Raw genomic sequence first — 72089 nt, forward strand, 5'->3', positions numbered from 1 at the left:
TAATCATACACATTCCCCTACTTTCGATTTGGGACTAATGGGATATTACATTATCCCCAACTCAATTAGCTTGACGTCCTCGTCAAGGCCCGACATATCCCAGATCGAACCCTAGCATAGTGCCTGTGAGGTTTAACTCAGTGGTGGCTCCACGCCGTGATGAGTTCTCTCACCCTGCCCTAATGCTAGGTCGGCTCTAATACCAAATGTCACGACCCGGGTCTGATGAGCTAACTGGCCAATAACTCCATTTTGGTCCTCAACGGCGGACCAAAATGCTTAAGCGAGAGTTAACGTAATACACTCATCAGGCCCTTATATGCTAATCATACACATTCCCCACTTCCGATGTGGGACTATGCTTAAGCGGGAGTTAACATAATACACTCATCAGGCCCTTATAAGCTAATCATACACATTCCCCTACTTTCGATTTGGGACTAATGGGATAGTACATTATCCCCAACTCAATTAGCTTGACGTCCTCGTCAAGGCCCGACATATCCCAGATCGAACCCTAGCATAGTACATGTGAGGTTTAACTCAGTGGTGGCTCCACGCCGTGATGTGTTCTCTGACTCCATCCACGGGTAGCCCTTTCCTACTGCAGCCCTCTCACCCTGCCCTAATGCTAGGTCGGCTCTGATACCAAATGTCACGACCCGGGTCTGATGAGCTAACTGGCCAATAACTCCATTTTGGTCCGCCGTGGAGGTAACGTAGTACACTCATCAGGCCCATATAAGCTAATCATACACATTACCCACTTCCGATGTGGGATGGGACTAATGGGATATTACATTATCCCCAACCCAATTAGCTTGACGTCCTCGTCAAGGCCCGACATATCCCAGATCGAACCCTAGCATAGTGCATGTGAGGTTTAACTCAGTGGTGGCTCCACGCCGGGTCTAATACCAAATGTCACGACCCGGGTCTGATGAGCTAACTGGCCAATAACTCCATTTTGGTCCTCAACGGTGGACCAAAATGCTTAAGCGAGAGTTAACGTAATACACTCATCAGGCCCTTATATGCTAATCATACACATTCCCCACTTCCGATGTGGGACTATGCTTAAGCGGGAGTTAACATAATACACTCATCAGGCCCTTATAAGCTAATCATACACATTCCCCTACTTTCGATTTGGGACTAATGGGATATTACATTATCCCCAACTCAATTAGCTTGACGTCCTCGTCAAGGCCCGACATATCCCAGATCGAACCCTAGCATAGTACATGTGAGGTTTAACTCAGTGGTGGCTCCACGCCGTGATGTGTTCTCTGACTCCATCCACGGGTAGCCCTTTCCTACTGCAGCCCTCTCACCCTGCCCTAATGCTAGGTCGGCTCTGATACCAAATGTCACGACCCGGGTCTGATGAGCTAACTGGCCAATAACTCCATTTTGGTCCGCCGTGGAGGTAACGTAGTACACTCATCAGGCCCATATAAGCTAATCATACACATTACCCACTTCCGATGTGGGATGGGACTAATGGGATATTACATTATCCCCAACCCAATTAGCTTGACGTCCTCGTCAAGGCCCGACATATCCCAGATCGAACCCTAGCATAGTGCATGTGAGGTTTAACTCAGTGGTGGCTCCACGCCGTGATGAGTTCTCTGACTCCATCCACGGGTAGCCCTTTCCTACTGCAGCCCTCTCACCCTGCCCTAATGCTAGGTCGGCTCTGATACCAAATGTCACGACCCGGGTCTGATGAGCTAACTGGCCAATAACTCCATTTTGGTCCTCAACGGCGGACCAAAATGCTTAAGCGAGAGGTAACGTAGTATACTCATCAAGCCCTTATAAGCTAATCATACACATTCCCCACTTCCGATGTGGGACTAATGGGATATTACAATTGCTTAATCAGGCAGTCTCTTATGGTGCCTCTATTCTAGTAGGTAAGTTAGGTAACTTGGTTATCAAGTGTTAGGTGTTAGGTCCTATAATGAGATTCGTTGTGCATCATATAAATCACTCCACTTTCGCCACACCCTTTAAGAATAGATAAGTGAGGTTACGTGTAGGAGAATAGGCGCAGTCCTACGAATAGGCGGTTTCGGGCAGTCAATCCTACTTACTATTGGGGCCTATAAATGAGATGAGTCCGTTTTTGTCCCGTACTGGGTTCAGGGCAGTCAATCCTACCTACAATTGGTCTTATCTATTCTGACTTAATTAAAGGGTAGATTCATGTCCCCTTAGATAAGAAATGATTGACTTAGCAATAGGTACCTGTACTCAATTGAAGGAAAGACTCCGTTACCCGACGACACAGGGAGCACTAGCTCCATTGCGACCCTCAGGCACCGTGATCCCAATCTACTCACAGATGGACTTCGCGACGCCTTCCCGGTTGATCAAATCATATAGGTAGCAAATCATATAAGATATATGGGCGAAACTATTGTATGCACCCAACATATGGGAGCTTCCTTCCCCGAGACGAGCTTATTGACCCGAGACTGGATTATGGACCTGAACCCGACGACGCCTTTGCAACTATTGAAACTCTCCAAAGCACGCTAAAGAAAGCCTAAAGGAGAAGCGAGAGTCAAAGCGGGAGCCCTAGAAAATACTGACTATCAATGTACCTAAATACAGGAGCTCTAGAAAATACTAACTATCAATGTACCTAAATTGACTTACTATCAATGTATCTAAATTCTGATATTTGATGTGTGGATCATATGCTATTTGGTACCAACCAATACCAAGCATCCGAACAATAGGGCGTGCGCAAGGAATTAAGTCCGTTGAAGAGAACGAACGGAGCAACAAAGCGATAGCGGTACTTAATGTATTTACGACTTCTATATTTATATGTGTGATTCTACTTTCTTTTGGATTTATGTATCTATTGCCCCACTAACGGTAATGGAACTATTGCCCTCTATTCCTTCCTTCGCTAACTGGCAATTGAACTACCGATATAACAGCACTAACAGGACGAACCCACTACTTAAGAGAATTGAACTAGTGTTGACAAGAACCGAACTCTTAACTGGAATTCCCTATTGACTAACGAGCCTCGAGCCAGGGTTACACTGCTGCCAGCTGCTTTGCTGCCCTTGCTTTGCTGCTTAAAGACTTACCTCTCTTACGGGTGTGACCCAACTCATAACTATATACTGGTCTCCACTACAAAGGCTGTTAAGACCTATAATGTAACTGAGCAGTCCAGGCCTAATTGTATCCATCAAATATATGTAATGCCAAGCCGTACTCCTCGCTTCCAAGCCTGCTTCTAAGAAATCAATACAAGAATACAGGACATAGTCATTGCTTCTAAGACTGAACGGATAAATAGGGCCTTAACTCGAAACACTATAATCCAACTAACGATGATAAGAATTTCTCTGTGGGGCATATGATACTGACCCAAGAATGGATACTAACGCTTACCCATAAGGATGCTGACACTACTATCGGAATGTAACTACTGATGGAAGGGATGGACCTAATACAAGACAAAAACAACTGCCTAACTAGCTTACTACCTATTAACTAAGAGCCCCTCTTTCTTGTCTGTGATTCTATTCTGACTTATGAGTTTCAAACTTCCTCTACAGGCTTCAACGCCTTTAGCTCGTATCTTGAACTCTGCCCTTACTGTCCATTAGTATTGCTTTCTGGACGGGCCACTCAACCTGCAATTGTCGCTGACAAGGCTCTCGATCTATGCTTTAACTCTACTATTTACTTCTTTGATTCTGACTATTACAACAATAAGTCCTATACTGGACCTAGTCAAAAAAGCATAAGTCCTATACTGACCTAGCTCGTATCCCGCGCCTGGGTATCCTCACTTATGAGTTCAATTCCGTCCTTGCCCACGTCTACTCTGGCTACAAACGAATACTGGGAATAGGGATTTTACTAACCACCTGGCACCGCTGCTTGCTTTGAAACTTGATTTCACTCAATAGTACGCCAACAGATAAGAAAAAAGCTTACTTACATAATTGACCTACTTCTTGCCCAACCTATCTCCCTTTCTTGTCCACCAACCGAGTCCTAGTGCTATCAAATGAAATTCTGAACATGAATATTCAAACTAGAAACAAAGATACTTAATAGGCCCCCGGAAAGAAATACATTCTATAATTAGAGTTGAGCTCCGGCGGAAAAGGAATGAAACATCAAGTGGAAGACCGAAGCTACAACGAAGGATGCATCTAAGGAGACTCCGGATAGGAACCCAATCTCAAGTAGCAAGGCGGCATAGGGAACACAAGAATCCAACTCGATATAAAGAGTAAAGCACAGGATATCTTAACTAGGAGGAAAGGAAGGCTAAAACATAAGATCTCTGCATTGAGTTCAATTCATTTTGTGTGGGGGCCTATTCCTATTGTTTGTTCCGATTCCTATGCTCTGTTTCATGTTCCGAGCAGTTTCCTATGTTTGACCTCCGATTCCCCCTCATTTGCTCCACTACCTATTCTTCTACTGTTGCCTTTAGCTATTTCTTTATTAGTTGATGGCGCTGGCCCGGACCTTAACATTCCGGATTATGCCCCTAAACCAGTGAAACTAATGCTATGTTCCACAAATACTCATTTGATTCTTGCTTGACTTGCTTCTAAGCCCAACTAGCGTCTATCACAATACTTTATTCCATATAGAATCTAGAATTTCATAAGTGTTCCCCCAGTGACTAATGCCAATAGGACTCGATCTGCTGACGAGCAATTCAATCCATAAGTAAGAGAATGCATCTACTGACAATGAGAATAGATACTATGCCAATGAGAATGAATCCACTAACTTCAATATTGTAACCAGTGCTTCTCAGACTTTACCTAGTGCCAATAAGGATTGGCTAACTAAACCAGTACTTGAAAAAGGGAATCCAATGAATAAGTCAAAGAATTCAATCTATCAGTGCAAGAATATGCCCGTGGATGGGAGATCAGAAGCCAACTCCTCTTATGTTATGCTACTTCTTAGAATTACCCGCAGTGGCTCGAGCTTAACTTACCAGATAGTGGATCTTACTCGTATTCATTTCGTCCGGAAATAAGTACTAATAGACAGTAAAGACAGAGAGAGCAATTTCAAGATGAGAATCAAAAAGTACTTAAACAGTAAAGGTTGGCCGATTGAATATACCATTGATGAGAACAAGGAGATATAGACTTCAAGCAGGGAGCATAAGACCAGCAATCAAACTAAAGAATCCAAGTCCAGGTAGCAAGAATCGGATAAAGCAATGTCAGTTTGAAAGCAAATAGGGGCAGACTAACTCTCGAACTAAACACAAGACAAGGCCGTTCGCACGGAGGAATAAGAATCTAGGGCGTCCTCCAGAATAGTCTCCGGGAAGGCTAGGCTAAGATGGGTTATAGCAAGAATTAGGCAGGTAGCTTCGGGTTCAGCAGCAATAAGACACCTGTGCAGGTACACCAATTATAGAAGTAAGTAAAAACACTCTAAGGACTCTCCGGGCTGGGGCAACACACACCTATTGATTGAAACCATAGTATGGCACATAACTGATTGAAACCATAGTACGGCATATAACACACACAGTCACTTAGGGGCGACATCCCGCATTCATAGCTGGACAGAAGTCAACTAACCCTCTTAAGGCTTCCCTCCCTTGCTTTTATTCTCACACCAGTACCAAAAAGGATCGAACTAGTGCTTATGAGACCTTAGCTACTTACTTTGATTCTATATTGCTTGTTGAAAACCTTCCTTACTGACTTAAACGCCTATGTTCTATTACTAGTCAAGAGCCAACCAACCCGGGGATAGAGAATACAAAGTATAGGGTGTGTCGACTAATAGGTGCCAAGGCAAGGCTCGGTTCAAGGGGTAGTAAGTTTGATTTCCCCGTTCTTGGTTCAATTAGAATAGGTAGTGTTATCGTTCTTAGAGGCATTAGTCTAATAATAAATAAAAGCAAGTATTAGTAGCTTGGTTGTTGGTCAGTTCATATAGGCTGTTTATCAGTAGTTCCATCCTTAATGTTATAATTGGATTCTGCTATGGCTAGTGGGATTCTGACTTGACTACTTGCCTACTTCCACTCAATCAAGTTCAATTCTGTATTTCTTTTATATGCTCTCAATTCACAAGTCCTGTGTTCGGGAACTCAGTAATCAATAAGAGAAGTGGGCAAGGGAATCATTAAAGGAATCAGCAAGCGGGTCTTCGCTTCAAGGAATTCCGTTTAGGGTTACATACAAGGAAGAGGTAAGGCAAGTTTTCTTTCTCTAATAGGATGAACTTTATGTTGAAGTAGGTCAGTCGGAGAGTGAGCCCGTGTCCTCCTCGGGGAAAGGCAAGCCATATAGTATCAGTCCAAATAATACCTACCCTTTATATACCCCTGACTTTGGTTTCACCCTGAATATACCCTTTGAGAAGTGTGTGTTGGGTTGCTATTTTCATTTAATCTATTGGGAATTACTTGCCATCTAGAGTCGAGTTGAAGTGCCTCTTGTTGCCTTTACAAACAAGTAGAAGTCCCTTCCTTACTGTTCGAGGATTGACTCTATCGAGTGTCTTGATATCAGACTAGTTCTCCAGTTCCCGAGTTACATCTATTTTCTCGGATTTTGATGGGTTACACCTACGGAGCAAGTATTTTTTGAAGCTGTAGATGAGTCAGCAAGTACTGTTGTTGCTAACAAGATCAAGCATATAAGCGGGGACATCCGCCTCTCTTCATATGCCATAGCTATATCATAAGATTATGGAACGCAGAAGGATTAGTCTAAACATCTGCCTATGTAAGTATCCTTACAAGAAAAATAGAGCCTTTCCTTTCTTATCTCGTATATTGACTAGAGGCATATTCGATTGCAGTTGATTCTTTCAGGATCGGCTAGTAAATAAGGTGAATCGCGAACCCGAACAGCTAGTCCTATTTATTTATTGAAGATAAGAACAAAGCAAGAGGCAGATTAGAAAGTTAGGTGCCAAGGTAAAGGCTAAGCTTAGTATCTTTCACAGACCCTAGGTGAACCACCTTTACTTGAACTTTCGAGAAGACAGTGAAAACAGAAAACTCGCTTTAGGATTTCACATGCAAGCTTTCCTAAATCCATTTGACCAGAGCTGGGATCAAAACTACTTATATAAGGAAGGATATACCACCAAACAAACCAACCTCAACTGATTGAACTCAAGCAATCGAAGCTACTTTCTATTCCACTGCTGCATTCTATATGAAACACTTGCTGCACTTGCTGCTTCCTTGAGATTGGATTCTGCCCTGAACTGAACTATTAACTTGCTAAAAAACAAAAAGAAATGAGCAATACAGTATGATAGAAGATAGTAAACAAGATGATAGAAGATAGTAAACAAGCTTATTACCTTTGGCTTGTAACCTTAGTCCTGACTTACTGCTTACTTTCATCATATTAATATAGGCAGCCGAGCTTGTAAGTAGCCCTTGCTTGTTCGCTACTACTCTGGAATAAAGAATGCTTATTCCCTCGCTTGTTCACAACTAATATAAGTGTGGGACGCTGACTTATCTTTCTATCTATATATGGATAACTGCTATCTTCCTATATATGGATAACTGCTATCTTCTTTTCAAAGCTAACTAGGGCACAACATCTTGAGAAATTGCTAACGCACCCGCTCAAGCAAATAAGCTAACGTTATAGGTTGTACCCATTCCAGTAAGCAATATAGGCCGTACCCACTAAAGTGAGTGCAGTGTTTTTACTTTCAACAGGGCGCCATCGTCAGCTGCCCTTGCTCCACTAGCTTTAAACCTAGATCCGTGCTTTAAGTGTTTATTTCCTTAATGGCATTCTCTCTACTTCGACTTCGAACCAACTTCGGCTACTGTCTCTGTTTCTTTAGCTCCATATCTCAATTCCCTATCTGCTGACCGTTTCCCTGGCTCTCAACCTGTTTGACTCGATTGGGTATATTCAACGATCTATTTACCATAAACCTAAGTAAGTGCTGTTAGAGTGGCATTTCCACTAATCTATTTATTGGGGCAGAAAGAATTCAATCAAGCAACAAAAGAGTAGGAACACCCATAGCAGCAACGAGTAATTCCACTCAAAAGTCGGGGAACAACGCCCTAATTGAACTCGGCAGCCTTGTCTATATAGAGAACAATAATTGACTTAAGGGCTCGGCCAGCTCCCAAGCCTGCCCTACCCATCTGTGATTCTGACTTGTCCACCAAGCCCTAGCTCTAAACCTAACTCTACTCATATGTATTCTTGCACTACTGTCCTTGAACCTTTCTCTGTTAGGATCGAGAGTACTAAGAGGGGGGGTGAATTAGTGCAGCGGAAAACTTTCTGCGATTAAAATCGAAAGCTGCGTTCGAACGATAAAAACAACTTCTGTATGAAAGTTGATACTAAGCAAGGTTAAAGTCAAACTAAGCAGGTAGTTTGCTGCTATGATGAAAACCAGAATATCGGCGCAAACTGAAATCCAACGTTCGTACGAAGAAACTGATTTACATCTAAATGCTGATTCGTAAATCACTTGATTAGATAAGACGCAGTTTAAGCAGGAGTATAAAGGCAGTGTGCAGTTATGGTAAAGCTCAAAACGTAAACGCAATCTGCAATATGATGATCATACGAAAAAGTAGATTTACGTCTAAACGCAGATTTACGTCTAAACCTTGAAACTCGTTCGTAAAATCGCAGAGGGCAGTAAGCTATTGAGATGTTTGCAGTGAAGGTAAAATGCTCAAAGGAAATGCAAACCGAGATTTAGAGTGGTTCGGTCAATCTTGACCTACTCCACTTTTGGCTTCCTCCACCGACGAGGTCACAGACGTCAACTAGAGGCCTTCCTTCAATAGGCGAAGGCCAACCACCCTCTTACAGATTCACTCCTTTTGATGGGCTTAGGAGACAACCCTTATAGAAGTTTTCTCTCCTCTCTTTACAACTCAAACTTTGAAGAACAGAAAGAGGAGAACTAGCAGTTTTGAGCTCTAAGAACCACAGAAAGACAGCAAGATTTCGAGTGTGTGTTCTGTGCTTTCAGTGCTAAATGGGTGGGGTATTTATAGGCCCCAACCCAGTTCAAATTTGGAGCTCAAATCTGTCAATTCCCGGAATTCCGGGATCAGGCGGTTGCACCTCCTGACTAGGGCGGTTGCACCGCCTGGCAAAGCTCGAAGACTGAGCCTCTGGGCGGTGCCACCTCTGTCAGGGGCGGTTGCACCTCTCTGCCAGAGCTCGAAGACCGAGCTCAGGCAGTTGCACGGGCCTGACTGGGGATGTTGCACCACCTGGCAGAGCTCGAAACTTGAGCTCTGGCGGTGCTACCTCTTGACAGAAGAGGTTGCACCGCCCAGTCTCGCTCGGAGACTGAGCCCGGGGCGGTGCCACCTCTTGGCTGGGGCGTTTGCACCTCCCACAGCAATCAGGGTCCGAATGGGTAAATCCATTCGGCCCAATTTGATTCTTTCAGGGGCCCAATTGCCCCAAGATTAAGCTAATGGGATCACCTCCCATTTCTAACTTAATCAATGTGCTAACTACGATTATTTCCTAAGGCATATTCTGCAGCTTGCTCCGGTGCGTCAATCGCTTCTTCCGGCGAGTTTCCGGTGAACTTCCGTCGATCATCCGACGAACCCTCGGTGATCCTCCTGCGGACTTCCGGCAAACTCCTGGACTTGCGACGATCCACTTGGCAAGTTCCGACAAGCTCCTTTGGCAAGCTTCTGGACTTCTCGGATTTGTTCCCGTAGAACCTTCGACGACTGTCCGAACTTCCGTCGAGCTCTTGAACTCCCAACGTGATCATTGTCATGACTCCGGCGCAACTCCTGCTGCATGTCTTTCTTCCATCGTAGTTAATCCTGCACACTCAAAACAAAAACTTCGATCGAGACAATTAATCCTAAGCAATTAACCAAGTTGTCCGGCATGTCATTGGTCCCTCGACGCTTCGTCCGATTCTTCGGCGCATCGTCCTTTCCTGCAGCCTATTGCCCAATCGGCCTGTTGACTCCGCAACTCCGATATCCTTGGCACAATACCCGCTCTTCTTGGCCCGATGCCCGAGTCCACGACCCGAAGCCTTCTGTCGATACGTCGACCGATCCACCGGCCTGACGTCCAATCTTCTGACATGTTCCTCCGGCACAACATGATTTTCCTGCTTTAATTGTCTCATTCAGATCGAAGCATCCTACGTCACTCAAAATGCAGATTAAATCATAAACATATATCAAGTAGTTTCATCATCAAAATACGAGATTCAACATTCTCTACTACCTATGATTCGAACTACCTGAACTTTTAGGCTGACTTTCCTGTTTCTCGTTCTGCGGTTACTAACTATAGAATCGAACTGGGAATATAAAGGATATTAACCGGGCATATAAGAGCAGAACCTGTACTAACAAGGCCTTAGCTACTTACTAAAAGAATGGAACTGCACCTAAGGGATTGGACAACTGAAATACTATACAATAAATCCACTAGTACTGGCAGGACTGAGATACTACCCTATTTGGAAAGAACTTAACCTGGACTGGGAACCCTCAAGCTAACTCTCCTTGTCTTGTATTAACTCTATTGCTTATTAGCGACAAACTACAACTTATGCTATACCAATACTGGGGCTACCAGCAACCAGGCTTTCACTACTTATATCAATTCTCAATGTCCTATCTCTTTATTCCAACCTACCGGGGCGCACTCGCATTCTTTAGCTCCTTTTAACATCACTTGTAATAACTTCTTAAAGGAATCGAACGAACAACTAGGATTACACTAGAGAATAGGAGAGATACCACTAGAATACTTGTTGACTTGACTCTTGTTGATAATGTTGCTTGTTGATAATGCAGCTTGTTGGAGGAATCACACTCGAACAGCTGGGGGAGGTGGGAAGGCAAGAATTCCGTTTCTGGGTTGCATTTATTTTTGAAGGCGCTAAGAGGCTTTCTTCCTTGTCTTGGAGTTGCTACTAAACTAAAGAATTGAGCTCGAACTACTTGAACTCGATATAAGTAATTCAACTCATTAGAGGTAATGACTGGTCTTAGAGAGGACACTTGCATAATAGAACTCGGTAGCCGGGTGTGCAAGGGAGGCAAGGGAATCATTGAGCTACATTCGGCCAAGCCTTAAGCCGGCACCTTACATTGATTCTGTTATCTGACATTAATTATTCTGTTAACAACCATATTAATGCAAACTAAATAGAGTATATTGCCCCCAGGTGCATACTCTAACTAACATGAAAATCAGTCTTCTACTGACCTAGATCAGACCCAGCATATGTGCTAAGTCCCACTCCAGTAATAGACTCTTGAGAAGCTTAGCCCACACAATGAGGATTGGGGTATGACCCGAAAAACAAGGAGAGAAGATCTTGTCCCCGGCCCACAAACATTGAAGTCTTTAGCAACCATCTCTTAAACTGACACTGCTGATTGGAATTCCTTAGCGAAACTCTAGCTCAGCTCTGGTGCTACTTACTTTCATTCTAGTAGTCACACTTCTCCTATTCCTCCACTACTGTATATCAGGCCTATGCTTATTCCTTTCATTCTTAGATGCCTAGCTCTTATACTATAGTAGTGCCGTGGTATGATGGACTCCCAGTTGTATTGGTATGATGGACTCCTAGATGTATTGGTATGATGTAGGGCATTATAAGACCTATAGTAGTTAGTATAGAATTACACACATAAGTGAGAACTCAAGTACCAAATAGGCAAGTTAGAAGAAAAGAAAGAAGTCAGAACCAGGCCAGAGGTTAGGAAGTCAAAATGCAAGAGGTGTATTTGGTGTTGAAGGAGCGGAGGCGAAAGGAGTGTTTGTTTGGTGTTGAAAGAGCCCAGGCACGTAATCAGAATTGGAACTAAGTAGTTGGGATACCGGGCGAAATATAAAGTTAGGATACCTTGTTACCTGTCTTATTAGATTTGAATCAAGTAATAGCAATTTTCAAGCAAAGAGCGGCATACTATTTAGGGAAGTAGTCATATAGATCCCTTGTTTTCGAGTTATCATAGTAGAAATGGTAGTTATAGCATGTAAGGCAGTAGTGCTAGGTTAAGAGAAAGTAGAGCAAGGGTTGATATCAGGAGTGAGAGCCTTGGTGCCCATATAGGGATATTCTGGATTCCAAGTTCCAGCCCTATTGATAGGCAGTTAAGTGAAAGTACTAGGAGCGGTAGTTATAGCCTAGCCTTTTTGCCAGTAAGATCCATTCTTGTATCCTTATACCACAGCCATTTCTTTCTTCAAAGTTTGACTCTTATTAGTAGAGGGATCAGAGTAAGTGTTTACAGAATCGTAGTAGGGAAATCGAGACTAGATAAAGTCAGTCTAATAGCTAGGAAAGCCATACTAAACCAAGTGGGTTAACTTCTCTATTTGGAGTCAAAGCCGCCCTAGTGGAATTGTGAACTTCCCCGGGAGTTGAATTGCTAGTTCATAGTTGGAGTCAGTCTTAACGAGTACTGTTCCCATTCTTTCCAGTAGTATAGATCTTGGCTCTAGCAGTGAAAGCCTTGTTGATAGTAGATGCATTCTTTATAGCACGGGTTTCGTTCCTGTTAACCCGAGTGCAATTCTCATCAGTATGGGTTTCAATCTTGCTATAGTAGTGGGTGAAGCCTGTGGCTTACCTCCGCTTCTTCACCCCGCCCTGCCGCGACTTAATCTAAGCCTACCTCTATGCATCCAAATTATGAGACTTGTCCCTTTCGACGACTCTTCCACTCATAGCTTTGGCTCTGACTCGACTCTTTTTTTGTGAAATGAAACATTGGGTTCACGTTCACACGTATATAATATTGATTAATGACGACACTGTAGCGGCGGCCAAATCTAGGGCGACCACTGTAGCGGCGACGACAATGTAGCGGCGGCCAGATCTCCCTAGGGCGATTTGACTCCTGCAACGGCGATGACACTGTAGCGGCGACCAGATCTAGGGCGTCCACTGTAGCAGCAACGACACTGTCGCGGCGACCAGATCTAGGGCGACCACTGTAGCGGCGGGCAGATCTCCCTAGGGCGATCTGACTCCTGCAGTGTCGGCTTTCTCCCACGGGCGACGGGCGACGACACTGTAGCGGCGATCTGATTTCCTGCAGCGTCGGCTATTTCCCAAGGGCGACGGTACTATAGCGGCGGCGACGACACTGTAGCAGCGACGGTACTATAGCGACGACGATACTGTAGCGACAACGAGATCTCCCTAGGGCGATCTGACTCCTGCAGCGTTGGCTTTCTCCCACGGGCGACGATACTATAGCAACGATTTGATCTCCCTTACTGTAGTGGTGATCGGATCTCCTGCAGCGTCGGCTTCTCCCCAAGGGCGACGATACTATAGCGGCGACCAGATCTCCCTAGGGCGACAGTACTGTATCGGCGATCTGATATACTGCAACGGTGGCTTTTCCCTATGGAGACGATTCTATAGCCGCGACCAGAAGAGGGATCAAACATGGCAGCGACGGCCCCTAGGGCTGGCGACGATGGCGGGAGGGTTGATACGATGGTAAGACTCCCTACCGTTACCCCTCAATTGGCTCCTCCTCCATATCCTCTCCAGAGAGAAACTCCTTCGACGAAACAACATCGAAGTAGGTCGCGCTCTAGATCGCGGCAGCCTGCCCTCATTTCCAGTGACCCTAGGCCTTGGACTAGCCTCTTCAAGGCTCCGGTTGGAAGTCCGGATCTAAGCTTGGAATTCTTTACTCCAGAAGTTCAGGCTGATAAGAAGATTGTTGTATACGAGACTACTGATTCAGCAGAGCTTATTAAGACATGGTCTATGGCGATTGTTGGCTATGTGGTAGGTCTCAAAACATCTTATTTCCCACTATCATCATTTATCAAAACTCGATGGGGAATATCGTCATTTCATCTTCATATGCTGGAGAACGGATTCTTTGTTTGCAAGCTATACTCTGAAGAAGATTTACAACGGGTCCTCGAAGGATTCTGGACTATTCGCGACCATCCAATGATTCTACGACGCTGGTCTCCTGATGTCCGTTTGGAGTTAGATAGCCTACAGTCTATTCCATTATGGGTATCCTTTCAAGGTCTTCCTCTACATCTTTGGAGTCGACGTTTTATTGCAAAGTTATGCAGCACTTTGGGACAGCCACTCTACATCGACAAAGCAACAGCTGCTCAGACGAGATTAGCATTTGCACGAGCTTGCGTACTGGTTTCTTCCGACGAAGATCTTCCAAATGAGGTTTTCTATCGTGATCTTGACGGGAACACTCGGAAGGTACATGTCTCATATTCCTGGAAGCCACAACGATGTCAGCATTGCTTATCTTTTGGTCATGAAAATGGAGCTTGTCAGCAAACTCCAAAACAAATCATAAAGGTCTATCGACCACGTCAAGCACCTCAGCAACAAAGCGAGTCTTCTCTAATGGTAGTAGCACCGATGGTGGCGAAGACTATTGAGCATTCCGACTCGCAAGGACAGCACCGCGGACATAAGGACAAAACCAAAACTATATCTCTTCCTATAATGTCGGAGCCTTCCACAACAGAGGTTTCCCTTGGTACTAGTGGACAGGAGAAACATAAGTCAGGAACTTCATCTCTTCCAATATCATTGGATCCGTCCACAATAACTCAACAAACTCAGGCCCAAACAAATCTCGCCAGCAAGGATATTCTTCCTCAACAAACTCAGGCCACAACAAACATCGCCAACAAGGATATTCTGTCTCAACAAACTCATGCCCCAACAAACCTCTCTAGCCAGGCTACTCCAACAAGTACTATCCAGGATATTGTGCTACAACAATCTTATCGTGCTTCAACAAACCCTGCCAATCAAGACCATATGATTCAAGGTATTTTAAAGTTTAAAAATCTGCAAGCTGTAGATGAAGTGGATAAATATAGGAATAAAGCCATAAAAGGTAAGGATATTGTAAGATGAATACAAAACCGAAGGATAAGAAAAAGGATGGTACAGTCCATCCAAAGTCGTAAGATGAATACCTTACCACCTTTTCATTTCTTTATTACTGATGAAGATAACATGTTGTAATGTTCGCGGACTTAATAAGCCGGAGAAATGTCGGGAGCTCAACAGAATAATCAAGTCTGCCGCATGTGATATTGTTATTCTAGTAGAAACGAAAATTAAACAATCGCGCGTTCAAGCTCAAAAGAATTTAATATGGCCGGACGCAGAACTGTTTACCAATGACTCAAATGAAACTTTTGGTAGAATATGGGTCTTATGGCATCCTAACTCTATTAATGCTTGGTTTATTTCTGCTACTGATCAATTCATTCATCTTAAGGTAGAGGACAAAAAGAATCGCTGTCAATTCAATTTCACTAGTATATATGCTTCAAATAGTATGTAAGAAAGAAATACTCTTTGGTTTGACCTGACTAATATTGCAAATGGCTGTCTCAATGTACCTTGGATTATTCTTGGAGACTTTAATACTCTTCGGTACACAAATGAAAAAGAGGGCGGTAGACAACTTTCAGAAAGCCAGCTTCAAAGTTTTAATGATTACATTGACACTGCAGCTTTGTTTGATATGAAATCTGTGGGTAATTGGCTCTCCTGGAGTAATCAAGGTGCAGCTAACAGAAAAATAATGGCTCGACTTGATAGGTGTTTGATTAATCATGAATGGTTAACAGTTTACCCAGATTCACTTCTTGAGTATGGTGCTCTTTTGTTTTCTGACCATTCTTTAATGTATATACACGCAGACAAAGCGACACCAAGAGGCAAGAAACCGTTTAGATTCTTTAACATGTGGAGTACTCATCCTTAATTTCTTGATGTTATCAAATCTGCTTGGAATGTTAACGTGCATGGATCCCCCCCTTACATCTTATGTTAAAAGCTCAAAGCCTGTAAAGCAGCACTAAAGGAGTGGAATACAAATGTCATTGCAACATGAGCTGCAACTTCAGCCATTGCAACATGAGCTGCAACTTCAGCCAAATGATGAGAATATTATCTACAAAGAGACAGAAGCTAGAAATAACTTCATGCAAGCCTTAAAACAGGAGGAAAGTTTTGCAAAGCAGAAGTCTCGACAGCATTAGCTTACACTAGGAGATTCCAATACTAAATTTTTCTATGCTTCAATTGCTACTCGAAGGGCTGTTAACCATATCAGCAAATGCAGAGACAAAGATGATAATTTTATTGAGAATTTAGATGAGGTTAAAGCACACACAGAGCAATTTTTTTATTCCTTACTCAATCAAGCTGGGAAAACTAATAACATTCATGTGGAGCCGACTAGAAAACTTGATTCGGAAGCTATTTCAATCCTCAATGCCCCAATTACAGACGACGAAATTGTATGTGTTGTCTTTAAGTCACCAAAGCACAAAAGCCCAGGTCTAGATGGATTTCCAGCTGAATTTTACCAAACTGCTTGGTCTATTATTGGAAATGATGTGATCAAGGCTTGCCAACAATTTTTCTCTTCAGGTCATATTCTTAGAGAAATGAATTGTACTTTTATTTCTTTAATTCCGAAGAATGCAGGGGCTGATTCACTAGAGAACTATCGACCCATATCATTATGCAACTTTATTTACAAGATCATCTCCAAAGTATTGGCAAATAGAATGCAAAAGGTAATACGCAAGATCATTAGCCCAAATCAAGCTGCTTTCATCAAAGGGAGAAGTATACATCATAACATTTTGCTTGCTAATGACTTGGTCAAAGATTTGCATTCAAAAGCAAGAGGGACAAAAATATGTTTTAAAGCTGATTTACGGAAAGCCTTTGATTCAGTTAATAGGAAATTTATCTATAAGATGCTCCTCGATATGAACTTCCCACAGCAATGGGTAAATTGGATTCAATCTTGCCTAGAAACTCCAAAGTTTTCGATACTCTTTAATGGCTCACCTATTGGTTTTTTTGGGAGCACGAATGGCATCCGACAAGGTGATCCACTCTCTCCGTATCTCTTTACTATTGCGATGGAAGGACTTAGCTGTATGTTGGAACATGCAGTCTTAAATGGCAGCATTAAGGTACCTAATGCTGACTCTATTCATATATCACATATAACATTTGCGGATGATTTACTTATCTTTCTCCAAAATGATCCAACTTCAGTAAAGAACCTGGCTACTATTATGAATGACTTTGGTATGGTTTTTAGACTTCAGTTAAATCATGCGAAAAGTAAAGTATATATGAGCCCTTACGTTGAGGATAAGGTCTTTATTGCACAAACTTTGGGGGTTAGTGAGGGAAGCCTGCCAGTTCCTTATTTGGGTCTCCCGCTCATATCCACAGGCATTCACAAAACCCACTGTCAGCCTATCCTGCAAAAAATAAAGAATAGAATTTCTTCTTGGAAAAATAGGCTTCTATCAAAAGCAGGACGACTCGAACTCATCCGTTTTGTATTGCACTCCTATTCTATATATTGGTGTAATGCATTTCTTCTGCCTGCTGGACTTCTCCAAGATATTGAACGGTTATTAATGAACTTCTTCTGGAATGGCACAAATGATAAGGCAATGCATATGGTAAATTGGGATAGCATTTGCAAACCGAAAGATGAAGGGGGGCTAAACTTGAGAAATACTAGAGATTGAAATAAAACATGCCTGGTACAACAATTGTGGGATCTTTTGCAAAACAAATGTTCCTTATGGTCACAATGGGTTTCTGCTAGGTATCTTTCAAAGGAATCAATCTGGGAAATTTCAACAAGAACATACCACTCTACAGCTTGGAAAGGAATTTTAAAGGCAAGGAATTGGCTAATCAAACATATTTCGTATGTAATCTCTTCTGGAACTAGTACTAATATGTGGTACGATCCTTGGGTGAATGGGAAGAGTATATTTCAATTATATGGCGACAGAATACAAAAAGATCTTGGGGCTCCCAAAGATTGGAAGGTTTCCGAGTTCATTGCTAACGGTACCTGGTGTCTCCCTAATCCTATTTCTCCCGAAATGTTATCACTTTGGCCGACTATCATAGCTATTCCAATCAGGAACAACTCTTCAGATATACTTATTTGGCCTCATGACAATGGCAAATTTAGTGCCACATCCGTATGGAATCAAATTAGGCAAAGAAATAACAAATGGGTCCCAAGCAGTTGGACATGGGATCGACCGGGATCACAAAGACACTCCTTATGTACATGGCAGTCCCTTCTCAATAAACTACCTACAATAGACAATATGAAAAGAAGAAGTATCTATCATGTTAACCGATGCTCCCCTTGTTTACAACAACAAGAAACTGTTGACCACCTCTATTTTGCTTGTGATTATACAAAATGGATATGAAAGGAGATTCTGTTAGGACTCTAGCTTGGAGAGTCCTAATTGAGAGGGACATTCATGTAAAACTATTAGGACTCTAGCTAGGAGAGTCCTAATTGAGAGGGACATTCTATTAGGACTCTAACTAGGAGAGTCCTAATTGAGAGGGGCATTCATGTAGGAGGTGTTTTCTTAGAGAAAATTAGGAGTTGTAAAGGAATAGGAGTCTTGACTAGGAGTCATATTAGGAGTTGGTTAGAAGTAAGAGTCTTAAGTAGGAGTCCTATTAGGAGTTAGGGTTTAGAAGCCCTATAAATAGCCATGTATTCCTTCTCTTTTGATAAGCAATAGATGAATCTTTTCTGCAGCCTTTGAGCAGCAACTTGGAGGGAGGAACCCCTATAGAGTTCCAAGGAGGCCGATCCCCTAAAGAGATCAACCCCAAGTTTAGAATCTGCAAGGGTTCTAACACCTGGTATCAGAGCAGCGTTCTTGGCGTCTCGCTGCCCTTCCACAGCCATCCATCAACCCTCTACAACCATCCAAAGCAATTCCCACAATTGCTTAAAAGATCGTCACCGAATTCCGTCATCATCTCCACCACCACGGATCATCTTTTGATCTCCCCGTGAATTGCAACAGGTTTTGGTTTCCTACCTTACTACTGCTGCAATTTAGTTATCCTTATTCGAAAATCCAAAAAAAAAAAAAAATCGTTCCTATATTGCTGCATAAACTTTTCATCACAAAGTTTTCATCTCTACGACGAAAGATACATTACAGAATTCCAGCCGCATAGCACCATCTGTTTGATCTTGCTACTGTGCTTTTTCTATCCAAATTTCTACGAAATTTTTATGACATCTTTGACACTTCTTAACAGTGGATTTCCCTTTGGTTTCATAAAAAAATTCTCAATATAAACTACTGATCTTTTATGTCCAATCTGCTGCACTTGAATTGCATAATTCAAGCCGCATAGCACCATCTGTTTGATCTTGCTACTGTGCTTTTTCTCTCCAAATTTCTACGAAATTTTTATGACATCTTTGACACTTCCTAACAGTAGATTTCCCTTTAGTTTCATCGAAAAATTCTCAATATAAACTACTGATCTTTTATGTCCAATCTGCTGCACTTGAAAATCTATGCTGCAGAAAATTTCAGCTGTATATCGTTGCCTTAACCCATCTATTTGCAATCTTTTTTGAATGAAATTTCTTATACACTTCATAGATCATCTTGGCTTCCATCTAAGATTGATCTATTAAGAAATTCATCTCTAAAAACAATTTTATGTTGCTGCAAATTTTCATCGTAACCCGCTGAAATTTTTCGACGATAATTCTGCAATTGCAACTTGCACCAATTTCCTTGCTGTTATACTGCCAAAATTTTCTTGATTAAATTAGATATCCTTGCTGTCATATAAACTATGATTTTGCTATCAATTCCCTCCTCAATTCTCTCAAGTTTTTGGTGGAAATTACGTCGAGAAACCGTTGTTTCTTCGACGACAATTCTACTCTTACAAGACAGCACATACTTGCTGCAACTTCCATGGATTTCTGTCAAACCTTTGCTACCATCTACCACAGATCCAAAACTTTCAACCACAGCCCTAAAACTCTACTAAACCACACCCTTAAACTGCACCCAAAACTGCCACAAAATAAGCCTAAATCGTAGCCTACATCCACCAATCCACCAAACCTTTTGACCATCACTTCTCTCAACCTATACATGCCTTTAACCTAACAACAAAAGAGAGATCTTAACATCATAGATTTGGAGGCATATATTATGGCATCTAAGGAGGTAATCAATGTTAAATTCGAAGCCTTGGAGGTGCGAATGGAGGATAAGATTCGGATGCTCTTTACCGAACTCAGATTGGGCCGACCACTAAGCCCGAAGAAATCACATCAAGGAGAGAGCCTTGCCCAATCACACCAACCCCAAAGATATGACTTCCAAGAGAGGGGAAGCTCTATGACCAACCCCAACTATCCATGCATGAGAGTGGACTTCCCTAGATGGGAAGAAGGAGACCCGATTGGTTGGATCTCGCGGGCGGAGCGATATTTTCGGTACCACAAAACCGCGGATGTATCTATGGTGAAAATTGCAGCTATACATCTTGAAGGGGATGCTATACAGTGGTTTGACTGGTTTGAACATACTTATGGAGTCCTTTCATAGCGACAATTCAAAGAAGGACTGCTGATTCGCTTCAGACCAACCGATTACGAGAATATTGACGAACAACTAGCAAAGATCCAACAAACCTCCACCATTCAGGAGTACCAAACCAGGTTTGAAAGGTTATCTAATCAAACTCATGATTGGTCTCAAAAACAGCTATTGTAGACCTTCATTGAGGGCTTGAAGCCGGAGATCCGAGGAGAAGTTAAAGCGCGACAACCGTATACGCTTATGGCAGCCATCTCTTTCGCACGACATCAAGAGGAGCAATTGAACCATGAAGCTCGGAGGACTAGGGTCTCTCTTCAACCAGTAATATTGAAGCCCTTAGCCCCCCCTACTGTTGACCAAGTCCCTACACCAAAGAGGTTAACAAGAGAAGAGCTTCGGGAGCGATATGCGAAGGGGTTATGTTGGCAATGTGACGAGCTATGGAGCCGTGAGCATCGCTGTAGTAAAGGGGGACTTCTTATGATTGAACCGATAGAAGAAGAGGTCATTGAACATCCAAAAGAGAGCCTTGAACATGAAGAAGAAGATGCAGAAGAAGAGCCACAACCGACCAAAGTTACGTTACATACACTAGCTGGCTACTCAAACCCGCAAACGATGAAAATTGGAGGCCTTCTCAAACAACAACCAATCACTATTCTCATCGACACGGGCAGTACTACTAACTTCCTAAATAGTAAGCTTGCTGTTCGGATATCATTACCTATCAAGAATCGCTGCAGGTTTGATGTTAAGGTCACCGACGGACGGATTTTGAATTGTGATCATAGGCGCTTGCAGGAGAAACTATTGCTGTAGGACCAAGAGATAATTGCAGATTTCTTCCTTCTCCCTCTTAACAATCATGAGGCCATGCTCATAATTAAATGGTTGATGACATTAGGTGATATTTCTTGAAATTTTATGAAACTAATTATGAAATTTTACAGTAAGGAGAAACAGGTGACATTGCACGGGAAACGTAGGGGCGACATAACAACGATTTGCACACAACAAATGGAGAATGTTTTGCATAAAGCATGCAGCGACTTTTTGGTACAACTTGAGCAGCAAACTAAGGGAGAGCCAACAGAATTTGAAGATCCAAATATACTTCCTTTGCTTGCTGAATTTTCAAATATATTTGACGAACCGCGCAACCTACCTCTTACCTGTCGGCATGATCATTGTATAATGATTCTTCCAGGCAAATCTTTAGCAAATGCTCAGCCATATCAGTATCCACATCTCTAGAAGGATGAAATAGAAAGGATTATAAAAGAGATGCTCAAAACAGGAGTTATTCGGCCAAGTTGCAACCTCTACTCTTCGCAGGTGCTACTTGTACGCAAGAAAGACGGAACAAGGCGAATATGTGTTGATTACCGAGCTCTCAATGGCATAATCATCAAGGACAAATACTTTATTCCAATAGTAGATGAATTGCTAGATGAAAGGGAGCACAAATCTTTACAAAGCTGGATCTTTGATCCGGGTATCATCAAAAACGAGCATGCGAAGAAGACATACGGAAAACCACCTTTTGAACACACAACAACCACGAATTTTTGCTTTCTTCAACAAAAGGTGGAATATCTTGGGCATATCATATCAGAGGAAGGTGTGGCAGTGGACCCCTTCAAAATTGGAGCAATGCAAAACTGGCCGACCTCGAGAAACATAAAATTGCTACATGGCTTTTTGGGTTTAACAGGCTACTACCGCAAGTTCGTGAAAAACTATGGAAAGATCAGTGCACCACTTACTTCCTTACTAGAAAAAGATGTCTTCCAATGGTTGGACAGAGCCTCCGCTGCCTTCGACAAACTTAAGGCAGCCATGACTACGACGCCGGTGCTAACACTACCAGATTTCAACCGACTCTTCATTATTGAGGCCGACACATCTAGAGTCAGAATTGGAGCCATTCTCATGCAAGATGGTCGACCACTCGCATACACTAGCAAGGCATTATCTCCCTCCGATCAAAATATGTCAACATATGATAAGGAGATGCTCGCCATTGTGCGCGCAACAACGAGGTGGAGATTGTACTTGATCAGGCGATACTTTCAAATCAAGACCGACCATAAAAGCCTAAAATATCTCTTGGAGCAAAAGATATCTTCCCCCGAGCTGCAAAAATGGGTCACAAAACTTCTTGGATTTGATTTTGAAATAACTTACAAAAAGGGGAAAGAGAATGTTCTTGCATATGCGCTTTCGCAGCTACCCGAGCAAGTTGAAGTTTCGACCGTTTCACTTCCGACCAGCGACTTCCTTGAGGATATTAAGATGGAATGGCAGGAAGATTCAGATACTAGTAAGATTATAAAAAAATTGGAGGAAGCACCAAGCCCCATGGCTCATTACAATTAGGACTCAAAAGAATTACACTATAAGGGACGCATTGTACTTGTGACAAATTCTACTTGCATCTTCAATAGCAGATTTTGGACAAAGTTATTCTATATGCAGGGTACTAAATTGAAAAGGAGTACGACATATCACTCACAAACCAACAGCCAGACGAAAGTTTTAAATAGGTGCTTGGAGATAGCCCAAAGCCACCCACCAAATATGACTACCCAAAGAGAACTCCAGACCCAGCCAAGTGCCATTATTAATCGACGGATCGTGACTCGACGATGACGACCCACTAATGAAGTGCTAATACAATGGGCGAACCTACCAATAGAAGATGCCACTTGGGAGAACTATTACGAATTGAAGATCAAATTCCCAGAATTCACGAATCATTAGCCTCGAGGACAAGGCTGATTTGAAGAGGGCAGGTCTGTTAGGGCTCTAGCTTGGAGAGTCCTAATTGAGAGGGACATTCATGTAAAACTGTTAGGACTCTAGCTAGGAGAGTCCTAATTGAGAGGGACATTCTGTTAGGACTCTAACTAGGAGAGTCCTAATTGAGAAGGGCATTCATGTAGGAGGTGTTTTCTTAGAGAAGAATTAGGAGTTGTAAAGGAATAGGAGTCTTGACTAGGAGTCCTATTAGGAGTTGGTTAGAAGTAAGAGTCTTAAGTAGGAGTCCAATTAGGAGTTAGGGTTTAGAAGCCCTATAAATAGCCATGTATTCCTTCTCTTTTGATAAGCAATAGATGAATCTTTTCTGCAGCCTTTGAGCAGCAACTTGGAGGGAGGAACCCCTATAGAGTTCCAAGGAGGCCGATCCCCTAAAGAGATCAACCCCAAGTTTAGAATCTGCAAGGGTTCTAACACCTGGTATTAGAGCAGCATTCTTGGCGTCTCGCTGCCCTTCCACAGCCATCCATCAACCCTCTACAACCATCCAAAGCAATTCCCACAATTGCTTAAAAGATCGTCACCGAATTCCGTCATCATCTCCACCACCACGGATCATCTTTTGATCTCCCCGTGAATTGCAACAGGTTCTGGTTTCCTACCTTACTACTGCTGCAATTAAGTTATCCTTATTCGAAAATCCAAAAAAAAAAAAAATCGTTCCTATATTGCTGCATAAACTTTTCATCACAAAGTTTTCATCTCTATGACGAAAGATACATTACAGAATTCCAGCCGCATAGCACCATCTGTTTGATCTTGCTACTGTGCTTTTTCTATCCAAATTTCTACGAAATTTTTATGACATCTTTGACACTTCTTAACAGTGGATTTCCCTTTGGTTTCATCAAAAAATTCTCAATATAAACTACTGATCTTTTATGTCCAATCTGCTGCACTTGAATTGCAGAATTCAAGCCGCATATCACCATCTGTTTGATCTTGCTACTGTGCTTTTTCTCTCCAAATTTCTACGAAATTTTTATGACATCTTTGACACTTCCTAACAGTAGATTTCCCTTTGGTTTCATCGAAAAATTCTCAATATAAACTACTGATCTTTTATGTCCAATCTGCTGCACTTGAAAATATATGCTGCAGAAAATTTCAGCTGTATATCGTTGCCTTAACCCATCTATTTGCAATCTTTTTTGAATGAAATTTCTTATACACTTCATAGATCATCTTGGCTTCTATCTAAGATTGATCTATTAAGAAATTCATCTCTAAAAACAATTTTATGTTGCTGCAAATTTTCATCGTAACCCGCTGAAATTTTTCGACGATAATTCTGCAATTGCAACTTGCACCAATTTCCTTGCTGTTATACTGCCAAAATTTTCTTGATTAAATTAGATATCCTTGCTGTCATATAAACTATGATTTTGCTATCAATTCCCTCCTCAATTCTCTCAAGTTTTTGGTGGAAATTACGTCGAGAAACCGTTGTTTCTTCGACGACAATTCTACTCTTACAAGACAGCACATACTTGCTACAACTTCCACGGATTTCTGTCAAACCTTTGCTATCATCTACCACAGATCCAAAACTTTCAACCACAGCCCTAAAACTCTACTAAACCACACCCTTAAACTGCACCCAAAACTGCCACAAAACAAGCCTAAATCGTAGCATACATCCACCAATCCACCAACCCTGTTGACCATCACTTCTCTCAACCTATACATGCCTTTAACCTAACAACAAAAGAGAGATCTTAACATCATAGATTTAGAGGCATATATTATGGCATCTAAGGAGGTAATCAATATTAAATTCGAAGCCTTGGAGGTGCGAATGGAGGATAAGATTCGGATGCTCTTTACCGAACTCAAATTGGGCCGACCACTAAGCCCGAAGAAATCACATCAAGGAGAGAGCCTTGCCCAATCACACCAACCCCAAAGATATGACTTCCAAGAGAGGGGAAGCTCTATGACCAACTGTCACGCCCCCCTGAATTATCGCATTCAGGAAGTGTGACCCTGTCTAAAAATCAATAATATTATAATTGATCATCAATTCAATCCAGGATCCAATCTAACAATTTGAGGATACTAAGAATCATTCAATCTATCAATATTCACAATTCATAAACATGTACATTACATAAATCATAATCCACTTCACTTAGAGATTCACAAAATCCAAAGACAAGTCAACTAAACATCAACCACAACACAAATCCATAATCATAGAAGTATATACAATCACAAAAAGATAATTATTTACCATGAGTTCTTATCCTTACACATCTTAAACTTATCATTCCATACACATGAGCGGTCCTTTGACATTTTACAACACATAAGTATCAACAGATTCTTAACGATACATCAGAAGTAAAGTTTACTATACAACAAAAACCATCATCCAACAAAGATTAGCTCAAAAATCTTCTAGCATTTCACTGCTTTAACCCAATTCTAGCTTTTCAGTGCGTGACAAGCTACCCTGAAAAATTTATATAGCAACGGGGTGAGCATAAAGAGCTCAGCAAGCGTCTAACATATCCATGGCGATAGGAGAAGTTCAAGCAAGCTTAGTATCGAGATACAAAACTAGAAATACAAGTGTTCATTTGAAGTCATCTCTTTTGATATAAAATCACAAAGGTTTACCTCGTTCAAAAACAGGCATTAGACATAACAATAGGAGAAAGGAAATTAGAGCATTTCATTGGCAAAGGAAGCATTTAGGCATGTATCAAATGGCACATGAAGTATTTAGGTGCATATCCAAAGGTATAAGAGTGTTTGGGGGCATAATAATGACAAACGAAACACTTCAAAGTATAATAAGTGAACCGAATAATAAACACAAGCTTGAATGTCATTCTTGATGTAGCATGCATTCCATTTTTATCCAAAGCATAATATGAACTCATAAACAAAGCTTTGGATATCATATCAATGAGCATAGATGGCGCTGTGGGACCACATACATAATGTGATTCATCCATTTCTGGATGACCACCAAGCATAAGTCTCCCACGTCTGGGAGCTCCATCCACCCACGTCTGAGTGAAGTCAATGGGGCCGGCAGAGCAATCGCGGGCTCTAAGCATAACTCCCGTTACCATTTCTGGCAAAGGTTCACAATATCCCACAAGACACCAGAGTACAAAAGGGTAGTATGAACAATAACATTGACACATATCAGAAACACATGCGGAACAACGAAGATATGCATGTGCCTTATCAAACAAGGAGATGCAAACAAAGCATTACATAATAAATTTCAGTTATACAATAATTTCAGGATGAACAATACAAGAACTTCAAAGGACTAATATAAAGCTCAATTGAAGAAGAATTTAGCAGAAATCAATTTTCCAATAGGATGAAAATTGAATAGGCAAATCCCAACAAAGTTTTCAATTATGACAGGATTTGAATGGTATAGTTTCTGAATTGTTTGAGTGACCAAATATGCTCTAAATCACTAAAAATAGGTGTCATTGGAAAGCTGTATCAATCTATTTTCCGATGAACTCAGATTTATAATTTTTTGATTTCTTAACGGGAAGTTACACCAAATAGAGTAAAGGAAGGTCAGAAATGATCATCCCTGTTTTGCAGACTTGATAGAATCGATTTAAACAGAAGTTTCAGAAGGCAAACATACTTCAAAATTTCCAACTAGGTGTCAAAAGAAAGATACACGAATCTAGTTTCCAAGGAACTAAGTTTTGCTTAATTCAGAATTTTCTCTAGAGAGTTATGAGCAATTTAGTAACAGAAGGTCAGAAATTTCAGTCCCTATTTTGCAGAATCTGTAGGGTGAATTGAAACAGAAGTCTTAGTAGTCATTTAAACTCCGAATCATTCAATCTTAGTGTCAAAATAAAGATATTTGAGTCTACTTTCAAATGGAATAGGTTTTGTCTAAATCAGAGTTTATTACAAAATGTTATGACCGAAATATTGAATAGAGGTCAGATTACCGAAAAATTTCAGATTCATGGATTTGTATCAAAAAGGAAAGAACGGTTTGGTACTAAGCTGAAATCTTCTGAATTATGAAGAATTAAAAGGAAAACAGAGATTAGGAATTCTGTAGGAAGAGGTTAGGACACTTGCCTTAAACAAATTTGATTCCCAAATGGGGGGAGTTGATGCAAAACCTCAATCAAATCTTCTTCTTCAATTCCTCTTCTTCTTCTTCTTCTTCTTCCCTTCTCTTCTCAAACTCACGTTGGCTGCAACTCTTCAGGTTTGTTTTCTTTAACTTTTCATCTAATTATTTGGGTTTTGGCTAATGCAAAAGTTGCAAGGTGTCATGCATGCATGAAAGGGGCTAGGTGTCATCTTTAGAGCAAAGATAAGTGGCACCAACCTTAGGTTAGCTAGTGACACATGTCCACTATATTTTTTGTTTTATTTTGTTTTTTTTTTTTTAACTTAAATCTGAAACTTTCATAAATCATATTAAACTTCTATTATAATATTATTTAATATAAAAAAAATTATTAAATAATCCTCATATTTACAAATAAGCATTTATTAAATTTTTAAAAATGGGGGATATTACACCAACCCCAACTATCCATGCATGAGAGTGGACTTCCCTAGATGGGAAGAAGGAGACCCGATTGGTTGGATCTCGCGTGCGGAGCGATATTTTCGGTACCACAAAACCGCGGATGTATCTATGGTGAAAATTGCAGCTATATATCTTGAAGGGGATGCTATACAGTGGTTTGACTGGTTTGAACATACTTATGGAGTCCTTCCATGGCGACAATTCAAATAAGGACTGCTGATTCGCTTCAGACCAACCGATTACGAGAATATTGACGAACAACTAGCAAAGATCCAACAAACCTCCACCATTCAGGAGTACCAAACCAGGTTTGAAAGGTTATCTAATCAAACTCATGATTGGTCTCAAAAATAGCTATTGTATACCTTCATTGAGGGCTTGAAGCCGGATATCCGAGGTGAAGTTAAAGCGCGACAACCGTATACGCTTATGGCCGCCATCTCTTTCGCACGACATCAAGAGGAGCAATTGAACCATGAAGCTCGGAGGACTAGGGTCTCTCTTCAACCAGTAATATTGAAGCCCTTAGCCCCCCCTGCTGTTGACCAAGTCCCTACACCAATGAGGTTAACAAGAGAAGAGCTTCGGGAGCGATATGCGAAGGGGTTATGTTGGCATTGTGACGAGCCATGGAGCCGTGAGCATCGTTGTAGTAAAGGGGGACTTCTTATGATTGAACCGATAGAAGAAGAGGTCATTGAACATCCAAAAGAGAGCCTTGAACATGAAGAAGAAGATGCAGAAGAAGACCCACAACCGACCAAAGTTACGGTACATACACTAGCTGGCTACTCAAACCCGCAAACGATGAAAATTGGAGGCCTTCTCAAACAACAACCAATCACTGTTCTCATCGACACGGGCAGTACTACTAACTTCCTAAATAGTAAGCTTGCTGTTCGGATATCATTACCTATCGAGAATCGCTGCAGGTTTGATGTTAAGGTCACCGACGGACGGATTTTGAATTATGATCATAGGCGCTTGCAGGAGAAACTATTGCTGTAGGACCAAGAGATAATTGCAGATTTCTTCCTTCTCCCTCTTAACAATCATGAGGCAATGCTCATAATTAAATGGTTAATGATATTAGGTGATATTTCTTGGAATTTTATGAAACTAATTATGAAATTTTACAGTAAGGAGAAACAGGTGACATTGCACGGGAAACGTAGGGGCGACATAACAACGATTTGCACACAACAAATGGAGAATGTTTTGCATAAAGCATGCAGCGACTTTTTGGTACAACTTGAGCAGCAAACTAAGGGAGAGCCAACAAAATTTGAAGATCCAAATATACTTCCTTTGCTTGCTGAATTTTCAAATATATTTGACGAATCGCGCAACCTACCTCTTACCAGTCGGCATGATCATTGTATAATGATTCTTCCAGGCAAATCTTTAGCAAATGCTCAGCCATATCAGTATCCACATCTCTAGAAGGATGAAATAGAAAGGATTATAAAAGAGATGCTCAAAACATGAGTTATTCGGCCAAGTTGCAACCTCTACTCTTCGCCGGTGCTACTTGTACGCAAGAAAGACGGAACAAGGCGAATATGTGTTGATTACCGAGCTCTCAATGGCATAATCATCAAGGACAAATACTTTATTCCAATAGTAGATGAATTGCTAGATGAAAGGGAGCACAAATCTTTACAAAGCTGGATCTTTGATCCGGGTATCATCAAAAACGAGCATGCGAAGAAGACATACGGAAAACCACCTTTTGAACACACAACAACCACGAATTTTTGCTTTCTTCAACAAAAGGTGGAATATCTTGGGCATATCATATCAGAGTAAGGTGTGGCAGTGGACCCCTTCAAAATTGGAGCAATGCAAAACTGGCCGACCTCGAGAAACATAAAATTGCTACATGGCTTTTTGGGTTTAACAGGCTACTACCGCAAGTTCGTGAAAAACTATGGAAAGATCAGTGCACCACTTACTTCCTTACTAGAAAAAGATGTCTTCCAATGGTTGGACAGAGCCTCCGCTGCCTTCGACAAACTTAAGGCAGCCATGACTACGACGCCGGTGCTAACACTACCAGATTTCAACCGACCCTTCATTATTGAGGCCGACACATCTAGAGTCAGACTTGGAGCCATTCTCATGCAAGATGGTCGACCACTCGCATACACTAGCAAGGCATTATCTCCCTCCGATCAAAATATGTCAACATATGATAAGGAGATGCTCGCCATTGTGCGCGCAGCAACGAGGTGGAGATTGTACTTGATCAGGCGATACTTTCAAATCAAGATCGACCATAAAAGCCTAAAATATCTCTTGGAGTAGAAGATATCTTCCCCCGAGCAGCAAAAATGGGTCACAAAACTTCTTGGATTTGATTTTGAAATAACTTACAAAAAGGGGAAAGAGAATGTTCTTGCATATGCGCTTTCGCAGCTACCCGAGCAAGTTGAAGTTTCGACCGTTTCACTTCCGACCAGTGACTTCCTTGAGGATATTAAGATGGAATGGCAGGAAGATTCAGATACTAGTAAGATTATAAAAAAATTGGAGGAAGCACCAAGCCCCATGGCTCATTACAATTGGGACTCAAAAGAATTACACTATAAGGGACGCATTGTACTTGTGACAAATTCTACTTGCATCTTCAATAGCAGATTTTGGACAAAGTTATTCTATATGCAGGGTACTAAATTGAAAAGGAGTACGACATATCACTCACAAACCAACAGCCAGACGAAAGTTTTAAATAGGTGCTTGGAGACAGCCCAAAGCCACCCACCAAATATGACTACCCAAAGAGAACTCCCGACCCAACCAAGTGCCATTATTGATCGACGGATCGTGACTCGACGATGATGACCCACTAATGAAGTGCTAATACAATGGGCGAACCTACCAATAGAAGATGCCACTTGGGAGAACTATGACGACTTGAAGATCAAATTCCCAGAATTCACGAATCATTAGCCTCGAGGACAAGGCTGATTTGAAGAGGGCAGGTCTGTTAGGACTCTAGCTTGGAGAGTCCTAATTGAGAGGGACATTCATGTAAAACTGTTAGGACTCTAGCTAGGAGAGTCCTAATTGAGAGGGACATTCTGTTAGGACTCTAACTAGGAGAGTCCTAATTGAGAGGGGCATTCATGTAGGAGGTGTTTTCTTAGAGAAAAATTAGGAGTTGTAAAGGAATAGGAGTCTTGACTAGGAGTCCTATTAGGAGTTGGTTAGAAGTAAGAGTCTTAAGTAGGAGTCCTATTAGGAGTTAGGGTTTAGAAGCCCTATAAATAGCCATGTATTCCTTCTCTTTTGATAAGCAATAGATGAATCTTTTCTGCAGCCTTTGAGCAGCAACTTGGAGGGAGGAACCCTATAGAGTTCCAAGGAGGCCGATCCCCTAAAGAGATCAACCCCAAGTTTAGAATCTGCAAGGGTTCTAACAGATTCTTGTTAGGACTCTTGCTAGTAGAGTCCTAATTGAGAGGGACATTCTGTTAGGACTCTAGCTAGGAGAGTCCTAATTGAGAGGGACACTTTGTAAGGACTCTAACTAGGAGAGTCCTAATTGAAAGGGACATTCTGTTAGGAGGTTTTTTCTTAGAGAAGAATTAGGAGTTGTAAGGGAATAGTGTTGAATCTCGGATTTTGATGATGAAATCAATTGATGGGTTAATTGATCTAATCTATATTATTGAGTTAAGTGTGCAGGATTAACTACGATAACCAGAAAATATAAAGCAAGAATACCGGAGTCAAGATCGATGGACGTTTAAGAGTCCGAAGAATCGTCGGAGATGCTGCCGGAACCAACCGAGAAGAAATCGGGAACCTATCGGAATTTTCAGAAGTTGGCCGAAGAGATCGTCGAAGGTTCACGGAGATCACCGAGAAGGCTCGGCTACTCGTTAAAGTCATCACAAGATCGAGAGCTTGATGGGAGTCCGTCGGAAGAAGCTCGTCGGAAAGCTCACCGAAACAAGACTCGACGTTCGCGGTTGAAAGCTTGCTTAGGATGTGTTTTTGTTATGTAGTTCACTTGTAATTAGGATTAGGATTAAGAGATAATCCTATATCCTGGTTAGGGGCCAACTGGGCCCAAAGTCAGATATGGTTTGGGCTTAAATTAAGCCAAACCAGTGAAATCGGAGAGCCAGGCGGTGGCACCGCCCAGCACCCGAGAGCTGGGCGGTGACACCTCCTTGGCTGGGCGATTGCACCGTCCAGCACCCGAGCGCTGGGCGGTGGCACCGCTTGGCTGGGCGGTGGCACCTCCAGCATTCGGGAACCTAAAGAGAATTCAAATTTTGGAGCCCAAATTTGAATCCTCTTGAGGCCTATAAATACCCCTCAAATCTCAGCTGAGGTTACAACTTTTGAGAAGCATTTTGATTGAGAGAAAAGTCTTAGAAAGTCTTAGCAAGTCTTGTTTTCAATTTGCTAGAGAGTTCTCCTCCTTTCTTATTGAAAATTTGTAAGAGGTTGAGCTGTTTGTAAAAGGTTGTAAGAGGGGTATTGACCCTTCCATTTCAAGAGATTTTCTAGTGGAAGGTGGGAGCCTCATCGAAGAGGGGCCTCGCAAGTGGATGTAGGTCATTTGACCGAACTACTCTAAAATCGGCGTAATCTCTGGTTTGCATTTCATTATTGCTGTTTACATTACTGCAAACCTTCTTACATGCTTTAGTTCCTTATAACCTTTGCTGCGCAACTTCAAGAATACGCTTTCAAGTTAAGTCTTTCAAGTTTCGTTCTTATCATACGAAAGATTTTTCTAAAACCGAAGTTTTAATCCGCTGCACTAATTCACCCCCCCCCTCTTACTGCCGCTCCGATCCTAACAAATAGGAGTCTTGAGTATGAGTCATATTAGGAGTTGGTTAGAAGTAAGAGTCTTAAGTAGGAGTCCTGTTAGGAGTTACGGTTTAAAAGTCCTATAAATAGCCATGTATTCCTTCTCTTTTCTTAAGCAATAGAGGAATCTTTTCTGCAGCCTTTGAGCAGCAACTTGGAGGGAGGAACCCCTATAGAGTTCCAAGGAGGCCGATCCCCTAAAGAGATCAACCCCAAGTTTAGAATCTGCAAGGGTTCTAACTGTTAGGACTCTAGCTTGGAGAGTCATAATTGAGAGGGACATTCATGTAAAACTGTTAGGACTCTAGCTAGGAGAGTCCTAATTGAGAGGGACATTCTGTTAGGACTCTAGCTAGGAGAGTCCTAATTGAGAAGGGCATTCATGTAGGAGGTGTTTTCTTAGAGAAGAATTAGGAGTTGTAAGGGAATAGGAGTCTTGACTAGGAGTCCTATTAGGAGTTGGTTAGAAGTAAGAGTCTTAAGTAGGAGTCCTATTAGGAGTTAGGGTTTAAAAGCCCTATAAATAGCCATGTATTCCTTCTCTTTTCATAAGCAATAGATGAATCTTTTCTGCAGCCTTTGAGCAGCAACTTGGAGGGAGGAACCCCTATAGAGTTCCAAGGAGGCCGATCCCCTAAAGAGATCAACCCCAAGTTTAGAATCTGCAAGGGTTCTAACACCTGGTATCAGAGCAGCGTTCTTGGCATCTCGCGGCCCTTCCACAGCCATCCATCAACCCTCTACAACCATCCAAAGCAATTCCCACAATTGCTTAAAAGATCGTCACCGAATTCCGCCATCATCTCCACCACCGCGGATCATCCTTTGATCTCCCCGTGAATTGCAACAGGTTCTGGTTTCCTACCTTACTGCTGCTGCAATTTAGTTATCCTTATTCAAAAATCCAAAAAAAAAAAAAAAATTGTTCCTATATTGCTGCATAAACTTTTCGTCACAAAGTTTTCATCTCTACGACGAAAGATACATTGCAGAATTCCAACCGCATAGCACCATCTGTTTGATCTTGCTACTGTGCTTTTTCTATCCAAATTTCTACAAAATTTTTACTAAATCTTTGTCACTTCCTAACAGTGGATTTCCCTTTGGTTTCATAAAAAAATTCTGAATATAAACTACTGATCTTTTATGTCCAATCTGCTGCAATTGAATTGCAGAATTCAAACCGTATAGCACCATCTGTTTGATCTTGCTACTATGCTTTTTCTATCCAAATTTCTACGAAATTTTTATGACATCTTTGACACTTCCTAACAGTAGATTTCCCTCTGGTTTCATCAAAAAATTCTGAATATAAACTACTGATCTTTTATGTCCAATCTGTTGCACTTGAAAATCTATGCTGTAGAAAATTTCAGCTGCATATCATTGCCTTAACCCATCTATTTTCAATCTTTTTTTAATTAAATTTCTTATACACTTCATAAATCATCTTGGCTTCCATCTAAGATTGATCTATTAAGAAATTCATCTTTAAAAATAATTTTATGTTGCTGCAAATTTTCATCGTAACCCATTGAAATTTTTCGACGACAATTCTGCAATTGCAACTTGCACCAATTTCCTTCCTGTTATACTGCCGAAATTTTCTTGATTAAATTAGATATCCTTGCTGTCATATAAACTATGATTTTTCTATCAATTCCCTCCTCAATTCTCTCAAGTTTTTGGTGGAAATTACGTCGAGAAACCGTTGTTTCTTCGACGACAATTCTACTCTTACAAGACAGCACATACTTGCTGCAACTTCCACGGATTTCTGTCAAACCTTTGCTACCATCTACCACAGATCCAAAACTTTAATCCGCAGTCCTAAAACTCTACCAAACTACACCCTCAAACTGCACCCAAAATAGCCACAAAACAAGCCTAAACCGCAGCCTACATCCACCAATCCACCAACACTTTCGACCATCACTTCTCTCAACCTATACATGTCTTTAACCCAACAGCAAAAGAGAGATCTTAATATCATTGATTTGGGGCCATATACTATGACATCTAAAGAGGCAATCAATGCTAAATTCGAAGCCTTGGAGGCGCGAATGGAGGATAAGATTCGGACGCTCTTTACCGAACTCAGATTGGGCCGACCACTAAGCCCGAAGAAATCATATCAAGGAGAGAGCTTTGCCCAATCACACCAAGCCCAAAGAGATGACTTCTAAGGGAGGGTAGGCTATATGACCAACCCCAACTATTCATGCATGAGAGTGGACTTCCCTAGATGGGAAGAAGGAGACCCGATTGGTTGGATCTCGCGCGCGGAGCGATATTTTCGGTACCATAAAACCGCGGATGTATCTATGGTAAAAATTACAGCTATACATCTTGAAGGGGATGCTATACAGTGGTTTGACTGGTTTGAACATACTTATGGAGTCCTTTCATGGCAACAATTCAAAGAAGGACTGCTGATTCGCTTCAGACCAACCGATTACGAGAATATTGACGAACAACTAGCAAAGATCCACCAAACCAGGTTTGAAAGGTTATCTAATCAAACTCATGATTGGTCTCAAAAACAGCTATTGTGGACCTTCATTGAGGGCTTGAAGCCGGAGATCCGAGGAGAAGTTAAAGCGCGACAACCGTATACGCTTAGGGCAGCCATCTCTTTCGCACGACATCAAGAGGAGCAATTGAACCGTGAAGCTCGGAGGACTAGGGTCTCTCCTCAACCAATAATATTGAAGCACTTAGCCCCCCCTACTATCGACCAAGTCCCTACACTAAAGAGGTTAACAAGAGAAGAGCTTCGGGAGCGATATGCGAAGGGGTTATGTTGGCATTGTGACGAGTCGTGGAGCCGTGAGCATCGCTGTAGTAAAAGGGGACTTCTTATGATTGAACCGATAGAAGAAGAGGTCATTGAACATCCAAAAGAGAGCCTTGAACATGAAGAAGAAGATGCAGAAGAAGAGCCACAACCGACCGAAGTTACGGTACATACACTAGCTAGCTACTCAAACCCGCAAACGATGAAAATTAGAGGCCTTCTCAAACAACAACCAATCACTGTTCTCATCGACACGGGCAGTACTACTAACTTCCTAAATAGTAAGCTTGCTATTCGGATATCATTACCTATCGAGAATCGCTGCAGGTTTGATGTTAAGGTCACCGACGGACGGATTTTGAATTGTGATCATAGGCGCTTGCAGGAGAAACTATTGCTGTAGGACCAAGAGATAATTGCAGATTTCGTCCTTCTCCCTCTTAACAATCATGAGGCCATGCTCAGAATTAAATGGTTGACGACATTAGGTGATATTTCTTGGAATTTTATGAAACTAATTATGAAATTTTATAGTAAGGAGAAACAGGTGACATTGCACGGGAAACGTGGGGGCGACATAACAACGATTTGCACACAACAAATGGAGAATGTTTTGCATAAAGCATGCAGCGGCTTTTTGGTACAACTTGAGCAGCAAACTAAGGGAGAGCCAACAGAAATTGAAGATCCAAATCTACTTCCTTTGCTTGCTGAATTTTTAAATATATTTGACGAACCGCGCAACCTACCTCTTACCTGTCGGCATGATCATTGTATAATGATTCTTCCAGGCAAATCTTCAGCAAATGCTCAGCCATATCAGTATCCACATCTCCAGAAGGATGAAATAGAAAGGATTATAAAAGAGATACTCGAAACAGGAGTGTTATTCGGCCAAGTTGCAACCTCTACTCTTCGCCGGTGCTACTTGTACGCAAGAAGGATGGAACAAGGCAAATATGTGTTGATTACCGAGCTCTCAATGGCATAATCATCAAGGACAAATACTTTATTCCAATAGTAGATGAATTGCTAGATGAAAGGGAGCACAAATCTTTACAAAGCTGGACCTTTGATCCGGGTATCATCAAATATGAGCATGCGAAGAAGACATACGGAAAACCACCTTTTGAACACACAACAACCACGAATTTTTGCTTTCTTCAACAAAAGGTGGAATATCTTGGGCATATCATATCAGAGGAAGGTGTGGCAGTGGGCCCCTTCAAAATTGGAGCAATGTAAACTGGCCGACCTCGAGAAACATAAAATTGCTACATGGCTTTCTAGGTTTAACAGGCTACTACCGCAAGTTCATGAAAAACTAAGGAAAGATCAGTACACCACTTACTTCCTTACTAGAAAAAGATGTCTTCCAATGGTTGGACAGAGCCTCCGCTGTCTTCGACAAACTTAAGGCAGCCATGACGACGACGCCGGTGCTAACACTACCATATTTCAACCGACCCTTCATTATTGAGGCCGACACATCTGGAGTCAGAATTGGAGCCATTCTCTTGCAAGAAGGTCGACCACTCGCATACACTAGCAAGGCATTATCTCCCTCCAATCAAAATATGTCAACATATGATAAGGAGATGCTCGCCATTATGCGCGCAGCAACGAGGTGGAGATTGTACTTGATCAGGCGATACTTTCAAATCAAGACCGACCATAAAAGCCTAAAATATCTCTTGGAGCAGAAGATATCTTCCCCCGAGCAGCAAAAATGGGTAACAAAACTTCTTGGATTTGATTTTGAAATAACTTACAAAAACGGGAAAAAGAATGTTCTTGCAGATGCGCTTTCGCAGCTACCCGAGCAAGTTGAAGTTTCGACCGTTTCACTTCCGACCAGCGACTTCCTTGAGGATATTAAGATGGAATGGCAGGAAGATTCAGATACTAGTAAGATTATAAAAAAATTGGAGGAAGCACCAAGCCCCATGGCTCATTACAATTGGGACTCAAAAGAATTACACTATAAGGGACGCATTATGCTTGTGACAAATTCTACTTGCATCTTCAATAGCAGATTTTGGACAAAGTTATTCTATATGCAGGGTACTAAATTGAAAAGCAGTACGACATATCACCCACAAACCAACAGCCAACCGGAAGTTTTAAACAAGTGCTTGGAGACAGCCCAAAGCCACCCACCAAATATGACTACCCAAAGAGAACTCCAGACCCAGCCAAGTGCCATTATTGATCGACGGATCGTGACTCGACGACGACGACCCACTAATGAAGTGCTAATACAGTGGGCGAACCTACCAAAAGAAGATGCCGCTTGGGAGAACTATGACGACTTGAAGATCAAATTCCCAGAATTCATGAATCATCAGCCTCGAGGACAAGGCTGATTTGAAGAGGGCGGGTCTGTTAGGACTCTAGCTTGGAGAGTCCTAATTGAGAGGGACATTCATTTAAAACTGTTAGGACTCTAGCTAGGAGAGTCCTAATTGAGAGGGACATTCTGTTAGGACTCTAGCTAGGAGAGTCCTAATTGAGAGGGGCATTCATGTAGGAGGTGTTTTCTTAGAGAAGAATTAGGAGTTGTAAGGGAATAGGAGTCTTGACTAGGAGTCCTATTAGGAGTTGGTTAGAAGTAAGAGTCTTAAGTAGGAGTCCTATTAGGAGTTAGGGTTTAAAAGCCCTATAAATAGCCATGTATTCCTTCTCTTTTCATAAGCAATAGATGAATCTTTTCTGCAGCCTTTGAGCAGCAACTTGGAGGGAGGAACCCCTATAGAGTTCCAAGGAGGCCGATCCCCTAAAGAGATCAACCCCAAGTTTAGAATCTGCAAGGGTTCTAACACTAACACCTGGTATCAGAGCAGCGTTCTTGGCGTCTCGCTGCCCTTCCACAGCCATCCATCAACCCTCCACAACCATCCAAAGCAATTCCCACAATTGCTTAAAAGATCGTCGCCGAATTCCACCATCATCTCCACCACCGCAGATCAACCTTTGATCTCCCCGTGAATTGCAACAGGTTCTGGTTTCTTACCTTACTACTGCTGCAATTTATTTATCCCTATCCGAAAATCCAAAAAAAAAAAAAAAATTCGTTCCTATATTGCTGCAAATTTTCATCGTAAGTTGCTGAAATTTTTCGACGAGAATTCTGCTATCGCAACTTACACCAATTTTCTTGCTGTTATTGTCGAAATTTTCTTGATGGACATCCTTGCTATCATATAAACTGAGATATTGCTGTCAACTCTCTCCTCAAATCTCTCAAATTTTTTGTGGAGATTTCGTCGAGAAACCGTGTTTCTTCGACGATAATTCTGCTCTTACAAGACAACACAATTCTGCAGCAAACTTTCACTGATTTCTATCAAACCTATCCTTGCCTTTAACTCGTCAATAAAAGAGAGATCTTCACATCACAGATTTGGAGTCATATACTATGGCATCTGAGGAGGCAATCAATGCTAAATTTGAAGCCTTTGAGGCACGAATGGAGGATAAGATTCGGACTCTCCTTACCGAATTCAGTTTGGGCCGACCACCAAGCCCGAAGAAATCACATCAAGGAGAGAGCTCTAACCAATCACATCATGCCCAAAGAGATGACTTCCAAGAGAGGGGAGGCTCTATGACCGACCCCAACTATTCGCGCATGAGAGTGGACTTCCCTAGATGGGAAGAAGGAGACCCAATTGGTTGGATCTCGCGCGCTGAGCGATATTTTCGGTACCATAAAACTGCGGATGCATCCGGTGGAAATTGTAGCTATACATCTTGAAGGAGATGTCATACAATGGTTTGACTGGTTTGAACACACTTATGGAGCCCTTTCATGGTGACAATTCAAAGAAGGACTACTGATCCGCTTCGGACCAACTTATTACGAGAACATTGACGGACAACTAGCAAAGATCCGACAAACCTCCACCATTCAGGAGTACCAAACCAGGTTTGAAAGATTATCTAATCAAACTCGTGATTGGTCTGAAAAATAGTTATTGGGGACTTTTATTGAGGGCTTAAAGCCGGAGATCCGGGGAGAAGTTAAGGCGCGACAACCATACACGCTTATGGCAGCCATCTCTTTCGCACGACTTCAAGAGGAGAGATTGAACCATGAAGCTCGGAGGACAAGGATCACTCCACAACCTAAATTACTAAAGCCCTCAGCCCCCCCTACTATCAACTGAGTCCCTGCACCGAAAAGGTTAACAAGAGAAGAACTTCGGGAGCGATCTGCGAAGGGGTTATGTTGGCATTGCGACGAGCCGTGGAGCCGCGAGCATCGCTGTAAAAAAGGTAGACTTCTTATGATTGAACCAGTAGAAGAAGAGGTCATTGAACATCTAGAAGAGAGCCTTGAACATGAAGAAGAAGATATGGAAGAAGAGCCACAGCCGATCGACATTACGGTACACGCACTAGCCGGCTATTCAAATCCGCAAACGATGAAAGTTGGAGGCCTTCTCAAACAATAGCCGATCACTATTCTCATCGACACGGGTAGCACTAATAACTTCCTGAATAGTAAGGTTGCTGCTTGGATGGCACTGCATATTGAAGGTTGCAGCAAGTTCGATGTAAAGGTTGCCGACGGTAGAATCCTAAAGTGCGACCAAAGATGCCCGCAGGTGAAACTATTACTGCAAGACCAAGAAATTATCACCGATTTCTTCCTCCTACCAATCGATGACTATGAGGCAGTGCTTGGTATAGAATGGCTGACTACACTAGGTGATGTCTCTTGGAACTTTTCTAAATTAATTATGAAATTCTACTGTAAGGGCAAACAGATCATCCTACGCGGGAAGCGCGGAAGCAACATTACCACTGTTTCGACCCAACGAATGGAGAAAGTTTTACACAAGGTAAATGGTGCCTTTTCGATGCACCTCCAGCAGCAACCAGAGGGGAAGAAAATAGAATTTTAAGATCAAAATCTTGCCCAATTGCTTACTGAATTTGCCGACATATTTGCCGAACCGCGCGGTCTTCCTCCTTCTCGGCAACACGACCATCGAATTCCAATCCTTCCGGGCAAGCCACCAGCGAACACTCGACTATACCGATATCCTCACCTCCAGAAAGATGAAATTGAAAAGATCGTAAAGGAGATGCTTGAAACAGGGGTGATTCGACCAAGTTACAGCCCCTATTCCTCACCGGTGCTACTTGTACACAAGAAGGACGGAACTTGGCGAATGTGCATTGAAAGGAGCTCGAGCTTTAAATGGCATCACCGTCAAGGACAAATACCCAATACCAGTGGTGGATGAACTTCTTGATGAATTGAAAGGAGCTCGAGTATTCACGAAATTGGACCTCCGATCCGGTTACCACCAAATTCGGGTATGTAACGATGACATTCCAAAAACTGCATTTCGCACACATGATGGCCATTATGAATTCTTGGTAATGCCTTTTGGACTCACTAATGCTCCTTCAACCTTTCAAAGTCTCATGAATGATATATTTCGAAGCTTTCTTCGTAAATTTGTGCTGGTATTTTTTGATGATATTCTCGTTTACAGCCTTTCTCTTGAGACTCACTTTCAGCATTTACGGATTGTTTTGACGACTCTTCGGGAGAATACTCTTTTTGTTAAGCAACCAAAGTGCAGCTTTCTCTAGCAAAAAGTAGAGTACCTTGGGCATATAATATTAGAAGAAGGAGTGGCGGTAGACCCAACAAAAGTTGAGGCAATGCAAGGCTGGCCGAAACCTACAAACGTGAAATTACTGCGGGGGTTCCTTGGACTAACGGGCTACTATCGAAAATTTGTTAAGGACTATGGGAAGATCAGTGCACCACTCACTTCTTTACTGAAAAAAGATGCTTTCCAATGGTCGGACAAAGCCTCTGCTGCCTTCGACAAACTTAAAGCAGCCATGACAACGACGCCGGTGCTTGCGCTACCAGATTTCAATAGACCCTTCATCATTGAGGCCGACGCATCTGGAGTCGGAATTGGAGCCGTTCTCATGCAAAATGGTCGACCACTCGCATACACTAGCAAGGCATTATCTCCCTCCCATCAAAATATGTCAGTATATGATAAGGAGATTCTTGCCATTGTACACGCAGTAACGAGGTGGAGACCCTACCTGATCGGCCGGCGATTTCAAATTAAAACTGACCATAAAAGCCTAAAGTACTTTTTGGAGCAAAAGATATCATCCCCTGAGCAGCAAAAATGGGTAACCAAACTTCTTGGATTTGATTATGAAATTATTTACAAAAATGGGAAAGAAAACGTTGTTGTAGATGCACTCTCACGGCTACCTGAACAAGCTAAGGTTTCAGCCATCTCCCTTCCTACCACCGGTCTCCTCGAGGACATTAGGGAAGAATGGAAGAAGGATCCAGAGATCAGCAAGATCATAAAAAAATTGGAGGAGAATCCAAGTGCAATAGCCCACTACACTTGGGATTCGAGGGATTTACGCTACAAAGGTCGCATTGTGCTTATACCTGACTCCCCTTGCATCGCAATCATCTTGCATGAAATGCAGTCTATACCTTCAGCAGGGCACTCTGGATTCCTAAGAACCTACAAAAGAGTGAAGCAAAATTTTTATTGGAGAGGGATGAAAAAAATTATTGCTGAATATGTGGCACAATGTGATGTATGTCAACAGCACAAGGGTGAAACTGTGGCAAATCCAGGGAAGCTACAACCACTACCCATACCAGACTCAGTGTGGACTGACATCTCCATGGACTTCATTGAAGGGCTGCCATCTTCCAAAGGTAAAAGCACGATTCTCGTGGTGGTTGATCGACTTACGAAATATGCTCATTTTTGTGCTATGAGAAATCCCTACACTGCTGCTAGTATTGCTCAGATTTTCATAGAAAATATTGTTAAACTGCATGGGATGCCAAGGTCCATCGTAAGTGATCGTGACAGAATCTTCACTAGTAAATTTTGGACCGAGTTATTTCAGTTACAAGGCACCAAACTCAAGATGAGCACAGCATATCATCCACAAACTGATGGCCAAACAGAGGTGGTAAATAGGTGCTTAGAGACGTACCTCCGGTGTTTCGCTAGCGACCGACCAAAAGAGTAGGCAAAATGGCTTCCTTGGGCCGAATGGTGGTATAATACTACATATCATTCATCTACAAAATGTGCCCCTTATGAAGCATTATATGGTCGACCAGCACCTGTGATTCCAAAGTATGTAATTGGCTCGGCCAAGGTAGATCAGGTTGACCAAGAATTGATTGATAGGGACAAACTCTTACAACTGTTAAAAGATAATCTCTCTACCGCTCAAGCCAGAATGAAGCAGCAAGCCGACACACGACGAAGTGAAAGAGAATTTTCAGTGGGAGATTGGGTTTATCTTCGCCTACAACCATACAAGCAACTCTCTATCAATACTCGAGCCTCCATGAAGCTATCCCCACGTTTTTATGGGCCCTATCAGATCACAGAGCGTATTGGAGCCGTGGCATACAGACTTAAATTACCTGAGGATGCCAAAATTCACCCTGTCTTCCATGTATCATGCCTAAAGCCCAAGTTGGGAGAACACGAGTCACCCCAGATCCAACTGCCCAACATAACTGAGGATGGAGTTATTCAAGCCCAACCACAGGCCATCCTCGATCGCAGGATCGTGATGCGTCGCCGACATCCCTCTACTGAAGTACTAGTGCATTGGAATAATCTACCACTTGAAGACGCCACATGGGAACCATATGAGGAGTTGAAGACTCGGTTCCCTGAGTTCATGGAATCTCAGCCTTGAGGACAAGGCTGATTTGAAGAGGGCGGGTCTGTTAGGACTCTAGCTAGGAGAGTCCTAATTGAGAGGGACATTATGTTAGGACTCTAGCTAGGAGAGTCCTAATTGAGAGGGACACTTTGTAAGGACTCTAACTAGGAGAGTCCTAATTGAAAGGGACATTCTGTTAGGAGGTTTTTTCTTAGAGAAGAATTAGGAGTTGTAAGGGAATAGGAGTCTTGAGTATGAGTCATATTAGGAGTTGGTTAGAAGTAAGAGTCTTAAGTAGGAGTCCTGTTAGGAGTTAGGGTTTAAAAGTCCTATAAATAGCCATGTATTCATTCTCTTTTCTTAAGCAATAGATTAATCTTTTCTGCAGCCTTTGAGCAGCAACTTGGAGGGAGGAACCCCTATAGAGTTCCAAGGAGGCCGATCCCCTAAAGAGATCAACCCCAAGTTTAGAATCTGCAAGGGTTCTAACAATTCTCCAGCGATTTGAACTCAATAGACTGCCGCAACCAAACTTGCACCAAGAACTAGGCGACCTTATGCAATGTTTCTCAAGAAAAGGGCCTCTTACACAACTGGCAAATGTTACTTTCAGATGCACTATTTGGTGGATGTGGAAGGAGAGATGTAATAGAATCTTTGAATGATAATACACAAACAATGCTCAGCTCTTGAAAGAGATTATTAGAGACTCAAGATCCTGCATGGAGCATGATCTCAAAACCGAGCACTTCACCCGAAGAGAAAAAGATATTTTTATCAAATTTAATTTTGCTATTAGCTAAAGATCTTGGGAATGATGCCAAATAATGTACCCACAAGTAGTTATAGTCTACAGCATGTGTAGTCATAACTATCGCATTCGCACTCTATGAGTTACTTGGCTTTGTCTATGACTTGTATAGATAAAACTATTTGTAGAAACTTTACACATAATCAATTTACTTTTACTTAACAAAAAAAAAATATTGATTAATGTTCTACTTCTTTCGATTCTCGTTTATGAATTAGGGCCTGCCGCTCTCTTATTGCATTCTACCTATCCTTTGAGAAGCCTAGTTTACTACCTGCCGCTCCCTTATTGCATTCTACCTATCCTTTGAGAAGCCTAGTTTACTAGGTTATTTCTGACTATTAGAGTATAGTATAGTGGCTAGCTAAGTTGCAATAGGACAACAACCTCATCACCATAACTCCACTCTTTCTTCTCGAACGTACCTTGCCTTCATTCCGTTACTCTTTGGAATCAGACTCTCACTACTGTTTTATAGGCTTTCAATTTCTTCTAGGCTCCATGAGGGGTTCCATAGGGGATTTCCCATCAACACCAAGAAGTTATGTTCTAGTGTCAAGTGTAACAAATCTATTTATAGGGAAGACAGAATCGACTAAACTCGATCGCACTCTTGCCAATACAGATCTTTCTTACGCCAATGGAGCTCCCTTACGCGCAGAGAAAAACAAATCATTAATGGAATCTCATGCATCTCTATCATATAATAGAGGAATTGACGCCCCTACCCTCGCTGATCACTTAGTATTGTTTCAACCTTGCTTGTTTTCTCGATCAAGCATATAAGAATTCATTCTCTTTCTCCGAGTTAGCGAGTTCACCCCTTGCCTCTGATCAATAGGAATCCGTTTACACTGCTTCTGCTTACTCTTACTCTCGTGATGCGCTAGTGTACGAAACCCCCGATCAAGACTCTGATCCTGATCTAGTTGATGCTGAAGATCCACCTGTTGCTTTCAGAATTGAGTGCTCTAGAGCACATGGATTGTAGGTATAGAAAAAACTAACCACTTGTAAACCTGTCAACGGTACGGACTTGGATGCAGATTCTTCCGTAGCTGGTTCCCCTGCGATAATCATATATCTATTACTCTTATTACCAAACTACTATACCTTATAATGCTTGCTGCTGTGCTAGTGGTTTCATTCTGGATTTCCTTACTTATTGCTTCCTCGCCTCCTACTAAGTCCAGTGTTCGGCAACTACTTTTCTATTTCCTTCTCCTGTTCCAGTTCTGGTTCTTGAGATATAGTAGTTAAGGTTTGATGCTCAACAGGTATAGTAGGCTTTGCTTTCAGGCAAGCGTATACTAGTTTCATCCCGGCCAAGTCACCAAGGGCTAAGTAACTACGAGTTACACTAGTTACATTCTTTGACTACAACACCCTGCTTTAGAACAGAGTTTTCTGGTTCCTTTGCTATCGCTGTGAGACAAACCCTATAAAAAGGTGATATAGCATCTGTGAAGAAATTCAGAATTGTTGCTAGTTGCAAGAGGTATTATAGCCTGAGTTAGCTGAGCCGGATAGATATAATTATAGAATATCTAAGAAATAGAAATAATAATAGAATAAATAGAATACTTACCGCTACCCGTCAGCAGGATATAAAGCCAAAGAAAGAATGCCCGCCCAGCTATTACAGTGCCAAGGTCAGCAGCAGACATGCAACGTAGCTAGGCTCTTCTCTTTCTATAGGAGCACGTTTAGAAGTGGTTAGTATATAACTCCTATAACTCCTAATTGAGTATTGAATACCTTGACTCTGGTGCCTGTATTGTATTAAACTAATAAGGAAATGCAGTATCAAGTCAATCAGCAACAAGCGCGGGAAGGAACGGGAAGTAGACTCAAGAATCAGCAGTGCAAGTGAAGTCGATGAGATCAGTAGCTTGATCGGAATAAGGTCAAGAATAAGGATCATCATAAGGAGCAAGAAAGTCCATCGGAACAGGCGCAAGAGTCGGGTCAGCTAGAAGTGGTTATGAACTGAGAGTAGAGTTTGGGGTCTATTAGTAGCTCTCCGGTGACAAGTATCTTTCTTTTCTTGTTGAATACCTTGTGGAATCTGTTTTCCTATATAAGAAGAGAGAGAAGAAGCTTTAGCCCTTGTATAACACGCAAGAGAAAACTCCTTCGCCCTACTAGTAAAGAAGAGAATTGCCTGTTACAAAAGAAGAATCAGAAGATGCTAAGATGCTGCCAGAATTCTGAAGTTGACTCATAGCCAACAGTACTAGATGATGCCTTTATTGAATCAGAGGATTGAGCGAGGTATAATAGAAGCCGGTAACTAACTAACTAACCGAGTGCTGTGCTCTGTACCCCTGTCTTTCCACTTTGCTAGCAACAACTCCTTCCCTCTTTTGTTTTCTTTCCCTTTGGAGAATTCCCCCATCCCTTTTTACTAGCTAATCCTCCACCCTCTATCTCCTTCTCAGTATAGCTTCCTCCTGTCTGATTACTTCTACTTTATTATATCATTCTTTATATCATTTTATGTGTTCCTTTCTTTGTTAATAGGCTTATTTTGGCTCTCTCCTCGTTCTATTTTCCATAGCTGAGCTTTTCTTTATTCTCCAACTAGTGCATTCTTCCGCTTCAACCTCCTCGCCCATTCATCCACCCCTCTTGTGGCAATTCCCCTATGCGGTCTTCCTTAGATGGGTATGCCTCTTCGTTGCTTTTATTCATGCCATCTCTCTACCCTATTCTTTGTCTTCCACATCTCGTACCCCTCGGACACTCTCTCTCTTCTTCTTTCTAGGGTGTGTTTGCAGTTTATCCCTTTTTCCTGTGTTTTCGGTTCCCCTACAGCTTCTATCTCAGCTCCCTATATGCTCTTTTACATCCTCTTAATCTCCCGTTAATCCAGTTTTCCATGCCCTCTCTGGATCCTATAGTAGTAGAAGTTGTTATTGTCAATTCAGTGGGCGATCTAGCAAGTTGAGTCTAGGCTAGGTTCCTTGTGAGCGAGTATCTATAGGTTCCTTGTGAGCGAGTAATAATTCATCTTGTCGTCTTAGCGTGTTCAATTCTGTATTTCTTTATTTCGAGAAAGATAATCAGCAGAAGCAAGATACGGTGAGTAAGCATAAGAATAATAAGTGGAAAGATCAGATGCAGTTCGAAAGGAAGCTATAAGCGAAGGAAGTGGGTAAGAACTTCAAGTGGATTACGGTTCGGGTGGCGCTTACGCTGAGTAGATATGGTTTCAAGTGAAGTCTATGAGATATTTTATTGGCTTTCCCGAGTAGAGAGAAGGGGTTGGGGAAGAATAGAGTTTATATCCTATAGAAGCAGGACTATAAGCAAGATCCGTTCGAGTTCATTCCGTTTCTGGTCGAGGTCCAGCAGAAAGTTTAGTGGAAAGTCTGGTTGAGGGTGTTGAAGTAGTAGATGTAGATGGATTATAAGCTTTACTAAGAGAATAAACAGTATCAAAGTTATAAGCCGCAATGAAAGTTCTTGTCTTAGATAGATGGATAGAATCCGCTGTGCGAGGAAGGGAGAGTTATGTTATTGGCAGTGCCAGCAATCGGGTCTGTTCTTGTTTCATCCCAGGCTCCAAGAGAATAAGCATCCAGAGACCTATACTATACTAGAACAATTGACGAACTAGGCTTTCCTCGCCATAAGTGTATAGGCTTAGTTGCCATAACAGTAGAGCATCTTAAAGCAAGGGCCAGGGCTGGGTAAGAAAGATCTTACTTAATTTCAAGAGCGAGATAGGGAGGGCTCTCTTTCTGGACAAAAAAGCACTCTAAGGGCATTTCCCGATCTTTGAAGCCCTTGAACTCACCTTCATTCAACAATTATAACATCTAAATTCTCCTCGGGATTTGACTCTTCTCACGAATTGGATTTGAACCAATATCTCAGGGCAACTTTCCGTTTAGTCGATCGTGATGTGTCTGTCCTCATTATAGTCCTCAAAAAATCCATAGTATTTCCAAATACCCACTATTAGAAAAAGAATATTCCTGAAGCAATTGTAGCAGCTCCCGCACCCATGGATTTGACACCTTTGAACATCTCGGCTCGGGGTAGGGGAGAGGCAATCAGCTAAGGAATTCTGCATCAGTCAACAATGCGAATAAAAGCTTTGATAGGTGGGCGAAGCTCGACCATGGCTAGTGCAAAAACGAATCTGAAAGCCTAAGTTTCCACGCAAGCCGGTTCATCACGACAATATATTCGTGCAAGTTGCTTCGTCGACAACACAAGGACTCCGAGTCACACACTAACCCCAACCAACAAACAGCCGAGGATGCCCCACTGCGAAAAACTAGATAGATAAGCCTAGCAACGAGCCCGCTTTTTCTATCATTATTATATATACATATATACGTGGAATTCGAAATAGAGCTAGACAGGGGAAATATTCCTTTGGTAGCTCAAACGCCTAAACTAAAGCATGAATCCAGGCGAGTTAGAGCACAAGCGACCATTAAGCTAGGAAAGTAACCCTTCTTCAAGTCATAATTCTACTCATTACCGAATATACAATAGAGTTTCGCCTCATGAATTCGAGTAAACCAAACCCCCTCATATTCAATAAACACTATAATGTTGGGCTGATGGCCCATATTCAGCCCATAGCTCACACCCCCTCTTAACCTAACCCTAATTAAGATTAGGGGGTATGGTGGCTGCGTTTTAGAGGCAGATTAAAGCTATAAAAAGACAGCAACGAGGCAGATCTTTATAGCGACGAGATTCCAAAGAGAAGAAGGAGAACAAGGCAGAAGAGGAAGAGAAAGAAAGGGAAGAAGACAAGGACAACGCAGAGAGACTGTTCACAATCATCTAGCAGTGTTCTCATCTCAGGTTAGATCAAATCTACAGTAGGCTCTTGCTGTGATTACTTGGGAGGTTTTAGATATTGTGGGCAGTAACGTGATCCTTGTATCCCAGTTATTCTCTTATGGTTGTTGCTTGGGTTTTGGGCAAGAGATTGAGATTTGTATATTCATTATTCTCATAGTGGATTATCTCTAGTTTGCCCCGTGGTTTTTACCCTTCACATTGAAGGGGTTTTCCACGTATATCTTGGTGTTCTGTTTGATTGTGTTTCCATTTTATTCCGCTGCGTATTTTGGTCTTCTAGTATTTGTTCCTATACAAAGGTTATTCCTATTTATATCCCCATCAACTGGTATCAGAGCGGGGTTTTGGTGATTTAATTTTTGTATTTGAACATGGAGGCCAGTAATATTTCTCGCATGATTAGTTTGAATGGAAATAATTGGATGATATGGAAACCAAGAATGGAAGATCTCTTGTTTTGCAAAGATTTGTATGGACCTTTGCAAGGGGATAGTGCAAAACCTACAACTATGATAGATGATGAGTGGAAGAGGTTAGATCGAAAAACAATTGGATTTATTAGACAGTGGCTTGATGATAGTGTATTTCACCATGTTTCTACTGAAATTTCTGCATATTCTCTTTGGAAAAAATTGGAAAGTCTCTATGAAAGAAAAACAGCTGGCAACAAAGCTTTTTTGATCAGAAAACTTGTGAACCTAAAATATAGAGAGGGTGCTTCTATTGCTGAGCATTTGAATGAAATGCAGAGTATTACTAACCAGTTATCCTCTATGAGAATGTCTCTTGATGATGAGTTGCAGGCATTGTTACTTCTCAGTTCATTACCAGAAAGTTGGGAGACACTGGTGGTTTCCCTTAGTAATTATGCGCCAGATGGTATTGTCACTATGAGTCAAGTAACAAGCAGTTTGTTGAATGAGGAGTTGAGAAGAAAGAGTTCGGCAACATCTCAGAATGATTCACAAGCACTTATCTCAGAGAACAGAGGAAGGTCAAAGTCTAGAAGCAGTTCACGTATGGGTAGGAGCAAGTCAAGATCAAGAAAAGATATTGTTTGCTATAACTGTGGTGAGAAAGGACATTACAAGAACCAATGTAAGCAACCTAAGAAGAACAAGAAAAAGGGAAAAAAAGTGGAGTCTACAGAGTCAAAGGATAATACTACAGCTACAGTGCAGGGTGGTGATTATTTGATTTTGTCTCCTTCTGATGATATTTTTTCTTGTGTGTGTCAGGATCTTGAGTGGGTGATTGACACAGGTGCTTTTTATCATGCTACACCACGGAGGGAGTTTTTTGCTACATACAGGTCTGGAAACTTTGGTGTTGTCAAGATGGGCAACTATGGCACAGCAGACATCATTGGCATGGGTGATATCCATTTAAAGACCAACCTTGGCTGTAAGTTGGTACTTAAGGATGTGAGGCATGTGGTTGACTTGAAGCTAAATTTAATTTCAGTTGGAAGACTAGATGATGAAGAGTATGAAAGCAGATTTCACAGAGGGCAATGGAAGCTCAGTAAGGGTTCTCTTGTTATAGCTAATGGAAAGAAATGTCATACTTTGTACAGGTTGCAGGCTAAAGCTTATGGTGAGCAGTTAAATGCTACAGAGAAAGACTTCAGTATGGAGTTGTGGCATAGGCGATTGGGACACATGAGCGAGAAGGGGCTGCAAGCTCTTTCCAAGAGAGAGGTATTACCAGATCTCAGAGGTATACATCTGAACCCTTGTATTGATTGTTTGGCTGGTAAACAATATAGAGTTTCATTTGCTAGTGCTGCTTTGTCTAGAAAAATGCATGCCTTAGACCGTGTTTATACAGATGTATGTGGTCCTTTGAGGACAAAAACTCCTGGTGGATCTGTTGATGTTCTTGGTATAAGTGGTGCACTTTATTTTGTCACTTTTATAGATGATTTTTCCAAGAAAGTTTGGGCTTATGCTTTGAAGACCAAAGATCAGGTTATTAATGTCTTCAAAGAGTTTCATGCCAGGGTTGAAAGGGAGACAGAAAGGAAATTGAAATGCATAAGATCAGATAATGGTGGTGAGTATATGGGATTGTTTAATGACTATTGCAGGTCGCATGGGATCCAACATGAGATGACAGTTCTTGGTACACCTCAGCATAATGCAATTGCAGAGAGGATGAACCGCACCATCATGGAAAAGATCAGATGTATGCTTTCACAGGCCAAGCTACCCAAAAGGTTTTGGGATGAGGCTTTGAGGACTGCAGTTGATGTGATCAACTTATCACCATGTACAGCCCTAGATGGTGATGTTGCAGAGCATGTATGGTCAGGGAAAGATGTTTCCTACAGGCATTTGAGAGTGTTTGGTTGTCGTGCATTTGCACATGTTCCAGATAATGAGAGGTCCAAGCTAGATGGTAAGTCTAAAGAATGTATTTTTCTTGGTTACTCACATGATCAGTTTGGTTACAGGCTTTGGGATCCAGAAAAGCAGAAGGTGTTCAGGAGTAGAGATGTGGTCTTCTTTGAGGATCAAACCTTTGAGGATTTGAAGAAGAAGGCACCAGCCAAGACTTCTGTAGAAGGATTAGCAGATTGTGACCCAGTTATTCCTCCAGTATATCAGGGTGATGGGGGAGATGTGCAGGAAAATAGTGTAGAGCCTGATATTGATTTACCTGCAGGACATGTTGAGCAAGAAGAAGTAGGAGAGCAAGTTCCCGCAGAACCTCAATTGAGAAGATCTTCTAGACAACGTCAACCTTCCAGAAGATACTCTACAGATGAGTATGTGATGCTTACTGATGCAGGTGAACCAGAGAGTTACCAGGAAGCAGTTGAGAGTGAGCAGAAAGAGAAGTGGTTAGTTGCTATGCAGGAAGAGATGGATGCTCTTCAGAAGAACCACACTTATGATTTGGTGCTGCTACCAAATGGAATGAAGGCCTTGAAGAACAAGTGGGTTTTTAGGTTGAAGACTCAAGAATATTGTTCTCAACCAAAGTACAAAGCTAGATTGGTTGTGAAAGGCTTTGGTCAAAAGAAAGGTATTGACTTTGAAGAGATATTTTCTCCTGTTGTTAAAATGTCTTCTATTCGTGTTGCTCTTGGTATTGCTGCTAGCCAGGACTTGGAGGTTGAGCAGTTAGATGTGAAGACAGCTTTCCTTCATGGTGATTTAGAGGAGGAAATTTATATGGAGCAACCAGAAGGCTTCAAAGTCAAAGGTAGAAATAATTTTGTCTGCAAGTTGAAGAAGAGCTTGTATGAGCTAAAGCAAGCTCCAAGATAGTGGTACAGAAAGTTTGATTCATTTATGACAGAAAATGGATACAAAAGAACGGCTTCAGATCATTGTGTGTACATCAAATGGTTTGGTGAGAATTTTATTATTCTCTTACTTTATGTTGATGACATACTTATTCTTGGAAAAGATATGTCTAAAATTGACAGGTTGAAGAAGGAACTGAGTGAGTCTTTTGCAATGAAGGACATGGGGCCAGCAAAGCAAATACTAGGCATGCAGATTTCTCGTGACAGGAAAAACAAGAAGATTTGGTTGTCACAGGAGAAATACATCGAGAAGGTATTGGAAAGATTTAGTATGAGCAATGCTAAGCCAGTTGGTTCTCCTCTTGCAAGTCACTTCAAGTTGTGCTCAGAACAGAGTCCGTCAAGTGATGAGGAGAAGGAGAAAATGCAAAAGGTTCCTTATGCTTCAGCAGTTGGAAGTTTAATGTATGCAATGGTATGTACGAGGCCGGACATCGCATATGCAGTGGGTGTTACTAGCAGATTTCTTGCAAATCCAGGCAAAGAGCACTGGGCAGCAGTGAAGTGGATTTTTAGATATCTCAGAGGGAGCTCTAAGGTTTGTTTAAGCTTTGGAGGTGGACCACCTGCGTTAACAGGTTACACAGATGCAGATATGGCAAGAGATATAGATACGAGGAAGTCTACTTCAGGTTATGTACTTACTTTTGCAGGGGGAGCTGTGTCATGGCAATCCAGGTTACAAAGGTGTATTGCTCTCTCCACCACAGAAGCAGAATATATTGCTGCTACAGAGGTATGCAAAGAAATGTTATGGATGAAAGAATTCTTACAAGAATTGGGGCTGAAACAGGAAAATTATGTGATGCATTGTGACAGCCAGAGTGCCATCCATTTGTGTAAGAACCCAATGTTTCATTCCAAGTCAAAGCATATAGATGTCAGATACCACTGGATTCGAAATGTATTTGAAGAGAAGCAGTTGCAGCTTCAGAAAATTCATACAGATGACAACGGAGCAGACATGTTGACGAAGACCTTAACAAAAGAAAGACAGAAGATATGCCGACAGTTGGTCGGTATGGCTTCACATTGAGGAGTCATGGGACAGCCTCCCTTATGGGCTGAAGGGGGAGGTTGTTGGGCTGATGGCCCATATTCAGCCCATGTGGGCTTTATCAGCCCACAGCTCACACCCCCTCTTAACCTAACCCTAATTAAGATTATGGGGGTGTGGTGGCTGCGTTTTAGAGGCAGATTAAAGCTATAAAAAGGCAGCAACGAGGCAGATCTTTATAGCGACGAGATTCCAAAGAGAAGAAGGAGAACAAGGCAGAAGAGGAAGAGAAAGAAAGGGAAGAAGACAAGGACAACGCAGAGAGACTGTTCACAATCATCTAGCTGTGTTCTCATCTCAGATTAGATCAAATCTACAGTAGGCTCTTGCTGTGATTACTTGGGAGGTTTTAGATATTGTGGGCAGTAACGTGATCCTTGTATCCCAGTTATTCTCTTGTGGTTGTTGCTTGGGTTTTGGGCAAGAGATTGAGATTTGTATATTCATTATTCTCATAGTGGATTATCTCTAGTTTGCCCCGTGGTTTTTACCCTTCACATTGAAGGGGTTTTCCACGTATATCTTGGTGTTCTGTTTGATTGTGTTTCCATTTTATTCCGCTGCGTATTTTGGTCTTCTAGTATTTGTTCCTATACAAAGGTTATTCCTGTTTATATCCCCATCATATAAAACCAACAATAAAGGACTAAGACAAGGAGGACTTGAATTGCGTAAGAGATGACTTCTAGACAAGAACCAAATCAAAGGATCCATTGAAAACAGGGAGTATGAAAGAGGGTCTCCATCTGGCTTCTGCTGGTTTAAATGCTAATCGGTGAATCGATCTCTTTTGTGGATTTAGGGTGCCCGGTCCTTTTGATAGCAGTGGTTGAGTGACTGAGTTTGGTTGAGTGACTGAGTCTGGATCTAGTCCCTACTAGGCTCGTTCCTTTCCAGTCTGACGTGCAAGTCAATTCAAAGCGTCTACTCAATAGACTCTTATACTAAAAGCTTATACGCTTCACTAGTTGTACCATACGCAGCACTAGTTGTACCTAAGGAGGAGTTCTTTTCCGGATGTGTAAGATGAGTCGACTTACTTACTACATCGCGTTAGCTTCCTACTTTTGAGTTTGGATATTACTTCCTGTCTTTTCGAAACCTTATGTCTCATATGCATCACCAATCCTTGTATCTCGAAAAAAAAGAGCACTTGGAGATAAGTATAAGGTAAGGAAGGAGCACCACTTCCAAGTATAAGGTAAGGAAGGAGCACTACTTCTAAAGTGGATGAGTCTCCGCCCACATAATTTGGTTGTTCTTTCGTCAGTCACTGAGGTTTGATCCGCAGCAGTATAGCATGAGTAGCTAGGCCGCTCATTACGCTTCCTATCAAACAAAACAAACAGAGGAGAGGGAACTCGGCAGCTTATAAGGATTGGATTCATGCCATTATGGCCGTCTTCGATAGCTTTAAGAGTAATGGTTTCTTTATAGTATCGGTTTATTGGCTTTGACAACTTTCTAAGGTACTTTTTGTCTCACCGTTGCTCGACGCGATACGTTTTTCTAGAAACAGTTCGTGCGGTCTGTCAGTCAGCAAGTATAAGTATAGGATTGAAAGGGTTCGAATTCACAAAGTGGAGCGAAGCTCAATTGTGGTTATTTTGCTTCCTTTCCTTTCTATTTCGGGAGCAGCCGACTGGTAGCTCTATCGCATGTTGTCGTAGGCGGAGATCCTCAAGTTGTCAACGAGCCCTCACTGAAAGATATGCTCCTTGTCTGTGATTGCAATCTCTGGCTGGAGAAAAGAAAGATGGATACTTCGTCGTGATGGGACAGATTACCAAGTTTGGTAGGTAGGAGAACACAGGCCGGGATAAGAGAAATCTCCTATGATTCGAGATAAGTGCTTTCTTGTGGTCAACGCTCGCCTCGTAATAGAGAGAATTGTACATCTGTTATCCAAGCTGCTCCGTGTAGTTACAGCGGTTCGGTCATTTGGCAGCACCCCTTGAACCAATAACAGGAGCGAAAGACCTATAGCTGATACGAAAGCCTACCTCACGATGAAAGACGCAAATGGGAAAACACGGTGTGAGAACCCGTTTATGTATAACCGAAAGAAAGCCTTCTTCTATAAGAAATAAGCTTTTTAAGAATCCGCTGCTATTGAACCCCATGGAGGAAGGTGGTTCGGCAGCTCTTATCTTATTTGTAGTGGTAAGTGGGAAGAAGATCTTATTCGTAGTGGTAAGTGGGAAGAAGACTAGCGGCGCTTGAACTTGTTCGAAAGTAACATACATGTTGACGACTAAGAAGCCAGATCCGATAAAGCAGCAGGATCAGTGAGCAGCTCAATTCCTTATTTCTATAGATAGATAGGTAAGAGAGATTCATTTACAGTTTGACTCGGACAAGACGTTATCGTTCTTAAAGTGGAGCTCGGGTGCGCTTGGCTTCATCTACCTTAGCTTCTGACTTCCAAAACCAACTTATTACCTTCTGACACAAACAAAACTCTCTCATTACTACATTGCTCGTAGGGAAAAAACCATTTCATACCTATCTTTCTTCTCAAGCTCTTGAAACGAAAACATCAATTTATTCATTCACTGATGCTATAATCCATAAATAAGAAATGCACGCACCTACACCTAGAAACTACACTTCGAGAACCACGAGCATGATACCCTGACCCAGCTTCCCGGAACCCATCTTTCTGTCCAGGCTATTATCCACGACTACACTCGAACGGAACAATACGACTTCTTTGTTTGAGCTAGAACGGCACCAATATGTATCTATTTGAAAACTAAGGGTGTTTGCTTTGTTACTAGATTCTTTCCTTACCGCAGCTTTTCGCACTCTCCTTTCTGAACCGACAACGAATGAAACTAGAGCAACCATAAAAATAATGAATTGACAGCACAGCGCGTAATAAGTTTTCTGTCTTCTCACTCTTTCGAGCGCCGAATCAAAGATCAATCACACCTAGCTTTAAAGCCAGTACTGTCTTTCTACCCTTAAACGTAAAGGAAGCCAAATAGCTGGACTTGCCCTGATCCCAATCGCTGTTGCTTGAAATTGTGTTCTTTGTTATTCCGGGTGTCGACTGCCTGATCGAAAGGGAAAGGGTTCACTCGTTAATGAAAAAGGTGATATCACGTAAGGGAGAGTTGTGAGCAAATGATCTTAGTATTACTATCAGGTTCAAGGGTCTATGTTATAAAGAAGAAATGCACTATAACAGCTTTTTTTTTTGTCTTAAATGATCAAGATTACATAAGATTAGTGAAACAGGCGTTGAAGGACGAGAAATCATGGTTTACGGCCCCTTCCCCTTACTTGCCCGAGCTCACTAAAGCACTCTTAAACTCAATCAATAAGTAACCTTGCAACAATAAAACAAAGACATCTTTCCTACGTTGCTTTTTCTCTATCACTTGCTTGTTCGAAAGCCCTGACCCGTTGTTAGTTTCGAAGCTATGCTATAGTTGGTTACTTTATTCGTTTCGAAGCTATGCTATAGTCGGTTACTTTATTCTATGTTAGTTCAATTCCATTCTGTATTCTTGTTCAGTGTCAGTTCAATCTCATTCTGTGCGTTAGGGAGGTGGTGCTAAGGAAAGTTCTTGTTTCATTTGTTCAATCGAGTGTTTCAGTTGAAGTGGAAGGAGAGGCCTCTATAGTCTGTTTTGGCAAAAGAACAAACAAGCTTAGGCGCTAAGAGAAGAGTTCGCGTCGGCAAAAGAACAAACAAGCTTAGGCGCTAAGAGAAGAGTTCGGGTCGGCAAAAGAACAAACTGTTAATAGATTCAAGCTAAAGCTATTTCATTTCTACAATAAAGCTTCTTCAATTATTGTTCTTATCTTCTATCACAAACAAAGCTTAGGCGCTAAGAGAAGAGTTCGGGTCGGTGCTTGTGCTGCGGTATAGAGAGGTGATTTTCTTGTGGTAAGTGAATGGCCAGATTGTCGTCCTTTGTCTGTTAAGGGAGTGAGGGTAGCCCGCGGTATCAAGGAACAGTAGAATAAACTACGGAGGTTTAGTATAAAGTTCGGATTGCGCAAAGAAAGCTTTACTGCTCTCGCAACCATTAACAAGTCTGGGCCGAAGTAAACCAGGTACTCCCCCTTCATCTGGAACTAAACTCTTTGGACGACACCTCGCTTCTTTGCCAGTAGTTTATCCCGCTTCAAATCCAGATCTACCTAACCCTACTACTTAAACCAATTCAATAAGAGGAGCTTCTGGAACAATACTTGATACTGTATGGAGATGTAGACTCATCTGAAACTCTAACTTTCACTAGAGCAGTCCATTCTTCTGCTGGAACTACACTTGAATTTACGAACTCTACTTTCATGCCCGGCAGTAGACCCCGATCCTTACTCTATACATGAAGATCATCTTGCAGTCAAAGATCTTAGCGCTTCAACATTAAGATATGATTACCCCCGAACTCTACTACCCTTAACATAAAGAAAACCAATAATCTAATAGAATCTAATAGAAAGTTGCACCCAATCTAGAATCACCTCGAACAGAAAGACAAGAAGAACTTTGCGCGCATTACTAAGTTGGGACATAAGAGTACAGCAAAGAATCAGGACATTCTCGAACACCCAACTCGGCTAGATTCCTCCCCGAACTACAGAAGAGAAGGGCACCTGTCATAGAAACAAAGTAACCAAACTGATGGGTAACAAAAGAGATAGGTAGCAGCACGAGCAAGGGAACCAGGTAGGTAGATTAGAGGCCAAAATGCTATTCTAGGGACAATTTCTGAGTGGAGATTAGGGTTGAATCGCCAAGAAAAGAGACAGTCTCAAGAGCATCCGCTTTATGGTATCCAGGTGTTGGTGCCCGCTCACGTTAGCGCTTAGCTTAATATACGTTGCTTGTTGGGATGAAACAGGAACTGGCATTGTAAACTCTCCACTTGAAGAATCGCCTGTTCCTTAGTGAGTGAAGTAAGGATTGAGGAGCAAGACAAGAATCCAGTGCGGGGGTTGGTTTCAAATAAGAAAGTAGAAGAGCTGGTGCCGCCGATATTCAATCAAGTAGAAGAGCTGGTGCCGATATTATAATCAAGTATGAATAGGGTTTAGTGTAGCTAGATTCCATTCCATAAGTGAGGGGCGCTGAAGAACCAATATTTCCTATAAGTTGACGGCTGTAACCCATATTTCTATAAGTAAACACCCTCTGTGAAACTCTGAAAATACTTATTTGACTAACTAATATACTGATCGAGTTTGCTTTGCTTTTCGCTCCGTTAGCGCAACTCACTACGTTACTTGTTGTGTCAGCTGTTTGTTTACTTGATTTTAGTCAGCAGGGAAGTGACTATATTATATCATATGAGGTGAAGATTCAGGTACTATTGACCACGGAGCGGGAACAATATACTCAATAGTATAGATAGCTTACGGGAACAATATAATAAATAGTATGGATGTACGGGTTAAAGAGTATGGATGTCTGGGGGAACGAAATAATCAAGAGAAGAGTACAGATTGACAACGCAGTTCAGGAGTTGGGACAATGACAGTAGCAAGCCGAAGATACTCTTTCTATTCTTGCGGTAGAGCTAATTCCAGTCTCTAAGCTTGGAACCTATTTTCTTTCTTTCTTCTTGTGTTCCTCCAACATTTCCAATAAATCTTATCTTTCTTTCTTCTATTGTGGTTCAGAGCGGCGAAGAGGATTCCGAGCTTTCTTATGAAGTTTGATAGGGGAATCACCATAAAGTCAACGGGGATGCAGACCATGACGCCGGCCACCCCGTGGTGTGACAACCAAAGGTACTCCCCTAAGGGAGAAATGACAACGCGACATGCCACGGTGCCAGTCGAGCGAACGGGCATTAACGTCGACCTGACATCGCCAACGTCACCCCTTCACAGCGAGCGACTTCTTCACCCATACCTTGCGCGTCTACCCAAACGCAGGGGGCAACGATCGAGGCCACCCACATCCTGCGATAGGATGGTCCGCCACGCGACCTTAATGGCAATGTCAAATCCCGCCAGAGACACGACCTTGCTCTGACAGACAGGAACATCAGGTAATATCAGACCCAAGCTATAAAGAGTCGAGGGTCCGGAGAATAGGGAGGGGGGGCTCGGCACAGAAATCCCCTTCTCGTCCTAACTAGACCGTCGGAGGGGTCGGGCCGAAGAAACGGTCCGACCTTTGTGCAGGTACACGGCGACCGCATTACCAGGGGACTGCAGCTAGCCGTTTACTAAAGACCAACCTCGGATCGGGTTGCCGCGAGCGCTCACCCTAAAGACGTCAAGAGGCCCTACCCGGGATCTTCGGTATCCGGACCCCTGAACCGAGCCGTATCGACCCGAGATCACGGCTTAAGCAGGTGCAGACCGCATCAAAGTTGATTCCTCTTTCTATTACTTTTTTTTTTTTCATGGAGAACCCGAGTTGGGCACCTATTGTCTCCTCTGTCTGAAAACCCACTTTTTGTATTGGGCATTGAGATCGACTTGTCGTTGTAACTCATTTAATATGCCGCAAGCAGAGCAGGAAGAATATGCTACTTTGCTTTGTGAGGAGAAGGATTCCACTTCGGTTCCTCAAGATGATTGGGGAATATCAAATCCAATAGGATGGGAGTCGTCGTAATCATCAATTGTCATGACACCTCCCGATTAGGGGTGAATAAGGCATTCTGCCATCGACGTTCTGCGCCTCGTCTCGAGTATACTCCCTTTCTGTTCCTTCCAAAGTGCTTTGATTTAGGTTTGAATAAGCAAATGAGAATGGAAGTTAGGTTTGAATAAGCAAATGAGAATGGAAGGCTTGTAGTCACTCTCTCGCTTCATTGCATCAGTTGCTCGCTGGTGTCACTCGGGATCAGCTTTTACTTTCTCTTTCTTATTGGTATCATGGGTATGAGATGCTAGCTTTAGGCGCAATGGATTGTTTCTCCGTCCACCCCGCCTCTTTTAGCTCTATTTTGATGAATCAGTTGTTGATGAATGAGTGGTTTCTGACTTTTATGAAGAAAAAGAAAAGATAGGGTTTTTTAGAACATGAATGATCTTGGGTCTGTCTAGGCTCTATCATCCGTTAAATGGTATACAAAGTACACTAGCCTCTATTAGAACAGTTACACTACCTCGTCAATGGTACGGTCCCCTGAGTGCTCCAAGTCGATAAAGAGTGGATCGCTCCGTTCGCTTGCATGCGGGATACTTCACTTCAGTAGATCGATAATCAAACAAACGCATTGGCAGCACATGAAGGTTCGCAAAGAAATACAATACCTTGTTTTGCCTTTGATTGACCCCTTACCGCTTACATACTTGTGACCGTGTGCGGATTGTGTTTATAGCCACCAACTAATCATTCCCTTTACCTCAGACACTTGACTCGGTAAAGCATCTATGACTGGACCCTCAAACAGATGTTGCAGGGATACTTACTCGGTCAAGTAGAGACTTTACGACAAGTTGGAATTCACCCCTAAACCTATACTATAAGTAGGAAGAGGCACCCAATCTAGTAGCGGAAAGTGGAGCAAATCCATATGGGATGGGATCTTCGCCGATGAATAGGAAAGAAAGACGCTGCTACGAGTGCTGGAAAGCCCTACGAGGGTGTGGGAGAGATATAGGTTGCATTGAATATAAGAGTCAGGATTCCAAACAAACAAGTAGAATCACACTGATCCCGCTCAACACTTACCCTCAGACACTGTTACCAATCCTATCTGGAGATCTCTAACATGATGAATGAGTGTCAAGAGAGTTTATAGAAGTTCCCTTGCTCCTGCAGCAGTGAGATCCACCAGTCAATGCTGTAAGTTGTTCCACTTTCGCATGATCGATGATGCTATGCTTTCCTCTCTATTCATCATCGTATGCTTATTTGGATTGGATGCTGCTCTCTAAGATTGATTCTTCACCCATGACAAACAAATCGGATTCGTTAATAGATAGAATCCTTCAAGGACAAGAGATATCACTTGAGAGTTTTGCTTTAGCGAATGATCAGGAGCTTCCTCTTGGGTCGACATTCTAGAAGCGAAGCGACCTCTTACTTTTGAATCGACAGTTGTAGCTTCATGGCTCTATCTGATATGATATGCACCTCCTAGGCAATAAAGGGAAGACACTTGATATTGGTACCGATTGCGAGAGTACAAAGTCTTGGGTCCTGAAGAGGAGCCGAAGATCAAAAACGAAATGCGCCTGGGGTTGATCATAGAAAGCAGGTGAAGCAAGAAGTAAGGATGAAGGAATTGTAGTGTTGTACCTTTCAGAGTCAATCGTAGTTCCAAGAGACAACACCCATGAACTCACTAAGCTGGAGGTCCCTGTGTCGGCTGTGGTGGGCTGGCAACTTCAAAAGAAAGGGAGAAAAAGCAAAGAAAGAGGATTGGAACCCATACTGAAAGATAGAAAGCAATAGAGGAATGCGCAGATAGAAAGCAATAGCTGTCTTTATATCGTGTAGTAAGATAGCGCTCTTAGTTCAATTCGGTAGAACGGTCGGTCTCCCCGATGTCCTAGGTTCAAATCATAGAGAGCGTTCTTTTCTTCATTCGTGTTATACCGAGAAAAGATTCACTGCAACCGAAAGAAGACCTCCTGCAGATCAAGGAGGAGGAAAGAAAAACACTTATTTGGCCAAAGTGAAAAGGTAGCAAATGAAACAACCTAATATTCCTTAAAAGGTAGCAAATGAAACCTACTAATATTCCTTTCTTCCACACTTTTTCCCCTTGAAACATTGTTAGGGGCCTAGAATGGAATATTCTTAAGGGCATCTTGTCCTCAGTGCAGGAATCCTCTATGCTTTGTCCTTTACGAGACGAGTAGGAGGAAAGGAAAGATTCAACAAATAGATTTGTTCCATTCTAGTAGTTGTGATAGATAGTATTGATAGATAGTGGTGATAGATAGTGTGCTCCCTTTCGTGAAATAAGCTTGAATGTTAGTGCGCCCTTTTGACTATCAGATGCAGATGCAGCAAAGAAGCTTACTAGAAGAGCAGTAACTAAGGCAGAGCTCACACTTGAATGCAAATAAGGGGATCCGACTCTTTTCCAAAATACAATAGGGGCGGCGAATGATAAATAACTATAGTGCAACAGGTTATGCCTTGCCTGAAAAGAGCTTTTCTTTGAGTTTAGTGTGCTTTCAATCCTTTATTAGAAGATAGCTCGAGAAAGTGTTTACTATCAGATATGGTATCTGGTAAAGAAAGGGATATATTACAACTCTTTTCCACAATAAAAGAGAGAGAGCAGATGGCCACCAATACTTACTAGAAAAGGAAAGCAAAGAAGAGAAGTCTCAGAGCTACAAGCCAACAGCAGCAACCCTGAGAGAAAAGTGATCCATTACTTTTTACCAGTTATTTTATTAGATAATATCACCGGGATGTAAGTGAAACAATAATAAGGATGTCGACTATCCCCATTCGCGAAGTAAGCTTTTGGATCTTTGTGCTTGCTGGTTAGACAGTAGCTGCTCATACTGAGAGAGTGCTCTTCTCTTTACTACAGGAACAGAGAGCGAACCGTCAGCATTCCTATACAAAAGGGTCTCCACAGCTTCCGGTAAGTATTAATTAGCTTCCATTGCATCCGCTCCTCGTTTTGGAGCTCCTCTCTTAACTGCTTGGTGCTTTTTAGAGGCACGAAGGCTAATGAAAAGAGTTCTCATTCATCTTCTGCGCCGCTATAGAGTCCCTCCTCTGCCTCGGGTTTCCTGCTCATTTGGCCTATGTGTCCCAGTGCATTAAAGTGTATGTACTCATGTATAGCGATTGGACTCCTCATCTCTTTGCCGGTCATTACTACTTTCAAGCTTTGTTGACTTTCCGTGTGAGTATGGCCTTGTCTCCGGGCTCTAATAGTCTATCAACAGCTCCTAACGCTATCTCCTTTGCCCTAGCCTTTGCTAACAGAATCTGATCTTATAGTACCATTTTCAAGCTTTGCTTACTTGTGGGGTGGTGAGTATTGCCCTGTGCTGACTAGTGGGGTGGTGAGTATTGCCCTGTCCCCCAGCTCTAGTAGCTTCTCTACGACTCCCAACGATGGTTCCTTGCCCTTCGTCGCAGTGTTTATAGGAGTGGTGGGTTTGGTTTCTTACCCGCATTCTTATCCTCTTTTTTCTACCAGCATTCGCAGGAGAGCAGTTAATAATCTCTTTCTTAACCTGTAAAGTCTTTCTTGTTCTTCAAGTCCTGTTTTCAAGGGTCAGAATATCCTACTGGCTTTGTTACCTCTGTAAATGAATATAAAAGATACCAACAATATTGTCCCTATCACCAATGAATTCTCTAAAGCTAACAATTTCAGAAAGTACGTTTTGTTAACTCTATCTATGGCAGATGACACACCCAAAAGAGTCTCAGTTAGCAAAGAGGATATCATAAAAAGAATCACCCGCATGTTCACCTGCAAAAGCATAGTAATTGCTAAGGAAGAACATATGACTAAGGGGCCCCATTTCTATATCGGTATTCTGCTCGAGAGGGGAGTGCATAGAAAAGCTGCCCCAAGGGCATTCAGCAACATCTTTCCAGAATTGGATGGTGTCCAGTTGCATGTGATGTGGCCTATTATAAAGCGTGGGCAACAATCTGCAAGTTCCTCTTGACAGAAGACTCACACCCATTCATTTGGGGGGAGCAAACTCTGCAGCATATCCAAGAAAGCGTAAAAGCGCAGGAGATGCATAAGAAAATGCCGGATAGAAATCAGTGGATTGTCAACAAGCTCAAAAGCTTTGAAGAGTGGGAGCAAATTTACAATGAGCCGGAAATTGTCAAGATGCTATTCTCCTCTTATAACACAATGAAATCCGTTTTTTAGGATATGAGAATATTCAAAGAAAAGGAAAGCAATTTGCAGCAAAGATTCCTACTTTATTTAGCCGCTAATGCACACCCATTTGAATACACGATAAATGACTTGAAAGAAAAAGACTATCTTCTGGACTGGTTAGCGGTCAATCTACTCTTTGGAAGGCCACTCAAGACTAAACAGCAACTCCTATATGGCGAGCCAAGCACACAAAAAACACTTATATTCGAAATGCTTGGCGCTGTATTAAACATCTATCATGCATCCACAAGGAAGAATGATTTCTCTGGAGCTCATGACCATTATGACTTGTGGCTTTTCGATGAATTCCATGTGGCAGAGGATGATAATGTAGGAGCTGGAATGAACCAAGCAACCATGGCAGCTGCAAACAATACACTATTGTGGGTACTCGATGGTCAGCAATGCAGATTGGATGCTAAGTATGGAAGGATGTTCAATAAGAAAAAGAATGTCACTGTTGTTACTATCATGAATTCTCCGGTTAGAAGTATCCGAGAGAAAGGACCCTTCCACGAAAGATTCATGCGCTTGAAGTTCAAAAGTAGCATTCCACATTTATGCGAAGAAAGAATTATTGCGACCCTCTGGGGATGTATACAAAGACGATTAAGCCAGAAGGGTGTACAATGGGAAAATGCAAAAAACATACCCATAATGTATAACGAAGAGCGCGCCTGCGTAAAGTTCTTTCTAGAGCAAGAGCCCAGAAACCCCAGCGGCGAGATCCAAAAAGCAATCAAACCCAGAGAAGATCTGGAGAGGCTGTTGAAAATAGAATTAGGTGATGCTGGAGTATTAACCACCGTGATAAAACAATCTTTGAAGTTACGCGTAGCCAAGAAGAACGAGGTGCCAAGGCATATTTCAAATGAAGTCATACACTTCAATGCTCTAATGCATGTGGACCAAGCCATCACAACAAGGAGATCGAAGCAGGCGGATACCATTGGGAAAGGAGAGGTCTTTACTTCTGATGTCCCTACATCAATCCTTAGAGCCGACACAATGAGGATGGGATTTATTGACCCTATACTGACTTACTTACTATATACTTACTGACTTCTTACTATATACTTACTGACTATATGGTATGGATTCACTCAAGGGATCGGAAGTGGGGAAAAGCAAAGGGTTCCTCTCTACACCGGTTCTCTTTCAAGCTTAGTAAGTCGAGTCTATGCAATGTGGGAGCTGAGCAGCTTTATACTACTTCCCTTTCTTCTTTACTTAGCGGCTGTGGGGGTACTTTTCTGCCTCGACCGTTCTTAACTTCAGCCCGACCTCAAGGGCATAGCCCATGTCCTTCGCTTCTTTGCAAAAGGACTGTACTTTCGATTTCTCCATACGTGACCGATTCTTTCCAGCATATAGAATAAGACTTCTGGGCTACCCTGTGAAAGATGAGGAAACAAACCCAATATTGAGAGGGCGAATGTCGCTCTATTAGGGTCCTCTGCCTTATAAGGTTGCAGTAATGCTGGAAGTGGCATCTTTACCGAGAGTGGAAGTCATTCCCAAAGCCACTCTTTAGAGATTTAACAGGGTAATGCTCTTTGAGATAGCGTTTCCCGTAACTCCCTTAGCTTTCTGTTTGGGATTCGGAGAACCTGTGCTTCGGCTTTCGCTGGCGGGCTTTCGTCATCCATCACTGTCTGAGGGTCGTTGTAAAGACGCGCATCCGTACAGACACTAGACTCGAAAGAAAGGGGGTCGGCAAATACCCTTCTCATCAACGTATTTGAAGCATTGATGAAGGGTTTGTAAGGTACCATTGGATCCAAGCAGGAAGTTTAGGAGATGTCACATCAATCACGTAAGAAGTGACCTTCGTCTTCAGATCACATGTTTGGCACTTGAGACGAATCTTGCCGATGGCTCTTTGCGAGTCGGCATTGTACCCCCGAATGGTTACCTTGGTATGAAGGCTCCTAGGAATTCATTCAAAGATAGGCGGCTAGGGCCCGCAGTGGTGTTGATGGAGGCCCCAGGGTCGATCTCTACCCGCGGTAGGCTTATTTCTTTCGCCGATGTCACTGGTGAGATAAAGAGGCTGCTTATTTATGCTTCTTCCACAATCTTTCTTCTGTCGAGAAGGTTCTATCTGAACTCTTGACTTTATTCATTGGTGCTTCCATGTACTCAGTACTAATCTTCGATGCTTTTGATTTCTACCCTGTGTTGACATGTAGGGCATACTTTGCTTACAATAGACTACTAAGCGGCTTTATAGGCCCTCCTATCTATATGGTACAAAGCAAGACCCTCGGATACGGATATTTTGCATTCGGGTCAAAGCAAAGAGAGAGGACTTTCGGAAGAAGGCGTCGTCCGCGGATCTTGAGGGTTGGAGGCAGGTAAGGTGTGCCCGTGCCCTAGAATACTCCATACTTAGGTTTTACCCCCTTCAGAGCGGATGCTACTTACTAAGAGACTTCCGTTAGTGAGGAGAGAACTATAGGCGTTAGCCAAAAGACAGAGTCAGGGATTGAAAGAAAATCTAGTCCCTCAGGAAATAAGACAACGTAGGGAGTGGAGTGAGCCTAGAGTAGAATAAGACTAACTCTGCAACTTTCAACTCATACCAGGGAAAGACGGAGACTACCGATACCGAGCCGTGGTTGATGAAAGATCACAAGCATAGAGACAAACCTATAGCTATGCCTGCTTCACTTCGTAGCATTAATGGGACAGTGCAATGAGGGAAATCGACGAGAAACGCGATGTCTTCCCATAAAATGAAGAGTGGAGGGGACTTCGACTGCCTTCTTGTATCGGGTGAAGAGAAAGGGGTGGTGGGCCCTTCTTGTATCGGGTGAAGAGAAAGGGGTGGTAGGCTTAGTAGGTCTTCGAACCTACAATATCACCATTATGAGTGGTACTCGTTGATTCGCGGTTTCTTGAGAATTTAGGTTATCCACGTGCCCCAGCGTCCAAATAAGGATCCTAGGTTCTCTTGGAGAGATGGTTTAGGGCGGCTTCGTCTTTCTTATCGAATGTCCTCTTATCGAATGAGGGTTCAGGCTGGACAATTCCCGCGAGGTACCAGACGAGATGGATTCGCAGGAATGAACGAATAAAAAGCTATAAGACAATTCCACATCTGGGATTTATGTTAGAAGGTGCAGAACGTTAGAAGCAAGGGGGCCTCTGGCCAAACTACCCACCGTAGGCTTCTTTTGAAGCGTTAGTTAGAAAAGCATCCTAGCTTCAAGATCCGGCTTTCCTTTCCCATGCAATTCATTACTATAGAAGTCTGATTACTATAGAAGTGAGATTACTATGGAAGTAAGGCAAGAGAAGGATTGAACTAGGAAGACTGAATACCCTTTCTTTCGGGATTAACTCTTCCTAGAAAGGCAGTTGATTCACTGGATTATGCACTATTCACTCTGATTCATACATTAATAAGGCAAGATCAAGATATAGTAATAACCATCGTTCTTATCAGTAATCACTTATATAACGACAGAACAAGCTATAGTAATTAACTAATTATCATTTGCTTAGGTAGTTAATAAAGTATCATTTGCTTAGGTAGTCTAGGTAGTAAGAGAATCCCCGTTGAGGGTCTTTCGATTGTGTTCCCGGCTCTCGGCTCCATCTTTCCCTTTATCCCGTGCCTGGGTAATATATGAATGTCTTTCTCCTACTATGATTTCCGGGTGGGAAGAAAGTAATTGCTAGCTCTTTGAACGAATACGCTCTTGGGCCGTAGTAAGATCATCTCTCTTTGTCTATTCAAAGATCCGAGACAGCTAGTTCCGTTGGTTACATTGCTTCCACGTACCAACTCTAGTTTGGCTCTGGCTTAGTGTGATGAAGCTTGGAATCGAGTCAGGAAGAATAAGTCTAGCTCCAAGCTTTCAAAAGACGACCATTCACTTGCTTCCTCGCTAAGAAGCACGACTCTTTGCGCCTATTTCCCTTATCCCACCCACTGGAGAAGACCCGAACGGAAGACTTCCAGATCACTTATCCTAGCTTCATCTCCCTACTCACTTTTCTTAATAAGCTGGGGCTTCCTAAAGAGGCGAACCCTTACAACATACGAATACCTACGCTAGGTCTCAAACTCCTCCTTTCTGCTTCGTCATGTTCCAACTCAATGTCCAAAGTGAGATTTCTGATTCTTAGCTTGGCTTAAACAATGAAACCATTCTATTTCTTCTTTTGTACTTTACACCTTACCAGACTTCCTCCCCAAGCTATGGAGGAAAAGTCAAAAAACGGATAGAAACAAATAATTAGTATTCTCCCCGCCTCCGAAGTATCAAGGAAGACTAAAGCTTGCTAGGGAGCCGGATCCACTTTGGAATCAGTTGCCTCCTAAGGTTCAAGTTGCTTAAGCTTCGCTTCCTCTCTTTTTATTCAAAGCAAAGTCCAATCTTATACTATTTGTTGGGTTGGTAAAATGGATCCAATGGCAAATGAGGACGTTTAGCAAGAAAGGTTGTTCCGGTCTTAGAGGATTCTTTCCAAGCGAAATACATATACTTGTGATAATGCTACTATATTTGCTTTGCTCAATTCCTTGTGCTCGTTGGAGCTAGCCATGTTGGTTTCAATCAATACGAAGACGTTACGCCGAGTCTGATCTTCTCGCTTATGAAATCCTTTTTGCTTATACAACCTTAGCTTCGGATGGATAAGTTTTGCAAGTCACAAGGTTTTCTGAATGTGATCACCATTTTGAGTACTAACGAAAAGTTCCATAATGAAAGTGCCCTAGGGGATCCGCCTTGTTCCGGTCAGATTACACAAGCTATTGTTTAGAACATAGGTACTTGGATTTGCCAGCTTTATGGTTAGTTTACTTAATTAAAGTATAGGTTTCACTTGACATCTTAAAGTATGGAAACAACTTGACATCATTCACGGATCAGATAGCCTTATTTTCATGCACGATTAGAAGCGGACTTACTCATAAGGTGGTCAGCTCATTCATTCTCCAACATATCATTTAGTGCGGCTCATACTTTCCCTGCTTACCTATTCGGTATAGCTTCTATCCCGTCTCGAGGTCGAAACCAGAAAATCTCAATTCCCCATCGCCTTATAGCTACAAAAGCAAGCCACTTGGAATAGGAAGTATGACACGAGTAAGAAAACCAAGGAATCCAAATGACGAGAAAAGGAGGAACTCAAGTCATATAACTGGAACCGGAACAACCGAGACCAAACCTGCTTACGGTCTATCTTTATCAACCAACTCCCATGTTGACATCTTTCCTGGGCTCCAGCGTAGTCAGCCAGCTCTTCGTTGACTTTGCGTCGTTTCCTGCGTTACAAACCTTTCACTATCTAGGCGCCCTAGAAGGAGGGGTCGGGTCCCACAAAGTTCTTCCCCGAAGGTCAAAACGTAATCCCTGTCCCTGGAAGAATTTGATGAGCGTGGGCAATTTCTTGATTAGCTATCTCGACTTGGAGCGGCTCCCCTTAAGTTACAAGGGATATATTGCCAGTATACACTACAAATTGATTCTTTGACTCGTTCTTTGATCCGTTGCAATCGAAAAAACCGCGACTTCTGAACGGCTAATGCCTAAAACACTCTAATATCTCTTTTCAAGAAAGCGAGTATCAAGACCCTATGTAGTTCAAGGCCCATTTGAAACCAGTTACTGTATTGACTTGAATGGATTTTCGCCCCTCACACTCTTTTTACCTTTCGCTTTAGGGTCACAAGCAAGATCTTTTTATTCTATTACGTACGGGGTCCTATGATTCGCATCAAGAAAGAAATATCCAAAATCCAAATACCTCTTAAAAAAACGAGTTCACTAGCGTCTTTTTCCTAACATAACAGCGGCTACGCACCTTCTCCCTCACTTAATGAGTACCTACCAGATACATGCTTTAGACAGGAATGAATTCCTTCTCCTATAGCCGCCAGAGAGGAAACAGTCTTATCGCTTCTTTGACTTTAGAGAAAGACGTCACCCAAGCATTACATCTGCAATCTCCAACAGGTACAGAAATATTAATGGCATTAAGAGCTACGAGGGATATATTTTGACAGAAAAAGGAAAGAACCAGACATACAAGAGTTTGACCCTTTGCATAGAGGAGTTGTACCCGTTTCACCATTTGGCACACTACTATATACATATACAAGTAAGTCAAAAGATTATATATACATATATAAGTAAGTCAAAAGATTGATTACCCCTTAGGAAGCCCTAGTATAGAATAATATCATTTCTTTATTTATAGAATAATATCATTTCTTCAATACCAATACCATAGAATAATACCAATACCGTAGAAGGGAATACCAATACCATAGAAGGGCATGGGAATACCATAGACGGAAATGGGAATAGTCTAACATGCATACGTACTGTTTTACCTCCTTTCCTTCCATGGAAAGAATTGATTGCTACCCTTGGAGAGCTAATGGTACTGGACTGATAGTGTACGGAATCGTACCCACGTACGAAGAAAAGGATGCACTCTTCATTGTCGCTTCGGGGCACGATTGAGAAAGCCGTCTGTCTTAAAAAACGATCCTATTAGAAAAGGCGAATGGCTACGTCCGGCCTACGACCGGGGTCTAGTGAACTCCGCTTTATTCTTTATGCTTCAGCACGAGTCTAACTCGCTAGACCGTATAAGGAGCAATCCCATAGTCTAATCACCGAGCTCTGCTTGGACTGGGACTGATTGGTTCCCCTTCGTTTGATCGGTCCCTGCTACGAGATCTGTCTACTTGGCTCTGGTTGTAGGCCTTTCTGGGCTATCTTGCTAGGCACCTCGTTCTTGGGACTTGCTTAAGGACTGGTTTCGTAATCCTCTATTCCATAAGTAGAGATCCAACCTTGTTCTCATCGTCATCTTGTGGTTTAGGTCGTCTTTCGAACACTTCCTAAAGCACGCTTCGTTAATACCTTTTCTGACTCCTGAGCTGCCATGAGTTTCTAATCTGAATTGAGCTTTATCCGCTTCAATAAGGTATTCTACTAGCCTTATCAATAGCCTTACCTGCAACGAAGGAGGAGAAGTTATAGCCGCTTCCCACGACGCCTATCTTCCTGCTCTGCCAGTATACCTCCTTGCAAACCATACTTCCCGGTTAGTCTTCGTCAGAACAAAGCGTATGCTTTTGGTTTCATGCTATTGTAATGGGCAAGTTCCCTATCTTCATTGCTCAGGGCGAAACTCCGCTTTCACAATCCAAATTGCCTCGGGTTGTTTTAAGGATTGATTTCTGGCCGTGTAGCCCCTTTGTTAGGAATACTAGGAATACCAGGAAATCGAAGATGCCCATTTGACTATATATATTAGCGCTGTTATTGTTACATAATATGTTGCATATAGTGGAATAGGTTGTTAGCTACGAATACGCTCTTTTACACATCTATCTAATGGATGCCCAGAGGAGGATGCTAGTTAGTTGTTAAGGCACTTCTTTCTCTATTGGCGACTTCCGGAACTACACCCCTAGATTTCCTTCCTGCCTTCGTCGACAACACCTAGATACTTTCCTGCTCCAGCGGATTCTTTAGATCAAGCTTATTAAACGGATTCTGCTTCATCTTACTTTGGCACTGCTGACTTACTTTCTCCTGTTTCTTGTTATGATCCTTATTATGCAGAAAGAAAATAAGGACTTGTTGCTCCAACTCCCTCGTTAGCGTAACCGTCACTCGCAGGAATGGAAACCATCTTTCCGTTAGTAACAAGTAAAGAATTAATTGATCTCTCTTGCAACTACAAAAAGAGCTAATACTCCTAACTGCTTCTCCTCTAAATCATATCTAAATGCACCTACAATAGAAATGAGTAACCTTTACTCTTTAAGAACTAAGATGAGCACCCGATCCCGTCTATATTAGCGTGCAAAACTGCTTATGGAACTCTAGCAAACTCCTTAGCGCAACTAACTTCCTTAACAGACAGAGACCTTTGCTCGAACTAAACTTTCAACAAAGAACTAAGTTTGCAGAAGTCAAGTTTTAGGCTACCCACCCAATTGATCTTCTCTCGCAACTCATCTGATCTTCTCTCGCAACTCATCAATGGAAATATCACTTTAGCGCCTTGTATATTCAATCCTATTTTCCACAACTCCTTTCCCGTCTCTCGTTAGCTCACCG

The sequence above is a fragment of the Musa acuminata genome, chromosome BXJ2-11, assembly GCF_036884655.1.
Source record: "Musa acuminata AAA Group cultivar baxijiao chromosome BXJ2-11, Cavendish_Baxijiao_AAA, whole genome shotgun sequence".
Classification (NCBI taxonomy): domain Eukaryota; kingdom Viridiplantae; phylum Streptophyta; class Magnoliopsida; order Zingiberales; family Musaceae; genus Musa; species Musa acuminata.